Below are 72,089 nucleotides of genomic sequence, written 5' to 3' on the forward strand. Positions count from 1 at the left end.
TGCCACTTTTTCATACATTTTTCGTCACTTTTTTGTCAATGTTTTCTCACTTTTTTGTCACATTTCCATCATTGTTTTATTGCTATTTTCACAGCTTTTTTCCTGAAGCTTTTGGACTGGGGTAAAGCAAAACTGGAGAAAATGTGCTCGGTTCAGGTGGGAGTTAAGGGGTTAACCTTAAGGATTAGGATTATTTGTATTTTTAGACAAACCAACTCATAGATCTACACAAACTCACAGCAGACCGTCCCTCCGGAGCAGACGATCTAGCACTAACCTTCAAACAGGTGCCATTAATACAGGTAACAAGTGGAGGACAGAAGAGCCTCTTAAAGAAGAAGTTACAGAGATCTTCCTGGTTTGAAGTGACCGAATACTTATTTTCCACCATCATTTACAAATAAATTATTTAAAAATCCTACAATGTGAATTCCTGGATTTTTTTTCACATTCTGTCTCTCACAGTTGAAGTGAACCTATGATGAAAATTACAGACCTCTATCGTTATTTTAAGTGGCAGAACTTGCACAATTGGTGGCTGACTAAATACTTTTTTGCCCCACTCACTACAAAAAGTAAATATCAAGCATTGGCTTAAATGACTTGAATGGAGGAAATGTTTCTTGTTTTGAGCGGTTTTCACTCATTTAGACACTTTTCCTGATCGGACCCAGTTTACTTTGCTTGTTTGAGGACATTTCAGACCAGTTCTAGGGTAAATCTCGCTTGAAATAAGAAAGTAAAATTGCCAATGAGATAAGACCAATTTTCTTTCCCCATTGGCAAAGAAAATGACCTGAAATAAGGACGAAATGTATCGAAACGAGTCAGAAACATCTCAGAACAAGTGAAATAATCCAGGACAAATGAGCAAGAACTTTTTAACTAGTCAAAACAACTAAAATGTGGATTATTATGCTCAAATTGAGATGTTTATACTGATCTAGTTAAATACTTTTTGCAGTGTACAGAGTGTCCCTGGTACTCTGGTCCTGTATCAGCACAGTGGAACTTGGAGTACCAGGGTGATTTTATCCAGAGTGTCCCTGGTACTCTGGTCCTGTATCAGCACAGTGGAACTTGGAGTACCAGGGTGATTTTATCCAGAGTTACCCTGGTACTCTGGTCCTGTATCAGCACAGTGGAACTTGGAGTACCAGGGTGATTTTATCCAGAGTGTCCCTGGTACTCTGGTCCTGTATAAGCAGAGTGGAACTTGGAGTACCAGGGTGATTTTATCCAGAGTTACCTCGGTACTCTGGTCCTGTATAAGCACAGTGGAACTTGGAGTACCACGGTGATTTTATCCAGAGTTACCCTGGTACTCTGGTCCTGTAACAGCACAGTGGAACTTGGAGTACCAGGGTGATTTTATCCAGAGTTACCCTGGTACTCTGGTCCTGTATCAGCAGAGTGGAACTTGGAGTACCAGGGTGATTTTATCCAGAGTTACCCTGGTACTCTGGTCCTGTATAAGCAGAGTGGAACTTGGAGTACCAGAAAATGACCTGAAATAAGGACGAAATGTATCGAAACGAGTCAGAAACATCTCAGAACAAGTGAAATAATCCGGGACAAATGCCCAAGAACAACTTAACTCGTCAAAACAACTAAAATTTGGATTGTTGTGCTCAAATTGAGATGTTTATACTGATCTAGTTAGTTATGTTTTGCAGAGCTGTATAAGAGCTTTTGGCTGTTGTCAGGCAGGGCATCAGCTTCTCTTTTCCATTGTGGCTCCTTCTGACATGGTTGGATTGTGATGTTTAAACTCATATCTAAGAGAAGAGGAGGCGTTGAAGGAAATTGCACCCAAGTTGATTTGACACTTGAACCGAGAAGGCGCTAACAAACAAGGGAGCATTGTTCTTGTTAAGTTTAGCACCTACTCGGCGGTGCTTCCTGAGAAAAGCTGAAACAACTGCGGAAAATGACTGTGAGAGACGTCACTCTGATTAAAGTCAATAATTCACCGTTTCTGATCAAATGTCTTTACAGAGAAACATCTGAACATCATCAGTGTCGAGTGAATGAAATCTGAATTGTCGTGTTAGTTTGAGAAGTCTGTCAAACACAATGTGAATCTGAAATAAAAGAAAACCCGCAGGATTAAAGAACCAGGTCTAAGACTAAATCAGTTTTGTGAGCTTCCTGCCGACTCTAGAGGTGAGAAAGGAGTTCATTCAGAGGTGCCTCGAGGTAAAGGCGGCTCCGGCCGTAAACTGTGGGAATGGAGCACATAAACCACAGAGGCACGTTTATCTCCTTCACACCGGGGCGCGCCGTTCATTTGGACCATTCGTCTTTCCGGACAACTGTTAAGAGCTCGTATTTTAGAAAGTTGGATCGATAAAAACAAAAAAACAAGATAAATATAAAATCAGTGTTCATTTTGTTAACTTATAACTAAATAAAATGAAAACAAGAGACGACAAACAGAGTGGGTTTGCAGGTGTTTCGACTTTTGGTCACAGCCTTCAGTATAGCACTATGTAACAGGATTTTAATTATAGGTTTTCTGAGAAGAAACTTTCATATAACATTAGCGTCTTCTAAGGCCCTGTCCATACGAAGTCAAGCTGAGGACCAAACGCAAAGATATTTCATCAATCCATCGACGAGCCCAGCGTTTTGGGGGTCTGTAAATAAACATTTTCCAAACTAGGTCCCAGAGGAAAGATCTCTTTTTTTTTTCATTTTTTTTTTCATTGTTTTTATTATGCAATCAAAAAAAATAGCACAATAGCAGGGCAAACAGACAACTGGTCTTCCTTCCAAGTAATAGCCAAGAGTAAACAATGGAGGGGAAAGAAAACCAAAATGTACATTTCCCTTCAATTTACATACAACGCTTTTTCTTTATTACACATAAACAAACAATTCAGACAATTCAGACAAATAACACAAAAGACTAGACACAAAAACAAGACGAAACAAAAACAAAACAAACAAAAAAAGGACTCATTCATTCGCACATTCTTTGAATGAGCTGTAAAAGAAAAAAAGGAAAAAAGAAAAAGTTTAGCATTACAAAGTTAGAATTAGCAACCACTAAAAAAAAAGAAAAAAGGAAAAAAATGAGTTAAGCTGAGCTAGCGTTGGGGCAGTTACAGGGCATCAAATATTGCTTTCCACACAGAGTTGAACTGTTTTTGTTTATAATGATCTACTGACATAGTTTTCTCAATGTTTAAATAATATTTCATTAGGTTTTTCCATTTATCCAACCCTGGATTGGAAAGATCTCAAAACGTCTTAAGAATAAACTCTCCTCCTCGTCTCTTCTGTAGATCCTAAATCCTTGAATCATTGAATTCAATCAATCGTTTCATTTTCTCTGTTTCCACAAACGTTTACTGCGCATGCGTCGCTACATCGTGTTCTATTCTCTGTGTGAGCGTCACAGCGCCTCACACAGGCCTGGAAGATGAACTGCGCTGTTTTCACAGACCTGAGTCGACCCGTGTGGACGCTCACATTTACTGAGCTGCTTCAGGCTCACAAAGAAAGTTTCTGAAAACATAAGCGTTTTGTCTTCGTGTGGATATAGCCTAAGCCAGGGGTCGGCGAGTTTTCTTGCACGAGGGACGATTTTATTTATTGTAAACAGACCGAGGGCCAAAGCCGCTGATTATTATTAAAGAGGGGGTATTGTGCTTTTTTCAATCCCATAGCACCAGTCTATATCACACTAACATGATGACCAAACCTTCTGTTGGTCTGTAAATGCAGTAAATTAGAATAACTGCCTTGTATAAAATGTCTCTCTCAAAATGGCTGTAGTGAATGTCTTGAAATAGGCCTCTGTCTCTTTAAGAACCTCTGAGCCTTTCCGACACGCCCCCTCCACACGCTGTCTGTGGCATCAGTGGGGAGGGGGTTCTGCTGAGGAGCAGTGGTTGGTTACTCGGCTGGTGACGAAAGCTCGGAGGCGTCTCCAGGAGGTGGGGGCGTTCCTAGGAGGACTCGGGCAAACCTATCCCTAAAATGGCCGCCATCAGAGTTTTTACAGATTACTCAGAAATACGTGAATGTGCCAAGGCAACACTTCAGGCATGTTTTTAATGAGGGAATGACATAAAAACATGATGTAAAGCTTGAAAAAGTCCATTTTGCAGAATACCCCCCTTTTAAGTAAACACAACAGTGGAAAAAAGACCATCTTAAATTAGATAAATGACTTAAAATTGCTTGAATTAAAGTTCTTCTATGTTGAATTGAGTCGGTTTGAACTAATCCAAGATACAAATGCTATAGCGCCAATGGAACAAGAATAAAAAAGAGAATAACTACTACTAGAGGTTTTATCTCGTCTAAGACCAAATCTACTTAAACCTTAGATTTAATCTGTTCATTCAAGTAGATTTATGTCATTTCTTCCTTAAAATGATGATTCTTTTTCCAGTGCAGTTCTTTCAAATGCCAGTGTTGTGCATAATATATGACCTCATTGGGTGCATTGACAGTGTTTCTACCTTTTTTCCCTCCAATTTATCTCTAATAATGTTAAAAGTACTCTCTGATTTGTGTAATAATGTTTTTAAAAATCATCTCGTTGCCTACCCCTGGCCTAAGCTAACTTGTAGCATCAGCTGTTTTGTTTTGCATATGAGTTTACTCATTCAACACAAAACACAACTTTATCTGAGGCCGTTTTCACACATGTTGGAGCGACTTGTAGGTCGGCTCGAGTCCGAGTTCCACCTGTATTTACTCCAAAGTTAGATCAGTCCATGCTCACACACAGAGAAGAAGAGAGAGACCTTGATTATTTAACTTCTCAACTCCCGCCTGAACCGAGAGCATTTTCTCCAGTTCAGCTTTACCCAAATCCTGTAGGCCAGTGTAGCGCCTCATTTGAAAGCTAAGATCTACAAAACTCATCTAAATGGATCTTTTTCCTCACATCAGATTTTTTTTCATCACTTTTTTGTTGGGCAGTCATCTCATTTTTGTCAAATTTTCAGATTTTTTTGTCCATTTTTTTGTCACTTTTTGTCACTTTTTCGCCAATGTTTTCTCACTTTTTTCACATTGTTAGGCCCGAGCAACGGACACGCAGTGTCCCGCGAGGGACTCATTAAGATCGACAACGGGGAACGAAAATGCAAGAATTCACGTAGCAAACGTGAACCGATTCGCAAGTAACAGGGGTCAAAACGTTGTGCTCCGCAAGCTCTAATTTTGGGTGGGGTTCGCGAGAGAAAATAATAAAAGATGGCTCAGTGGCGCCCCCTCAAACAGGCAGTTTACATTGACCCAATGGAGGAGCAGTCGCAAAAAAAATCATCGTACAAAAGTGACATTGGCCAGGGACATAGACCACTTCAGGACATGTCAAAAATGATATTATGACCCCGCCCTAAATGCTACAGGAAGTCGGCAATCTTGGCCCGGACCTCAAACCTTCAAAATTGTACCTCATGAACTTCTGGCTCCTGATCCCCGAGTTTTCAATGAAAAGCCTCCAATTTTGGCCAACATGTCCCAAACCCATGTGGCTTTCAAAATCATCATTTCAATTTGTTTTCCATTATTGGGCGTGGTCATGACAAGCCCGCAACTGAGAGGCCATTTTCAGCTAATTTCAAAGCCTCATATCTTTCACAGACTTTGCCGGATTGGAACGGACCCAATCCGGCGCGCGTGCACATTCCCCACCGGGACCTAATGGCACACGCAGCCACTATCGCCAAAAATGCCTTTGAATTGGCTTGTAAGTGGCTTGTAAGTGGCTTGTAAGTGGCTTGTAAGTGGCTTGTAAGTGGCCCGCCCATCCTCTGTGAAAATGGCCAGAGTTCTTTGCCTGGCAGGATGTTGGACTTAGTCAGAGTTTCTCCTGAAATTCGTCAATTTTCCAAATTTATTTATATTGGCTTTATTCACAAAAGCCACAGTTTTAGGCTCATACGGACCTATGCTAAATACTTATACTTTAATTTGGACGTTTTTGGCTGCAAATTCAGCTTTTTCTGGACTGTACAATCACAGGAAGTTCAGTTAGGCTGTTTCCTGTCCGCCTCTCTGTGTGTTCCTCGTGCTATATGGGTCGCACTACAATATTGCTTCACATATCGAGGGAGCACCCTCTCAACAAATCTTTGGGCAATCAGGGGAATTCACTCTAATTACAAAATGATTCAATATATTATTGCCCAAACTGTAATCATGTTTCTTGCAAATACACAACTGCGGTCTTTCATAAGATTAATGCAAAATCGGCTATGATCTTCACTCAGCCTGTGTAGCTTTATTGGTAGAGTGCTGGGTTCCCATCCGTAAGGTTGCTGGATCGATGGATTATTTTTTTTTTTTTTTGGGGGGGGGGGGGTTTGGACTCGCCACCAAATGGATATAACACGAATCAACGCCTATGTTCCCACCCTCTTGAAAAACGTGGAAATAACGCTTCCAGAATATAAAAACTAAAGACACAGAAATTGTGGGATTGTAGGGAAACACTGGGGACAATGTCAAACAATTGAAAAAATGTATGGTGGGACACATGACCTGAGTTGACCACTCTCCTCCAGTGGTGAACTGGGATCGAATTTGCAGGTAATTTAAAGAAGAGTCGCCCACATCAGGCCCACATTAATATGTAGCTACAGCTCAGGGATAGTGTGCTGGTCTTTGGTGGAGGAGGTTGCCAGTTCAAATAATGCTTTTCACTTTTCTTGACGGCGTAAGAGTGAGGCCAGGCTGGGTGTGAGGCAGAGGCGAGAGCGAGCGGGGCTGGTCGCAAGGGGGGAGTGCGCCAGGGGCGAGGGCCTTAATCGCCACGCGCGGCTTTAATGTTTGGGTTGTTTCTGTAATGAGAGTTTTCGTTTAGTTAGTGCCTTAAACAAAAGACACTGATCTGAAAGACAGAGAAGCTTTGATTTGAGTCGTTTTAGAGCTGACATGCTGAAGCCGTTTTGTGGCCACACTGCCTTTGCTCTGCCCAATCCCGTCATACCTGGGAAGCTCAGCAGGAAGGACCTGGTCGGCACTTGGATGGGAGACCGTTTGGGAACACCAGGAAGCCTGGGGTGAATTTAGTGAGTGAGTGGTTGGTGGTGGGAGGGGCTGATGGCACAGACTGGTTGCCTCGCTTCTGTCAGACTACCCGAGGGCAGCTGTGGCTATAATAGTAGCTTACCACCACCAAGTATGGAGTGAATGAATAGTGCAATGTAAAGCGTCTTTGAGTGTCCAGAAAGTGCTCTATAAAACCAATGCATTATTATTATTATTATTATTTATTTAGCTAGTTTACATTGTCGGTGGACACTCAAAAACTGAGGGTGTGGGGTTTAAATAGTGGGACATTTATTTATCTTTTGTGTCTATATGTTTTTATGATCACTTTATTTTAACATGAGCTGTTATAGAGGCTGTTTGGGTGATTTTAGTGAATTTGTCCATTATAGAGCAATTTGCAAAGAAATCAACAGTTTGTTTGTTTGTTGAACACATCTGACATTGCAGCTGTTTTAAAACTTATTTTGTCCTTTTATCTCAAAAAGCAAAAACGTGACAAAGTTTTATCACATTTCAAGTGAACAAAAAAAAACCTGAACATGGGGCACATTGTCACAGTCGATTTTGGTGTGTTTGATCGGTTAATAACTATTCATCTCAATATGATAGAAAAACGAGAGCGAGGTCGACTTCGAGTCAAAGGTTCAACATTTTACTTAGTGCAGGTCTGACTCTCGTGGGATTTTCTGTTGATGAGCAGCAAACTCTAGAATAAAAGTAAAACAAATAGCCCTGATCTCACCTTACACAACATCTGTGTCATTTACAAAGAAAGGAAAAAAACACACAAAAAAACAAATGGAACAGAAAACTGGTCTCAAAATTGTTCTTTTATATCAATCAATCTTTATTTTCAGATTCAAAAAAGGTTCAGAAACAAACTGTCAAACTGAGAGGATATCACTATTATAATTACTATTGGATTCTCATGTGGTCAGTGGTTTTCTTCTCACAATATATTCCTATGAGGGACTAGTGGTGTCTCTCAGAAATCAATAAACTCTTCAAGATTACATGACGGGCAGCGAGTTACTGATGGACAATTTGTTTATGTCTGGATGCTTATGGTTAATTCTATATAAAAAACAGAACAAAATCACGTCAAGACTTGAACTAATCTGCTGAAAAAGTCATCAAACCTGTCTTTAACGCTGTATAAATTGTATTAAAGTGATAGTCTGTAAGATTGTGAATGAAGTGAGAGCTCAAGTTCCGCCCTCCTGATTGGATTGTTTCTGGATTTGGGATTACAGCAGGAAATCATGACACATTTTTACATTTTTCCACAATATATGAGTATGTTTGTTTATTTAGTTACATAATTTACAATTTGTCTGAAATGAATGTTGAAAACAACAGATCTGTTCAGTTTATGATGACTCTTAACTAAGGATTTTTCTTAATTTAGAAACAATATAATCTTACATTTCCTTTGTCCTTGCTACAATAAATGTACGTCACACTTGATGCTTTTGTGCCTTGAGTTCAGCTGAAGACAGGAGTTCAAATAAATCTGACAGAACTGCAGTAGCATGCAAACCCAGCCACCAGAGTTTCTGTGAAAGTGGTGCAGAAACTAGCGATGGCACGCCATTTACCATCAGAGGACAACTCATAGAACAACAGTAATCCAGCATCCATATCCAAATACACGCTCACTTGCTGCGATGCAGAAGAGCGGAGTCGATACTCCTTTCCTCTGTGACGAATAGAGTATTGCCCCTTAAACACTCTCAGAATCCAGGATTCATCATTATGCCCAAACTGACATTCTTTACCGTCTCCTTTTCTCTTCAGTTTTTTATAACACACAGCAATGTCCACCCACCCAGGGTCATCCTCGCCACAGCCGTCCCACTGCACCTCCCAGAGGCACTGTCTCCCCAGAGCAGTGGAGGTCAGGACCTGGGGCCGACAGTCGAACCTGTCTTGGTGAACTGGGTACGGCTGCTCCTCCTCCACATGACTCACTGTTCTCAGGTCCTCAGACAGATGGAGCGCTCTGTGAGCTGTGTTCACATCCAGGACGAGGTCACAGAAATCTGAGGCACAAACAAACACAGTGAAGCAAGTTGATGATAGTTGACACGTATCACTAGACCTGTTGAATGGTAGAAGTTCTGTGAACCAGAAACTCACACTTCTTCAGACCTGAAGCAAAGTATTTGGCACCGGAAGGTTTCATCCTAAAACACAATGAAACATGGTCATTGCTCAAAGTCCAAAAGTGTATCCTGTACTACTACAGTTTATGTCACAGGTGAGGAATAAACACAGAACTGACAATACCAAGTATTTTGGCGACTGATGAGAAAAACAGCAACAGTTATTCAGATCATACTGCTGTTTATTTGGGAAACAGTTACTGATAAAGCAGAGCTCAAATCAAATCACAATTTGAATGTTTCAATGAAAGACTTAGTAGTAAAATATTCTTTGTAACAGCGGCTCAGATGGTCGAGCGGGTCGTCTTATACCTGGAAAGTTGTAAATTCAAATCCCATATGTATCACAACATATTTTTGTGTGCATAGAAACTGAATTTTGATTTTAAAACAATTTGCCGTCATTGAAGTGAAGTTGATGTGACAGAACCTCACGGGCTTCTCACCTGAGAGAGTCCAGGCAGAAGTGGGGCTGGTTTTGTAGAGCGCTCAGGAGCTCAGCGGAGGGTCCTGGATGGTTGTAGCTCATGTCTAACTCTCTCAAATTGGAGGAGGGAAAGCTCAGAGCTGAGACCAGTGCAGCTCCGCCCGTCTCAAAGACCACACATCCAGACAGACTAAAACCACACACATTTGATTTACAAGACAATTCTTCCCTCTGAGACATTTCTGGGTCAAAGCAGGAACTGAACTGTCAAACTGTGACCAGGAGAGAGTTCGATTTCAGTGGCATCGAGGCACGGCATAAAACCTGAAAGTCACAGGATCAGACTCACCTGAGGGTCTGCAGTCTGCATGTGGCGCTCTTCAGTCCAGAACACAGCAGCTCTACTCCTGAGTCCCGGAGGTCGTTGACACTGAGATCCAGGAGAGTTAGACTTGTTGAACTGAGGACCGTGGACAGAGGACCACAGCACTTTTCTGACAGGAGACAGCTCCTTAATCTGGAGAGACAGTGTCACATCAGCCTCTTAAATTCTGACTGGAAAAATCACTAATAACAGTTTGTAAAATTTTAATAGAACAAACCACAGAGGATTATTTCAGCGAACATTCAGGCAGGTAAGCTCTAATGATCTATCAGACTGACACCTCACACCATTTACTGTATATTTAGTAAAAAACTAAACAAAAAACAATCCATGCCCTTTTGTTCTTCTTCACATTACGTGAATATGTTTAAGGTTGACAAACTTGCTGGATGTTCGTTCAAAGACATGACATTACATTAAACTTTCTTGTCTTTGTTTCCTGAAAATTGTCAAACAGATTTAGAAACTTAACAGCAGCAAAAAACATCTTAATTCTGTACAAACTAACTCTGTCCTCACCTGAGTGTCTCCAGTCTGCAGGGGGCGCTCTTCAGTCCCTCACACAGCAGCTCCACTCCTGAGTCCAGGAGGTTGTTATAACTGAGATCCAGGTTCCTCAGACTGGAGGACTCTGAGCAAAGCACTGAGGCCAGAGGACCACAGCAGCTCTGGGACAGTAAACAACGAACCAATCTGGAGAAACACAAGGACATAAACACAGGCGGTAACAGTCTGAAAGAGGCACTTACCTTTAGTCAGTGAGTGGAAATAATAATAATAATAATAATAATAATAATAATAATAATAATAACAATAATAATAATAATAATAATAATAATAATAATAATAATAATTTTATGAAAACATCAAGCTCTTGTACTGACTGAACAGTGAGCAAAACAGTGTTACTGAGCCACCCGACCCGCAGCAAGTGACCACATTCTGGAGAGACATACTGTTGAATAAAGCTGAGCATAATAAGAATGCAACATGGATTAAGAAGGAGACCCAGACGTTTTCCGGTGGACCCATACAGCAATGGCAGGACATCTCGACCGAAGATGTAGCAGATACCATCAACTGGAAAGCGCCAGGCCTAGACAAGCTCCAAAACTTCTGGATCAAGAAGTTTACAGCTGCCCACCAACAACTGGCCAAAGCGCTGAATGAAGTTGTCCTAGACCCATCTTTAATGCCTGACTGGATGACTAAAGGATCCACCTTTCTGCTCCACAAGGGAAAGAACATCAAGGACCCTAAGAATTATCGACCCATCACTTGTCTACCAACACTCTACAAGTTATTAACAGGCATACTTACCAACAAAATCTATGACCACCTATTGATGAACAACATGCTGCCTGAAGAACAGAAAGGCTGTACGAGAGGGAGCAGGGGATGCAAAGATCAGCTCCTCTTAAACAAAATGGTGATCAGAGATGCCAAAAGCAGAATGAAGAACCTGAGCATGGCCTGGATAGACTATAAGAAAGCGTTTGACAGTCTACCTCACTCATGGATCCTGCAAAGCCTGGAGTGTTATAGAGTTAACCCAACAATCACAGATTTTTTGGCAAGTGCTATGAAAACATGGAGGACACAGATGAGCTTGGTCTATTGTGATGGCATCATACAGACGGAGGAGATCACCATCAAGCGAGGAATCTTTCAGGGAGACTCGCTGTCCCCGTTGCTTTTCTGCATTGCACTCATTCCACTCAGTAGCATGTTGAACCGAGAAGAACCGCTGGGCTATGAGGTTAAAAAAGGACAGCAAGTCAACCATATGTTGTACATGGACGACCTCAAGCTTTTTGCAAAAGGAGATCATGAGCTACTTGAAGAGCTGAATATAGTCAAGAAGTTCAGTAACGACACGCAGATGGAATTTGGCAAGGACAAGTGTGCCAAAGTAACGTTCCATCGGGGCAAGCTCGTGGCAGCCCCAGATGTTGCTCTCAATGATCATGAAATCATCAAGACCCTGGAGCATGGAGGTATCTACAAGTACCTAAGTGTAGATGAGAGTGATGACATCAAGCATGCTCGAATGAAAACAAAAATAAGAAAGGAATACTATAGGCGAATCAGAATAGTCCTCAAGTCGGAGCTGAACTCAAAGAACAAGATTGCTGCCATCAATAGCTTAGCAGTACCAGTGGTTACCTATAGCTTTGGTATAGTATCTTGCACAAAGCAGGATGTAAAGAATATGGAAACTGCTAACAATGCATGGACTTCTTCACCCAAGAGCGGATGTAGACCGGTTATACATCTCACGCCGGCAGGGAGGCCGTGGCCTGCTACAGCTTGAAACAGCTGAAGAGGCTGCTATAGCAGGGCTGTGTGAATACCTGGAGCAGTCCGATGGGCACCTAATCAGACTCCTGAGAGACTTCGACAAGGTGCAAGTACAGCGCAAGTCCATAGTTCAAAGAGGGCATGAAATGTGCCCACAAGATCAAATAACACTGCTGAGAAAACTAAGGTTCTGCTCAAAGGCAATATAATGGCAGCAAGAGTGCAACGCTACAAGAACAAGCCCCTGCATGGCCAATGTGCCACACATGCTGAAGAGCGTTATGTGGATAAAGAACTCACATACGTTTGGCTGTGGAGTGCAGGACTCAAAAGCGAAACTGAGAGCCTGATTATAGCTGCACAGGACCAAGCTCTAAATACAAGATACCACCAGAAGAACGTGATGGGCATGCAGGTTAGCAGCACATGCCGATTATGCCGATTGTCTTCGGAGCTTTAGGAACTGCCAAGAAAGGGCTCCAAGATCACCTGGACAAACTCCCTTGCAGAATCAGTGCCAAAGAAATACAAAAGACGGTGCTGTTGGGGACTGAAGACCTGAGCCAAACCTGAGGGACCTGGTTGGCCCCTGGTGAAAGAACCAGCTCAAATGATGATGACAATAATAATAATAATAATAAAAGCCGCGCGCGGCGATAAAGGCCCTCGCCCCTGGTGCACTACCCCCTTGCGACCACCTCCACTCGCTCTCGTCCCTTGCGACCACCTCCGCTCGCTCTCGTCCCTTGCGACCACCTCCGCTCGCTCTCGTCCCTTGCGACAACCTCCGCTCGCTCTCGTCCCTTGCGACCACCTCCACTCGCTCTCGTCCCTTGCGACCCCCTCCGCTCGCTCTCGTCCCTTGCGACCACCTCCACTCGCTCTCGTCCCTTGCGACCACCTCTGTTTGCTTTGGTCCCTTGCGGCCACTCCTCATCACTCTAGGCCCTTGCGAGCCCCCCTGACCACTCTACGCCCTTCTGAGGAGACTGAGGTCCTTCTGAGGAGACTGAGGTCCTCCTGAGGAGACTGAGGTCCTCCTGAGGAGACTGAGGTCCTTCAGAGGAGACAGAGGCCCTTCTGAGGAGACTGAGGTCCTTCTGAGGAGACTGAGGTCCTTCTGAGGAGACTAAGTTCCTTCTGAGGAGACTGAGGTCCTTCAGAGGAGACTGAGTTCCTTTTGAGGAGATGGGGGTCCTTCAGAGTGAGCAGGCCTCTGCTCAGGACATTTTATGACTCTGTGGTGGCCTCTGCTCTCCACTCCACTGCCGTGTGCTGGGCCCTGGGCCGCACAGAGCGGGACAAGAACAGACTGAACAAGCTGGTCAGGAGGGCCAGCTCCGTCCTGGGCTGCCCCCTGGACTTTGTGGAGGAGGTGAGGGACAGGAGGGTGTTAGCCAAGCTCACCTCCATCATGGACAACACCTCCCACCCACTGCACGGGACTGTAGAAGAGCTGAGCAGCTCTCTCAGTGGCAGACTGAGACACCCTCAGTGCAGGACGGAGCAGGTCCTTCATCCCCACTGCTGTCAGACTGTACAATAAGACTGTAAAGTAACATGTGCAATAATCTCTCTATCAGCTGCACTTTATTCACTCTGAGTGATCTTCTTGAACGCCGACTGTAACAAGTGAATTTCTCCTTTGTGAGATCAATAAAGGATTATCCTATCTTATCTTATCTTATCTCTAAAATACTTGAAAAATATGTTGCCGCTCAACTTCATAACCATCTCATCACTAACAATATCTACGAGAAGTTTCAATCCGGTTTCCGTCCCCTACACAGCACTGAAACAGCGCTTCTCAAAATCACTAACGACCTCCTCATAGCTTCTGACTCCGGTTTATTCTCCATCCTTATCCTCCTTGAACTCACTGCAGCTTTTGACACCATTTCTCATTCCACTCTCCTTGACAGACTCTCTTCCATTGGCATAACCCACACTCCCCTTGCTTGGGTCACTTCCTATCTCTCTGGCCGCACACAGTTCATTCAACTCAAGTCCCACAAGTCCTACACTTTCCCTGTCTCTGCTGGTGTGCCCCAGGGCTCTGTCCTGGGGCCCCTCCTCTTCATTATCTACATTCTCCCACTCCGTCACATCTTTCGTAAACACAACATCCATTTCCACTGCTATGCGGATGACACCCAGCTCTACCTCTCTACCAAACCATATCTTCCTCCATCCTCCCTTGCCCTCTGTCTACAAGAAATTCATTCGTGGTTCTCCTCCAACTTCCTCAAACTGAATAGCTCTAAAACAGAAGTCCTTCTCGTAGGCACCTCCTCCACTCTCTCCAAATCTAGCAGTTTTCCTATTCCCTTCAACAACTCATCTGTCTTCCATCCCCTCAGGTTAAGAGTCTCGTTGTCATCCTCGACAGTACACTCTCCTTCCAGTCTCACATCAATAACATCACTCGGTCTGCATATTTCCACTTACGCAACATCTCTCGTCTCCGCCCCTCTCTCACCCCCCACACCACCGCCATCCTCACCCCCCACACCACCGCCATCCTCGTCCACAGCCTCTCTCACCCCCCACACCACCGCCATCCTCGTCCACAGCCTCGTCACCTCCCGCATTGATTTCTGCAACTCACTTCTGTTCGGTCTTCCCAACAAATCCCTCCAGAAACTGCAACTCCTCCAAAACTCTGCAGCTCGAATCATCACACGGACCCCCCACCTCTCATCACATCACCCCCGTTCTACAACAACTCCACTGGCTCCCCATAAAACAAAGAATCAACTTCAAAATACTCCTCATCACATTCAAAGCACTTCATGACCTGGCCCCTCTGTACATATCTGACCTCCTCCACATCGCAACTCCTGCTTGCACTCTCCACTCCTCCTCCACTCTCAAACTCTCCGTCCCACCGGCCAAACTCGTCACCATGGGGCACAGAGCATTTAGCCACTCTGCTCCCCAGCTCTGGAACTCTCTCCCCTCTGACCTCCGTACCATAGACTCTCTGCCACTCTTCAAATCAAAACTCAAAACTCACCTGTTCAGACAGTCCTACACCACCTAGCAAAGCGCTCACCTTCTCAATCATTTGTACTCTTTTATTCTGTTGTTCTTGTTTTTAATGTTCGGGCCGGGCCGGGCCTCGCTATTCTCCACATTTGATATTCTGAGATTATTAGTGATTACAAAGAAACGTCCAACCCGTCACACAGTTCAGCTGTAGACCAGTGGTTCCCAACCCAGTCCAAAAACTATGGCCACTACAAATGTGAAAAATAATGAATGCTAAAAATAATTTCAAACAAACAGCAATTGGAGTGTTTGATGCACACGTACTCCTTTCTTATAAACTACATCAACAATATGTTCGCTAAACTCAGGGAATAGAATTGAAGAGACAGTGGAATAATTATGGATAAATATTAGGGGTTCAGCTCTAACGGTTGGGGTCACGGTGCAGGACCCGCGGTTTGGTGCATCACGGTGCACGTGCAATCAAAAAATAATAAGTAGGTTTTGAAATGAAATAGCCTAATGGTCGATGTTAGACAGTATTTATAACCTTACAATAAAATTGGCAATGCTTTCCAAGCTGCTTTAGAAGAAAATGTACCTCTGGGCTCACAATACGTGAAAGCAAAATGGAAAACAAATGGTCCAGCAGCAAAGTAAAAAAAAAGAAAAAAAAATACGCAGTGCAGGCCATGCGCTCGTTAAGTGGTAGTTTCATTTTCGCTTTTACTCACACGGAGGATAAATCAGTCGGAGCAGCGCGTGTGATTAGAGGCTCGTGTATTGGGCAATGTTTTGCGTGTACTTTTTTTCGGAGACAAAGCTTTGGAGACGGAATGCGGCCAGCACTGGATCTATAGGCTAATGAACCACAGCCTCGGTCACTGCAGGAGAGACTTAAACAAAGACACGCAGATGTCATGTGTGTTTTGGAGGATGTAACTGTACCTGTGCGGAGCGTCTACAGCTGCAGTTTAGGGTGAGTGACGATGGCACACATCGCCCTGTTTGGATGCACGCGCGCACACATTCACGCACGAACGCACACACGCACACACACACCCCCAAACGCGCGCGCACACACACACACACACACACACACACATCGCCCTGTTTGGATGCGCGCACACGCACGGCAGTCAGATCTCGGGCACTCGCGTGGTTGTGACGGCGGATCAGCCCCCAGCACCAACCACGCACAAACTCACTTCTGTCGCCAGGCTTCCTGGTGTTCCCAAACGGTCTCCCATCCCAGTCCTAACCAGGCCCGTCCCTGCTTAGCTTCAAAGTCGGTATGGGAAATAAACATGGCGGCGCCCAGGCGGCGGCCATTGAGATAGTGTTTTCTATTATAGATTATTATTATTATTATTATTATTATTTTGTTGCCGAAACTGTAAAAACTGAAATTGCAGAAACTCTTAACACTGTATAAACTGTTAAAATCACTGACAGACTTCACTGTATCAGAAATCCTATTAAAACGCCGGCAAGAAAAGAGAAAGTATTAGAAAAGTGTCACAGCCATATTTGAACTGGCAACCTCTTACACCAAAGACAAGCACACTATCACTGAGCTGCAGGTCCATGGTAGTTGGACCCTGATGTGGACTAATTTTGTCTAAATTATCGAGCAGAAGTTAGTTTGTTTTCGACATTTTCCCCAGTGTTGCCTCAATTGTTTCCCTACGATCCACCCATTTCTATCTCTTTAGTGACGCATATTTTGAAAGCGTTTTTCATGAGATTGGGACCATAGGTGCGGTTTAAAAAAAAATAAAAAAAATAACCTAAGGTCAAAAGTGATCCAGCAATCTCATGGTTGGAAACCCAATGCACAAGCAATAATGCTACACAGGCACTGCAAATCTTATGAAATGTCCTGTACTCATGTGCTTTAGGCTGTGACAATGTGTGCAGTTGCCCATGTAAAAGGTGAAAGCATTAAAAAAGTGTCAAGGCTGTGTTTGGACTAGCTACCTCCTTCACTTGAAACATGGGCCTGATGATGGCTTGGTTTCTATAAATTCCCAGGCTGAAATTTGGTCCCAGCAACACACTGGAGGAGAGGTTATTTCTCTGTTTCTAATGAGTGTGGGACCATAGGCAATGATTCATGTTCTTCCCGGAAGGAATCCAAAAGAAAAAGGAAATAAAAAATAGTCATGGTTGGTATTTGATCCAGCAGCTTTGATCCTGGAGCTACTCAGGCTGAGTGAATAAAACAGCAGATGTGAAATTAATGTCATGAGAGATCCTGCACTTGTGTGTTTGCAGGAAACAGATTTACAGTTTAGAATTCTTCAGGTCATGATAAAAAGTTGAATTTGGAGGCAAAAACGTCCAAATTAAAGCTTTTGTCTGTGACAGAGGGGTAGTATTAATACATACGAGTCCAAAAGTGTGGCTTTTGTGAAGAAAGGGGGAAATTTGGAAAATTGACGAATTTCAGGAGAAACTCTGACTGAGTCCAACATGCTGCCAGGCAAAGAACTCTGGCCATTTTCACGGAGGATGGGCGGGCCACTTACAAGCCACTTTTAAGGCATTTTTGGCGATAGCGGCTGCGTGTGCACACCATTAGGTCCAGGTGGGGAATGTGCACGCGCGCCGGATTGGGTCCGTTCCAATCCGGCAAAGTCTGTGAAAGATATGAGGCTTTGAAATTTGCTGAAAATGGCCTCTCAGTTGCGGCCTTGTCATGACCACGCCCAATAGTTTAAAAAAAATTGAAATGATGATTTTGAAAGCCACATGGGTTTGGGACATGTTGGCCAAAATTGGAGGCTTTTCATTGAAAACTCGGGGATCAGGGGCCAGAAGTTCAAGAGGTACGATTTTGAAGGTTTGAGGTTCGGGCCAAGATGGCCGACTTCCTGTAGCATTTAGGGCGGGGTCATAATATCATTTTTGACATGTCCTGACGTGGTCTATGTCCCTGGCCAATGTCACTTTTGTACAATGATTTTTTTTGCGACCGCTCCTCCATTGGGTCAATGTAAACTGCCTGTTTGAGGGGGCGCCACTGAGCCAACTTTTATTATTTTCTCTCGCGAACCCCACCCAAAATTAGAGCTTGCGGAGCACTACGTTTTGACCCCTGTTACTTGCATATCGGTTCCCGTTTGCTACGTGAATTCTTGCATTTTCATCCCCCGTTATCGATTTTAATGAGTCCCTCGCGGGACACTGCGTGTCCGTTGCTCGGGCCTAATAATAATGATAATACTGAGCAGTTTGTTTGCTTTATCATCACTGATCTGTTACATCTGGGTAAAAGTTGACAGGTCTATGTTTATGGATAAAGGACATTATTCAAAAACATGGACATGATGTTGATCAGTATAAAGGACTTTCTGTAACAGTGGTGCAGTGGTTAGCACTTATGCCTCAGAGCTAGAAAATCCCAGGTTAAATTCCTGGGCGGGGCTTTCTGTGTGGAGTTTACATGTTTCCTCCAAACCTCCAGAATGGAGCTACATATGGCCTGATGTGATGTAATGTTTGATTAATACTTTGTTGTGTTCTTACTTCAGGGTTTCCAGTCTGCAGGTGGAGCTCTTCAGTGCAGAACACAGCTGCTCCACTCCTGAGTCCTTCAGGACGTTTAAAGTGAGATCCAAGAGCCTCAGACTGGAGGACTCCAGGACAGAGGACAGAGGACCACAGCCGGTCTGGAACAGTAAACACCGTCTCAGACTGAAAGAAAAAAATAATCAGGCTCCAGATTGTGGGAGTTTTCAGCACCAGAACATACAGTAGTTGCACCACTTTAGATGTAGGGCTGGGTATCGTTAAACAACACTAGTCTGATATCGAGAAAATAAAAGAATCGAAAGCAGATACTGAAAAAATTGTATCTTTAGATCCAAGTTGTGACGCCTGTTGGTCCAGAGACGACATTAAAGGAAGTGACTTGTTTCAGCTCAAATAAAGGAAACCAATTGAAAACAGTCTTTTATGGAATAAAGTATCATTATTGTTCCATTTTCTGGTTCTAAATGACAAATATTTTTGTATCGTTATTGAACAAAGTATGAACTATACTTTGTTCAGTATAACTGAACATAGCTTGGTTTAAAAAGTATAACAAAAAATACCGGTACTTGGTTTAGTACCGGCTTTTTTCCCCCCCCAAAAAAATCATGGTGCACACCCATATTTAGATGAACCCAAAAGCTTAAAATGTGATGTTACACTTGGAGATTACAGGCACAAGTCAGTTTTTCTTATTGATTTCATTACATTATCACGACAAAATGTTTTAAATAATATCGGCCTTTGGAATAAAATCCAGAAATACTTCAATGTTGAATATCTTTGTGCAGTAAATACTGTATATTTTCTATGACCAGACCCTTTACATAAAAATAATGAATATTACCTGAATTTTTTGTTGTAACATTATGCAGCACTAGGACAATAGTGTAATATGCAAGAGGGACATTACATTAGTTGTGGAAAGTGAATTAAACTGTTTTATACTTAAATTTCGGGTATCTGACTTTCCAGTTTTTAAATTGTGAAAAATGAAGCTGGAAAAAAGTTTCAGAGTAAATAAACGAGCAGCAAAAAGCAAAATCTAATTTCCAGACCAGGGAACGTCAGGGCTGAAGATGCCCCTGGATAAGACGTCAAATGTCTTGAATTCAAAACAACTCAGTCCAAATGACTCATATTTGAAAATGTTTCTAAAATGGAGCAAAAGATGATTTAAAGCTTACACAGAAATAAGATATAGACATATTTAGAGTCTGTTTTTCATAATTCTTCTCATGTGCACTTACATTATGTTAATAGAGATGCTAAATGACAATTTCTAAGCCTGTGAGTAAAACAGAAAATCCTCTGAAGGTTCTGTGTATTATTTGCTGTTTCAGTAGATAGTGCAGATTTTTCCTGGATCAAAAGGCTCTCTTCACCCTGTACTGTTCATTAATCCTACCGTACATTAACTATTGCTCAGAGGTCTGGGGAAATACCTATAGTAGTCATTTACAGGCCTTATTTAGACTCCAAAAGAAGGCCATTAGAATTGTGCATAATGTTGGGTATAGGGACCATACAAATATATTGTTCTTAAAATCTAACACCATGAAACTTGATGACATCATACAACTAAACTCTTTGTTACAAATATATAAAGCTGTAAATAACCAACTCCCTAACAATATACAACAAATGTTTGGTAAAAGAGAGGGAAGTTATGATCTAAGAGGAACCCACAATTTGAAAGTACAATGTATTTATTCTACCTTAAAAAGTCACTGTATCACTCGGAGAGATGTACATCTGTGGAACAACTTAGATGAACACATAAAAGGCGCTGACAGTCTACAGCATTTTAAAAAACTGTATAAGAGAAGTGTGTTTGAGAAATATGTTAAAGACCTGTGACCTTGTCTTCCTATCATACTCAGTAAGTAATTGTGTATTATTGTGAATCTGTGAAGTGCCACAGCATTGCTGATATAACTAATGTCACCAACCCTCTAGTCCTTTTGATCTGTATTGCAGGAACTTGAGAGAATTTACTTGCGAAAGATAACCTAATGCTGTTATTGCTCATTGCCACGGACCATCATTTAACAACATATTATTAGGGCAGGCGAGAGATGGACCAGCTGGAGGGCTCCCCCCGTTTCAACAGGTCCATTAACCTTGTCTTTTAAAACACTAGTATAGGTTACTTAGGTTACTAAACTGCTCACATCAACAACCTGGTTAGGGCAGCTGGGTGGGAGCACGCTGATGGGGGGCTACTGCCCTCAACCAATGGGCACATTACACCCTGGCTTTTTAATGCACCTCACAAAATAAGGCAAACAATCAAAAAACACTAAAACAAGTTAAAGTAATAATGATAATAATTATAAAAACAAATAAATAAGTAGATAAATCACTATTGCAATGGCAATGTGGTAATGGAAATGACAGCAAGAAGAAACATGATATTTTGGAGAATGCAATCATCATCATTGTTATTAAGGTGATGGTGAAAATAGTAAAATACAAGGCATCAGTGATGTATGTATATGTGTGTGTGTATATATGTCTATGTATGTATGCACATATATATGTATATTAGAAAAAATATAAGAAATACAATACTTGAAAGAATGATGTAAATCAATAGAATGGTGACAGGGTTTTATAAGTAATGACTGATTATTATGGTATTTCGTGAATGGGAAAGAAACATGAAAACAATAATAACAATAACAACCATAAGTAATAATGTGTTGTAATGTGTGTTGTAACACTATTATTATCACCCCATTGGGGACTGCAGCTGGAAAGTAAAACTAATCTTGAATTCGGGGTAGGCACCTATAAGCTTTCTTGCTTCGGCCTACTCCCTTTGAGTTTCTCTGTTCTGTGACTAAGTAATGTAAATAATGTAAACAATGTAAATATAATGACTCAAATAAATCAAATCAATCAATAGTCCTGTATCTAACACAAACATGATTTTAAAAAGGCCAATCAATCTATTTTTCCTCACCTGAGAGTTTCCAGTCTGCAGTTGACACTCATCAGTCCAGAGCAGAGCACCTCCACTCCCGAGACACGAAGGTCATTGTTACTGAGATCCAGGTTCCTCAGACTGGAGAACTCTGAGCCGAGGACTGAGGCCAGTTGGCCACAGGACCTCTCGGACAGAAAACAGTCACTCAAACTGAAATACAGGACATTATAATAACTACATTAACTGAAGTTTGTATCAATAAGCCTTAAAACTTAATAATACAGACCATCCTTGATTAGTATTTCATAATTAACCGTGTATCACTGTCTCTGAATTTCATTATTTATTTATTTTTAATTATCTGTTGCTTCCACACTTTTCAATCTTCCTGCTTCGTAACAAAAGACCTTTAAAAAAATAAACTCTTATATTGGTGGTTCTCAAGTTGTGTCCCAGTGGTTTTCAACTCTACAGCTCCAGTGATTAGTTTAATTATTATTACAGGCACCATAACACAGGGCCACCACAGCTCACCTGGACATCATGAATTTAAATATAGTCTCACACTGAAAACCTGCTACACTATTTAGAACACGGTAAAGCTTGATCGAAAGATGGTTACGCGTCTGCTGCTGTCCTGTTGGATCCATAAATAATATGTCTATGAAATAAACCTTTCCTTTTTTTATCCCCGTACTAAACAAACTACAAGCTTCTGTATGTCGAATAGCGCGTCATCGTCTTGCCCGTCCCTTTTCGGCCATGGTCCACAGGCTGTTGATTCGAGCGCACACAGCAGTCTGCCAGTTAACCAATGATTTATGTTGATAATTATTCCTATTTCCTAAAAGGCTAATTTTGACAATCAGTAGCTAAACATACCAGCGACACAAACTGCAGTAACATTTGTCTAAGAAACGTTAACCAAATCTGCTTGTAGCAACCTTATAAAGTTACCAAAATAACAATATAAGCTTTAAAGTATAATTCATACCTGTGAAAGGTAATTCCCTGCTGTTTCATAGTAACTGTCCTTTGATTAAAACAGCCCCAAACTGCTCAGGAATCGTTGGTCTGTGAGCCGTAAAACTCCTGCTTCAAACCATAACGCTAACGACCACTTCCTACATAAAAGTGAAGGCATCTACAGTGCGGCGAAACACAAATATATGTCCCCACATATTGTTTTAATTAATAACAGACTTGATACTCGCCAAGTTTTTGTTATAGATATAGGTTCCTCAGGCAAAGATGAAAGGAATGGTTATCTGGGAATGTAATCTTGCAATGTAATACTCACTGTCACCACTAGAGGACGGCAATGACCGTGAGACAGTCTTAGTTATGGGCAGGGTTGAATTTGGGCGATTTTTAAAGCCATTCCGCGGGTGAAAAAAACTGTCCGCTGTTTTTTGCCTTGCTGTAATCAATGTGAAATTGTCTATTTCTATCTTATTTTTGATCAAAGTCACTATTTCGAAGGCAAATCCAAGGCTCTGTAAGCTGCTTTTTCAATAAGGGAGAGAGGAAGGGGCGGTTTCTCATCATCGCAGGAGCACATGGGCTCTGTTAACTAGTAAACAATATTGAAAATTCCAGCGGTTTTCAGATATTTTGGGGCGGGTTTGGCTGCCCAGGCCTGGTAACCCTGGTTATGGGTTATGCGATGTTTTATGGCTAATGCTAACGGCAAATGGAATCTGTAAAGATATTTACATCATATTTATACTGTAGGACACTTAAAAAGCATTCATGTCACTCAACCTGCCTTTGACCAGGATTTGTAGAACTGTTCAATTTGTTGTTGCACAGTTTCCGTAAGGCAGAGGAATATCGGCTGAGGCTTTTTTGAAGGTGACGAATGAGTACATTCCAACAAAAAGAACAGGAAGTCTCTATCAAGTACGGTTCCAGAGTTCTTGTTCACTTGTGATATACCATATAAGGAGGGGACCCAAAGTAGTCCACCTAGAGCTCAGGGAGGCTGATCACAACTGACCGGCCTCCCGCAGCCCTAGGTGGATTACTTATTGTTTGTTAGGCAGACAAAAATCTCTTTTCATTCCAGAGTAATAGGCATAATATTAAAAAAGTACAACAGGTGGAGTACAAGCTCTTAACCGAATTTCAACTTGATGTTCTTCCGCCCCCTTGAGGCCTACACACATTTTAAAGCTCTCTTGGAACATCGCAATGCAAAAAACGCTTAAAATTTTGTGCCGCGACCACACCCTCTAAGGTCTGTGACCTCACTGACCCACAAGGGTTTTAATAGTTGTGAATAAACTGATGTAACTCACATGGCCGTTTTGCTGACTTTGATGACTGGCAGAAGATTCAAAAAAGCTTCTGTCGATACAGAGTATTTCCTCAGATCAAAGACCTCAAGTTCAACATCTGAGGACAGAAGGATGAAGACCAGAGCAGACCACAGAGCAGGAGTCATGTCAGACAGACGTCCTTCTGAGATGTTTTCCTGGATCTGTTCAACCAGTGTGTGGTCGTTCAGTTCATTCAGACAGTGGAACAGGTTGATGCTTCCCTCAGTGGACAAACCCTCACCAATCCTTTCTTTGATGTACTCAATAGTTTTCTGATTCACCTCAGGGCTACTTTCTGTCTGAGTCAGTAAAACTGGTAGCAGACTCTGATTGGTTGGCAGAGACAGCCCCAGGAGGAAGCGCAGGAACAAGTCCAGGTGTCCATTTGGACTTTCTAAAGCACGGTCCACAGCAGAGCGGTAGAAGGCTACAAACTCATCCTCAGGGCTCTCAGAGGTCTGTTGTGTGGACAGCAGGTTAACTCCAGAGCTGAAGAAGGTCTGATGGACGTGAAGCGCAGCCAGAAACTCCTGCACACTCAGATGGATGAAGCAGTAGACCTTGTCCTGGTACAGGCCTGGCTCCTCTCTAAAGACCTGTGTGAAGACTCCAGAGTAACGAGCGATCTCTGCAGCGTCCAGCCCACACTCGCTCAGGTCTGACTCGTAGAAGATCAGGTTTCCTTTCAGCAGCTGCTCGAAGGCCAGTTTTCCCAGAGCCTGCACCATCTCCCTGGTCTCTGGACTCCAGGGAGAGTCTGTTGCAGAGCGTCCATCGTACTTGAGGCCCTTGACTTTGGCCTGGACCACGAGGAAGTGGATGTACATCTGTGTGAAGGTATGAGGCAGCTCTTCTCCCTCTTTCTCTTTCAGCACATGCTCCAGGACTGTGGAGAGGATCCAGCAGAAAACTGGCATGTGGCACATGATGAAAAGACTTAGTGATTTCTTAATGTGGGAGATGACGGCTGTGGCCTGCTGCTCGTCTCTGAACCTCTTCCTGAAGTACTCTTCCTTCTGTGGGTCGGTGAACCCTTGTACCTCTGTCACCATGGAGATGCACCATACTGGGATCTGATTGGCCGCCGCGGGGCGTGTGGTTATCCAGAGGTGAGCGGAGGGAAGCAGGTTCCCCCTGATGAGGTTCACCAGCAGCTCCTCCACTGAGGCGCTCTCTGTGGGCTCCGTCAGGGCCCGGGTCCGGCTGAAGTCCAGAGGAAGTCTGCACTCGTCCAGACCGTCCAAGATGAAGAGCACCTTTAGATGTTCTAAACTGCCCAGTCCTTTAGCTTCACTGAAGAAGTGGTGCAGCAGCTCCATCAGACTGAACTGTCTGTCTCTGAGCACATTGAGCTCTCTGAAAGTGAAGGGGAACAGCAGCTGGATGTCCTGGTTGGCTTTACCTTCAGCCCAGTCCAGACTGAACTTCTGAGTCATCATCGTTTTCCCGATGCCAGCCACGCCCTTCGTCAGCACCGTCCTGACTGGCCCCCGCCTCCCTGTCTGCTCTGCTCTGATTGGTTCCTCTGTCTGCTCTGCTCTGATTGGTTCCTCTGTCTGCTCTGCTCTGATTGGTTCCTCTGTCTGCTCTGCTCTGATTGGTTCCTCTGTCTGCTCTGCTCTGATTGGTTCCTCTGTCTGCTCTGCTCTGATTGGTTCTCCTGACTGCTCTGCTCTGATTGGTTGCTCTGTCTGCTCTGCTCTGATGGGTTCCTCTGTCTGCTCTGCTCTGATTGGTTCCTTTGTCTGCTCTGCTCTGATTGGTTGCTCTTTTGTTCCATTTGGTTCTCGCTTTTTTGACTTTCCTGTTTTGACTGACCAGAGTCCAGAAGTGATCTTTTTAAACATGTTTTTTATCAGACGTTGTTTCTTTATCACCTGTTTCGTGACTGGTGGTGACTGCCTGCTAATTTCCTTTGCTCTGATTTGCTCCTGTCCCATTGTTGGCTCCTCTCTGATTGGTCCCAGTTTTGGGGCGGGGCCTTTAAAGAGGTCTTTACATAAGATAGTAGCTTCAGATGTGGATCTTTTCCTGGACGCAGACTGGATGTGCCTAACCTCATGTTCCTGGTTGACCTCTGAGGCCCCTCCCTCTGTGATGTAGAGCTCTGTGTAGATCTGGTTCAGGAGGGTTTGTTTTCCTTCTTTGCTGATGCCCTCAGACACACAGCGGAACCTCTGCTTCAGGAGACTCTTCAGTTTGCTCTGACAAACTCCTGAAGGACTTTCTGAAACACAAAAACATTGTGATCGTCATCACTCGCCCTGACACAGTGAGCCTGACTGTGGACTTACTGCTGTGTAAACGCTCAGCCAGTGACTCCTGGTTCATCCTTCTCAGGAAATCCAGAGTTATCTTGAGAAAAGCCTCTCGGTTATTCTGATCTTCCTCCTCCTCCTCCTCTTTATCAAAGCATTCTGGGTCATTTGAGCACAGAACTTTATGGAACCGCTTCAGTTCATCTTTGACAAATGTCACAAGGGTTTCCTCCAGCCGCTAAAATGAGAATAAACAGTCACAAAATCAAAGGACAAATCTGAGAGAAAAGAAGCGAGACACATTTGGTAAAGTGCAGACCTTAAATATGGCATCCAGCTCGGTCTGAGTCGACTGTTCAAGTCCTGAATCGTGATGTTCTGTTTGACTGATGACACACAGTGAAATGAAGTTCATATTCAGTCAAAATCGTTAAGTACCTGCTCCTCTGTAGGCCTGTGTTCTGTTCAGAATGTTGTAAATCCACAAAAAATAAATGTTGAATTGTACAAACTTTTGTGTCTTGAACCAGACTTGTAAACAGATGCAATTTATTTGATTATAGATTGATTGATGATAAAAAAAATTTTTGCTATTGTTGATACACATTGTAAGTTGGCCTGTTGAAAGCCATCCTGTGCAGCTCCACTGATTCTGTGGGTCGGATGAGATATTGGTTGGTGCTGGAAGGGAAAATGGTCGCAATTCTATTATATTAATTTTTCAGTGGGTAGAACAGTCTGTAAAGGAGGTCAGGTGCCTGTTCAGGATCGAAACTTAAGTAAAAGTAAAAAAGACAAAAATCCGAGGCAGTCCGACACCTGGTTAAAACTCGCATTCGCCCTGATAAATTGTGCTCTACAAATACTGTAAATTAATGTGTGTGTCTGTCATAACGTCACCTGAGCCAATCAGCACATATTAGTCCGCCCTCTCATTAAAGTGCGACAGGTTTTAATGCTTTAGAAAATATGACTTATTGAGAAGGATAACGTCAGTTGTAAGTTCATCAGCTGCACAAGTATCATTTTATTTCAGTGAAGAAGCGATTTTAATGAAGAAATGTTGGGCAGAAAAGTTATTTTCATTTTTAAGCTACTGACAGGAAGTGACATAGATAAAGGTAAAGTTCCAGAGCAGTTTAGGGCTGAAACGACTAATCGATTAATCGACGACTAATCGATTATTGAAATAGTCCACAACTATTTTGGCTCACACAGACTAAAATGGAGCAAAAATGACATAAAAAATGTAGTATTTTTGATGAAAACCTACTTTGATTTTATATTTAGAGTCTGTAGTGTTTTGTACATTGTAAATTTTATTAATAAAGCCTTCAAAAAACATTTCCCTTTAGTAAACTCCATCAACACATCCTTAAACAGCGCCACTTAAGCTATAATGTGATTTAAAAAAAAATGAAAAAATAACATTTTCCTACACCATTCACAGCCAAGCGATTAATCGCAAAAATAATCGATAGATTAATCGATTACAAAATAATCGTTAGTTGCAGCCCTAGAGCAGTTTGACTCATTTCCCATTGACTTAACAATGTCAGCACGGCAACAGTTTAAAACTGTTTGCCTTCATCTATGTCACTTCCTGTCAGTGTCCAATAAGGAAGTGAAACTATAAACATCACAATAAAATATAAATATACTTAAATATAATTGTGTATAATATGTTTTAGCAAAAAATGTGTCTAATGGATCATATGCACTTGAAATTATATCAGCGGGCACTAGCTGTGAACTATCCTTGATTCAAGCTGTGCAATGTTATGTTTGATCAGGGCGGTGGGTGATGAACCCCTGTCGAGAAGCTTTAATTTTTTTAAGTTTCCATTTTTCCATAATGAGGCATTACATAATGATGAGTTGATTTCCTGATTGTATGTGTGAAATTGTGAAACTAAACTAATCAAGGCCACATTGGTTTGAGTGTCTAATGTAGATGGAGGCACCATGTCGATTTACCATTGGTGCAATTCTGTTGTTGTTTTGCAAGAATGTTTTGATTATTGTATCAATGAGCTATTGTGATTATGACATTTCTTTTGTGGATCAAGAAATGTACGTATTTATTTCTCCAGGAATTCAGAACCAGAAACTCACCGAGGCTCAACAGAAGGTTCATTATTGAAATCCAAAGGAGGATCCTTGGAGTGGTCACTTCTGATGGACTCACAGCTGGGACCAGTGGGAGGTGTTTTTGGCACACTATAATGCATGGTACGATTAGTAAAATATGTATTAAAAAAATACACCTGAAAATTATTTTGATTGACTCACAAATCAGAGGAAGAACGTTTATTTTTGAAGTCAATAGGATGACCCTTGGAGTGGTCACTCTTGATGGAGTCACAGCTGGGCCCAGGACCCTCCTCCATCTTCCTCTTGAGGAAAGAAAATGAGTCAGGCCTGTTAATTAATAAACAAAATAACTATTTACCATATTACAACTTACACTATAACTTTTTATAATGTGATACTTTATATGCAATAATACACCAAAACACATACACATATACATAGCAGAGCTGTTGGGCTAAATAGGCTTTTTAAATAAGTGCTGAGCCTAAACAGATTAGAGTCACTGTCATTTATTTATTTCACTGATTTAATATGGATATAACAATAACATTGGACGAACCAGATACATTGTTTAACCTCTTCACCTCCACCTAAACCAACCACAGTTTCTCCACAGAAAAGTGACAAAAACGCATTAAAAAGCAATGGAGAAAAAAAAAAGGGGACGACAATTATCCGTTTAGATGAGTTTTGTAGATTTGGGTAATGCTGAACTGGAGAAAGTAGGAAGTGAGGTGTGTTTGCAGCACTACTTATTAGTTTCTAGCTCATGCATACTTGAGGAGGGAGTGGGGCTCTGTGTTTTGCTAAACAGACATGTTAAGTCGGCGCCACCAAGCTATTATTATTGAGGTTATTATTGTGACTGTGCACATTTATTAGACGATACTGAGGTTGTATCTGTTCATGAGTGAATCTTACTAGACCTATTGTCTAATAAGTTTGTGGTTATCACTTTTTCCACTGTAAGTTTTTCAGGATTAGCGTGTTTGCAAATACTTGATTTGTTCTGATTTGTAAACACAGGTGATTCCCGGAGACTTATGTTTAACAACTTCCCCAAACAATTATATTTGTTCTATTGTATTATGTAAAATCTTGTACCACAGGCTGATAATAAGTGTCATTAATGTCTTCAATAGATTAAATGAAAAACCCAAATATGTAAATGAACAGATCCAGTGGAGCTAACTTAACTGATGCACTTCTCTCATAAAAATAGAAACCTTTCACATGAAAACAGTATAGAATATAGCACAGAATATAATACTTTGCTGTACATTCCCACACAGTACTTTACAAAAACATTAACAACATTTCTAATCATGGACAAGTTAACTTACCTGGTAAACACTCTCGCTGTCTTCAAATACTTTCAGCTCTTCCTTATAATAATAATATCCTGTTCAACTGGATTTCTGGCCGAAGGTTAAAGTAGGCAGGGCCTGAAGAATCCTGAAAAGAAATCCAAAGGTGTCAGGTTACACTCTCTTTTAAAGAAATATGATATGATTAAAAGGATCGATCCAATATCTCATATACAGTGAGATATTAAACGTTTTCCAGACCCTCCTCAGTTCACCTGTGTGACTCCCCAACCTCAAACATAACAAACCTCTAGTGGATGACGTTTCTTTACTTTGAGTGACAGCCTCTCATGCCCCACACAAACAGGAAATCTTTCATTCATAATATTCTCCATTTATAATTGTCACCTGGGCTCTCAGTGCAAGATTACGCAGATTTAAAAACTGGTTTCAACTTCATATGTAACTGATGTTTTTTAAAACCTGGTTAACCTCTTAACCCCCACCGTAACCAAGCACATTTTCTCCAGTTAACATCCATTACCCAAATCTAAAAGCTTCTTGAAAAGTGAAATCATTGGTGAGAAAGGAAGACAAGAGACCGTAGTGGAATTCGATATTTGCTGGGTGAAGAGTACAGAGCATGTTCACAACAAATAATGGTATAGAGTGGTTTATATCACTCTATGTAAATGAGGTTCGTACAGGGCGCCTCCTTAAAGACGATAGGCTCAAGTCCAAATTTCTAAATAAGGTTGCTTCTCTCAGAGAGGCTGCTAGAGACCAGCTATGTCCATGTAGGGGAGGCCCTTTCCCCAAGAGAAAGCATGCGAGACCCCATCGTTAACGGTTTCAGGATAAACATACATGTTGGGGCCCTAAGAAGAAAAAAACACTCTTTGACGTCAAAGCCAATGCAATTGGAATGCTTACATATACAATACCTTAAATGTACATTCATACATGATTTGAGTATGAAAATGTTCAAACTATGATATCAAAAAGAGTGTCAAATGAGATGAAAATGCAACAAAAGAGCAATGAAAATGTGAGAAAAACGTACCAAAAAAGCCGCAAAGAGCAACAGAAAAGTGACAAAAAAAAGCAATGAAAAAAAAAGTGTGTTAAAAAAGTGACAACAACGTAAAACAGACAAAAACAAAATAAAAAAGATTAATTTCGATGACTTAGGTGTTAGAGAAGCCCATCACACACACACCAGCTCTCCATTTTCACCTCCCCACACGTTACTGCTACATTTTAATTAATGGAGATATAGACCAGACTTGTTCCTTTGACATATAAGAATAGGATAAGGTAAATTTGGTTAAGATCATGTAGTTTTTTATTCCTCCTGGTCATTTATATTAGTTATTTAGTTTTCAATTTCTAGATATTTTGTCATTCTTTCATTTATTTTTAATACGACTGATAAGAACTGTGTTATAATGAACATCCACAGAAACATGTGACTCACCAAGTCTTCTCTTCTGTCTTCAAATGTGTTTGATTTCCCAGCAGTTCACCTGAGCAAAGACCACGAGGCGGGACTCCTGTTCAGGACGATGATGGGAAAATTTGGGCAATAGTGACTTCATAACAGACTGAAATGCTTCTGGAATAACGGGTCAGACTAGCAACAAAACTGTGACAAAAATGTAACAAAAAAGTGATGAAAAAGTGACGTAAATTTGATGAAAAAGAGGCAAAAATGTGTCTAAAATGTGGCAAAAATGTGATAAAAATAAATAAAAACATGTGACAAAAAAGTGACAAAACAATAAAGAAAAAGTGACGAAAACGTAAAAAAAAAAGCAATAAAAAAATCTTTAAAAACCGACAGCAATGCGGCAACAAGATCCTTCTCGATCAGTTTTGTAGGTCTTAGCTTTCAAATGAGGCGACTTTGGTCCATAGGCTGATTTTAGATTTGGGTAAAGCACACAAAAATGTGACAAAAACACAATGACATTATGAAGACAATGCAGGGAAAAATCTTAGATCCATGTTGTAGGTCTTAGCTTTCAAATGAGGCGTTAGACTGGCCTATAAGCTGTAAGCTCCAGCGCTCCAGAAGCTTTTAGATTTGGGTAAAACTGAACTGGAAAAAATGTCCAGGGTTAAGGCGGGGGTTAAGAGGTTAACGATGGAAAACCTGGCTGGAGGATTCACCTATTGTACATGTTTTTAGCGGTCGGATAAACCGGAGTACCTGGAGGAAACTTATGCAGACATGCAAACTCCATATTTATGCACAGAAAAAGTCTCGAATCACTACTACAGTCTGTTACAATGGCTTTTTTTGGGTTGTTTCATTTCAGCTTTTTTAACGCTTATTCAACAACAGTATTTGAGGAAAAGACAATATTTGACGTTATATTTACAAGTCTAAGTCGTATTTGTGTCACGGCTCGTCGTCCCAGGGTGACTGTGGGTCCCGACGCAAAACCAGTTGAAGCACTGCTTTAGAGGAACGCCAAAGGTTTTGCTCCTCTACAATAAACCGATACTGTTGTGGTCCAGCCACTCCTCCCTTCCTTCCATCTCCCCCTCCCCTTGTGTGTTTACCTTGTTTGTCAGTTCCTGGGCGGTTCCCTCATTAGTTACCTGCTGTGCTCCACATCTGTATCTCATCATGCAATCAACTCTGCAGAAAATGCCACCAGACCTCCACTCCATTGCCAGATTGTTCTGTCACTCATGCGGTGATCATCTCTCAGGCTATTTCATACTATTGTCGTACCTTTTTGATTTTTTGAGACTAACCTGCCCTTTTTTCGTGTCCTGTTTAGTTTTTGGAGCCAGTCCTGTATCACCACCATCGCCATCTGTCCTCTGTCTTTGTATCTGTCTGGATTCCCCACCAACCACCTACCTCCCCTCCGCTGCCGTCCAGGATCCCCCCTTACACTTACCTGCCTTGCCGTCCCGGATCCCCCTTCCACTTACCTGCCTTGCCGTCCCGGATCCCCCTTCCACTTACCTTCCTCGCCGTCCAGGATCACCCATCCCCCCCCATCCACTTGTCTTGTTACAAATAAAAGAAATCCTTTCACTTCTGCATTTTGGGTCTGCCAGTTCTTGTTCGCGACGGAATGATCGGGCTTCTCCAGACTCCAGAGACCATGACATGACCTAATTCATTGCATTTATCATTTTTAGGCCCGAGCAACGGACACGCAGTGTCCCGCGAGGGACTAGTTAATATCGATAACGTGGGACGAAAACGTAAGAATTCACGTATATGCAAGTAACAGGGGTCAAAGAGAGAAGAATAATTGCGAGAGAAAATAATAAAAGTTGGCTCTGTGGCGCCCCCTCAAGCAGGTAGTTTACATTGACTCAATGGAAGACTTTTCACAACAAAAAAATCATCGTACAAAGTGACATTGGCCAAGGACATAGACCACATCAGGACATGTCAAAAATTATATTATGACCCCGCCCTAAACATTCAAAATCGTACCTCTTGAACTTCTGGCCCCTGATCCCCGAGTTTTCAATGAAAAGCCTCCAATTTTGGCCAACATGTCCCAAACCCATGTGGCTTTCAAAATCATCAATTACATTTTTTTTAAATTATTGGGCGTGGTCATGACAAGGCCGCAACTGAGAGGCCATTTCCAGCAAATTTCAAAGCCTCATATCTTTCACAGACTTTGTCGGATTGGAACAGACCCAATCCGGCGCGCGTGCACATTCCCCACCTGGACCTAATGCTGTGCACACGCAGCCGCTATCGCCAAAAATGCCTTTGAATTGGCTTGTAAGTGGCTTGTAAGTGGATTGTAAGTGGCTTGTAAGTGGCCCACCCATCCTCCGTGAAAATAGCGTTCTTTGCCTGTGAGCAGTTTCTCCTGAAATTCGTAAATTTTCCAAATTTCCCCCTTTATTCACAAAAGCTACAATTTTAGACTCGTGCATATTTATACTACCCCTGTGTCACCAAAAAACGTTATAATTTGGACGTTTTTGCCTCCAAATTCAGCTTTTTCTGGACTGTACAATCACAGGAAGTTCAGTTAGGCTGTTTCCTGTCTGTCTCTCTGTGTGTTCCTCGTACTATATGGGTCTCACCAAAATATTTCTTCAAATATCAAGTGTGCTGCAGGTCTGGAGGACCCTCAACAAATCTTTGGGCAGCCAGGGGAATCTACCCTAATTACAAAATGATTCAATATATTATTGCCCAAACTGTAATTACGTTTTTTGCAAATGCACAAGTGCGGTCTTTTATAGGATTAATGTAAAATCAGTTGTGACATTGACTTAGCTTGTGTAGCTCCATTAGTAGAGCACTGGTTTCCCATCCGTAAGATGGCTGGATCGATACCAGGCTTTAGTCTTTTTTTTTTTTTTTTTTTTTTAACTCGGCCCTTACTGGGAAGAACATGAATCGGTGCCTATGCTCCCACCCTCATTAAAAACGGGGAAGTTACCCCTCTTCTCCAGTGGCGTTCTGGGACCTAATTTCAGCCTGTGAATTTCGAGAAGCCTCGCCCTCGTCAGGCCCATGTTTGTATGGAATTATAGCTCAGTGATAGCGTCGTCATCTCAGTTGAAGGAGGTACCTAGTCCAAACATAGCCTTGACACTTTTCTAATGCATTCTCCTGTTACATGGCCGGTGCACACATTGTCTGAGCCTACAACACATGAGCGTGGGCTGTTTCATAAGATATTTAGTCAGTTTGGCTATTACATTTTGTATGTCATAGATAGATCATTGGGCTCCCAACCATAGGACTGCTGGTTCCATTCTGACCGTGCCTTTTTTTTTTTTTTTGAGCACCAACTCGGAAGAACATGAATCGGCAAACTATGGTCCCATCCTCATGAAAAACAGGGAAAGAACGCTTTCACCATATGCAGAACTAAAGAGAAAGAAATGGGGAGATAGTAGGGAAAGACATTTCTCCCCGATAATTTAGTGAAGAGCATCCCACATCAGGCACACGTAAGTATCAAGTTACAGCTCAGTGATAGTGTGCTGGTCTTTAGTGTAGGAGGTTGCCAGTTCAAATATGGCTTTGACACTTTTCTAGTGCTTTCTCTTTTCTTGCCAGTGCAAGAGTGAGGCCAGGTTGGGTGTGAGGCAGAGGCGAGAGCAGGTTTGGGCGAGAGCAAGCGGGGCGAGAGCAAGGGGGTGAGAGCCTTTAATTATCCTTGTTTTCGTCTCAGTTTTGTTGCTATTTTCCCACCTTTTTTTCCAGAAGCTTTTGGATTGGGGTAAAGCTGGAGAAAATGTGCTCGGTTCAGGTGGGAGTTAAGGGGTTAAAGTTGATCCATTTTGTCTCGTCAGAGCTGTAATCCAAACGTCCTCATTAATGCGTGTATTCATTACTTGGTATGAAAGCGACCCAGAAGTGCCACTCTCGGGTCGAAAGTCTCTTTAGGTCGACCTAACAAGAGCCAGAGTGAAAACGCCCTGAATCTCAGATAAAAGGCCCAAACTGTTTTACATCTAATTGGAATAATACACCTCACCATTTCACCTGGAAAGATGAAGATATTTTTATGTTTAAAATAAGCCTTAAGGGGATATTTCAGGATTTTTGACCTAGTTATCCAGAGTGTTGCTGATTTCTGGAGATATTTTTTTTGTAATTCATGCAGTTCCTTTATTTGAAGAGTTTCGTGGCGCTAGGCTAATGCAAGGCTAGTGCATGTCTATGGTATCAGCTAGCCTGCATTAAAAACAGTGTGACCCGCTCCACAGAGCACCTGAGGCAAATCACTGATAACACCAGACTAACCATATACATGTCTGTGTCCATAGAATAATTTTAACCATTTTGCATTTAACCCCTTAACTCCTACATGAACCGAGCACATTTTCTCCAGTTTGGCTTTACTTTTTTGAAAAAGCTGTGAAAATAGCAACAAAACTGAGACGAAAACAATGATGGAAATGTGACAAAGAAGTGACGAAAAATTGATGAAAAAGTGGCAAAAATGTCACAAGAAATAGACAAAAAAATGACAAAAAATGTACAAAATGTGACCAAAAAAATGACAAAAATCTGATAAAAATTTGACAAAAAAATGACCCAAAAAAAAAATGTGATTAAAAAAAAAAGACAAAAATGTGACAAAAAATGACCAAAAAAAAAATGATGGAAAAAAAATCCGATGACGTGAAGAAAAAGATCCTCTCGGTTCAGGCGGGAGTTAAGAGGTTAAAATGCTTTATATTTGAGCAGCATCAGCTTCGTGGTTGTATAAGCTACGCGGCGGCGGAGTGATCTGCTAGGAAATAGTCCCTCAAAATGTGATCATGTGATGCAGGTCAGTTATTTTCCAAAGATGACTCTATGGACACAGACATGTATATGGTTAGTCTGGTGTTATCAGTGATTTGCCTCAGGTGCTCTGTGGAGCGGGTCACACTGTTTTTAATGCAGGCTAGCTGATACCATAGACATGCACTAGCCTAGCACTAGCCTAGCGCCACGAAACTCTTCAAACATAAGAACTGCAGGAATTACAAAAAATAATATCTCCAGAAATCAGCAACACTCTGGATAACGAGGAAATGTCAAAAATCCTGAAATATCCCTTCAATTTTGCATGGGAAAATATAATGTGATGATTAACATAATAATTTACAGCAGGTTAAAATCAGCCCCAGGGTCTGGAGTCTGTTCTGCTCCTGAAGGCACAAGTCCCGTCTCTTATGTGGGAGAAGCTTCATGAAAATCTGAACTTTGATTAAACAGGTTATATCTAACACATCTAAAAGTAAAAACTTAACCCTGGAAAAGGTTATTTCACTTGAAGGAGAAGACCTTGTTTCTTTCCTTGTGGATATTCCTCGTGATCACATTGACATTGAGCACGAATCATCTTAATTTGACATTTTCATGACAGATTCTCCTGTAACGTGAGGCCGGTGGTTCAGATTGTCTCTGATTAAAACACGTGTAATTGAAAATCATTCGTGACTCGTCTGTTCCGCCGGGCAGCTCCGGTCGCTCTGTGATTGACCCGTTCATTAACCTGCAGTCTGCTACAAGGCGATCACGGTGACCTTTGACCCGGGGACAAAGACTCAGGAGGAGGACTAAAGGTTTAAATCAACAGTAAATCAGAGTAAATAGAAAGATCAGAATCTAAACCAAAAGGAACCGGGACTGAACCAGGCGAGGTCATTTAGAGAGAGTCTAGATCCTGGTGAGATGTTGAAATATAGTGTAGAAGGGCAGAGGGGTGAACTACTGAGCTGGATGTGGTGTAAATCCGGGGTTCACCCTGGTTTTGCTGTACTACAAATCGCTTTCTGGCATGGTAGATCTCCATGGAAACACAGCCTTAGTGAAAAAACCTGCTCTGGACCAGGTTTAGTCCCAGTTTGACCAATCAGAGGAGAGAGAATCCTCCACTTTGTCCCCTCCAAACCCTGCAGTGTGTGGAGTGGAGAGAGGGAAGAGGAGGAAGAGGAGGAAGAGGAAGATGGACCCAGATTTTAGATGACGACATGAACACATGAACACATACAGAAAAAATACAAGTTGTAATAAAGATTGTTCATGACATTCTCCTCAGGTGCAGCTCGGTTCAGACGTCGTTCATGGCTCTGTAGAAAACATTCGTCTTGAGTTTCGTGATAGATTTTGGTATTCAGATGAACTGTGTCTCTTCCGTGATTGGCCTCTCAGCGCCGACTCTTCCTGTTTCACATGAACGCCTCACAAATCCTCAGAGAAACCCAGGGTTAAAGGAACCGTGTTTCCAAACTGAGATATGTTCTTACCTGAGCTTAGACGAGTTCATGCGTAATCTTTATTTATATAGCGCTTTTCACAGACAGAGGTCACAAAGTGCTTTACAGTGGACACAACTAAAACAAACAGTAAAAGACAGTAAAAAAAATCTGTATTCAAAGAGGCTGCTCTATTTGCTCTCGAAGGCCTTTTTAAACAGATGAGTCTTAAGTTGCTTTTTAAAAGTCTCCACAGAATCGAGGAAACGCAATGACAGAGGAAGTTCATTCCAGAGACGGGGCGCGACGGCTTTGAAGGACCCGTCTCCTCTGGTTTTGTAAAGGGTCCGGGAACCATGAGCAGACCTCAGACTCTGAGCTGAAGTGTAGGGCTGGATCAGGTCAGTGATGTGAACTGGAGCCTATCCGTGAACGACTTCGACACCCCTGCCTTGCAATACAGTTCCCCTTTTTAGCCGCTTACATGGCAAAACATGGAAGAAGAAGAAGAAGATCTTTATTTATATTGCGCCTTTCACATATAGTCACAAAGCGCTTTACATGAGACAATTGTACGAAGAGCTTGGTTGCTTCTTCTTTCCCCCCGTCCATAGAGGAGAGGAGGAGAGGCTAAATGCTAACAACATCTTTGGTCTTTTTGCATGACTGAGGCAAGGCAAGTTTATTTGTAGAGCACAATTCATACACAAGGCAATTCAAAGTGCTTCACAGTTGCATAAATACAAGAAAACAAATGTCAGAGTCGAGGCCTGTCTCACATCCTCATGAAGACTGTTCCAGATTTTAGCTGCATGAAACTGAAACACAGCCTCACCGTGTTTAGTCCTGACTCTGGAACCACCAGGAGGCCCCTCCTTGAAGTTCCCAGGGCCCGAGATGGTTCATACAGCTCTAACATGTCAGAGATGTACTTTGAAACCATGAAAACAAGCAGAGCTGTTTTAAAGTCTATTCTCTGAGCGACAGGAAGCCAGTGCAGAGACCGGAGCACTGGACTAATATGGTCGTATTTCCTGGTTCTTGATGTTCTGCAGCCGTTACAGTATCTAACCTGCTGGAGACAAATGCATGGATAAGTCTCTCTAAGTCTGGTTTTGACACTATTCCTCTGATCTGAGCCATGTTTTTCAGATGGTAAAAAGCTGCAGATGTTATTGCTTTGATGTGGCTGTTTAAGTTCAGGTCTGAGTCCATGATCACTCCTAGATTTCTAAGCTGATTTTTTGGTTTTAGAGAGAGAGACTCTCTCTGAGTGCGCGCACAAAGACCAGACAGGTGCTCGTCTAAGCTCAGGTAAGAACATATCTCAGTATGGAAAAACCGTGGCCTGTTCCTTTAACTGAACCGGCTGAAATGAGTATAAAAAGTTGTCAATAAACAAGAAGTCCTTCAGTTCTACGACCCCTCGGTCACTCTCGTACTGGTCTGGACCGGTTTATTAATTCAAACTGGATTAAAACAGGATGAATCCTAACGTACTATAGCAGGGGAGTTTTGGCTGCAGCTGAGATTCAAGGACGGAGTTTACAAAGGCGTGTCCTTCAGCACCGAACGCTTCACTCTCCACAGAGACCAGATATTTGCACAAAACAAATCAATAAAAATCTTCTTAATTGGTTTATTGAGTGGATGAACTTTGGCGCTATGACCTTGGCAGGTAAAGAGGTCGTGAGGTGAAGATGGGAGAGGTGGATAGACTCTCTTGGGGAGGTGAAGAGGATTTGGAGAGGCTGAGGACTGAGGACTAAACCAGAAAAACCCTTTTGAATGCATTACTAGAGCGTAAATGATTTCATCTCTAATTTAACCTCTTAACTCCCGCCTGAACCGAGAGGATCTTTTTCCTCACGTCATCAGAATTTTTTTCATCATTTTTTTGTTGGGTATTCAACTCATTTTTGTAACTTTTTTTTGTCATTTTTTCTTCAATTTTTAATTACAATTTTGTCACATTTTTGTCATTTTTTGTCATTTTTTTTTGTATTTTTTTGACAATTTTTTAATCAATTTTTTGTCTTTTTTTGTCACATTTTGTCACATTTTTGTCACATTTTTGTCAATTTTTTTTGTCACATTTTTGTAATTTTTTTGTCAGATTTTTGTATTTTTTTGACAATTTTTTAATCCATTTTTTGTCTTTTTTTGTCAAATGTTTATCACATTTTTGTCATTTTTTTGTCACATTTTGTCATTTTTTCTTAATTTTTTTGTCAATTTCCTGTGACATTTTTGTGACATTTTTGCCACTTTTTCATCAATTTTTCATCACTTTTTTGTCAAATTCTTATCACATTTTTATCACATTTTTGTCACATTTTTGTCACATTTTTGTCAGTTTTTAATCAATTTTTTTTGTCTATTTTTGTCACATTTTTGTCACATTTTCGTAAAATTTTTTTGTCACATTTTGTCATTTTTTCTTCTTTTTTTTGTCAATTTCTTGTGACATTTTTGTGACATTTTTGCCACTTTTTCATCAATTTTTCGTCACTTTTTTGTCACATTTCCATCATTGTTTCAGTCTCAGTTTTGTTGCTATTTTCACAGCTTTTTTCCAGAAGCTTTTGGATTGGGGTAAAGCCAAACTGGAGAAAACGTGCTCAGTTCAGGTGGGAGTTAAGGGGTTAAATGATATAAAGTGTAACACTGCAGATGTTCACCAGGGCTACACCACAGTCTGTGAGCCTCCGCCTCACTGTAATCTCTAAACAAGTGTTCCCGCGAAGGCCAGGCTGCGTAACGAGTCTGTGCCGTGTCCTCTGGGGGAGATTTTAATGGCTCACGCTCCTCACACCTCCTTAACGTGATCCGGACCGAGCGCGTCCCGAGTCCGGCCTGTGGCTCTTCCACAGTCCCACGCGGAGAGGGAGAGCGGAGTCTTTTAATGAGGCGCCATTACAGACGTGAGAGGGAGGCGTGTCATGTGTGAGGAGGCGGTGCTTCTCGAAAAGGCTTTACCTGTTGGTACTTCTGAGCTCTGGTGATTCCCTGTGGAAGCTTTGTGTGCGGGTCACGTGGTCAAAAGAGGTGATGTTTCCGGTAAAAAACAAAACTCTGCTTTGGGCGGGGCACTGACGGGAAACCGGGACACATGGGAGAGAGCTCGTGGACAACTGGGACAAATTAAAGGGTTTTGGATGAATCCACTGGGACATGGGGCAGACGGCTCAGAGCTGGGACTGTGCTGGTGAAGTGGGACGTCTGGTCGCCCTACACCAGTGGTTCTCAACCTTTTAGAGCCGCGACCCCCATTATAACAGTTAATAAGGATCGTGACCCCCACCCGGATCAGACCATGGGAAAAACAGGGACATTAACCCCTTAACTCCCGCCTGAACCGAGCACAGTTTCTCCAGTTTGGCTTTACCCTAATCCAAAAGCTTCTGGAAAAAAGGTGTGAAAATAGTGACAAAACTGAGACGAAAACAATGATGGAAATGTGACAAAAAAGCGTCAAAAAATGGATGAAAAAGTGTCAATTTACGAAAAAAGAAATTACGAAAAAATGACAAAAATGTGACAAAAAATTGAAAAAAATGTGACAAAAAAATGACAAAAAATGACAAAAAATTGATAAAATATTGACGAAATAATAAAAAAAAAAAAGTGACACAAAAATGTGACAAAAAAATTACAAGAATTTGACAAAAAATTTACAAAAATGTGACAAAAAAAATGACGAAAAAATTACAAGAAATTGACAAAAAATTGACAAAAATGTGACAAAAAAATGATGGAAAAAAAATGTGATGACGTGAGGAAAAAGATCCTCTCGGTTCAAGCGGGAGTTAAGTGGTTAACCGATATAACTCTTAAAAAACAAAGAAAAAACAATGGCTAAAACAAAAATGAATTAAATCTAGAACAAATAATGGCACCCTGGTAAAACAGCATGTATGCTACCACACCAAAATAATAATATTCAAATATATATTTTATCTATATGCTCTGGCGACCCCCCAAATTTGTCTCAAGACCCCCTAGTGGGTCCTGACCCCCAGGTTGAGAACCCCTGCCCTACACTATGGAGAAACTTGCTACAGCAGCTTTGAAGAACACACACACTCAAAGAACAAGGTAAAAGTCATAATCGTAGCCTAAAGGTACAATGGATATAGAATTTTAAGGATTAAAAAGCAAAATAGAAATAGAAATGATGATTACTGTCAAAATGGAGGTGATTGTTACTGATAAAGTGACACTGATTGCATTAATTATACAGTCCTTCTTGCACTGAGGGTGTCTCAGTCGGCCACTGAAGGAGCTGCTCAGCCCCTCTTTGTCCCGTGCAGTCGGTGGGAGGTGTTGTCCATGACAGTTGTCTCATTTAAGAGATAACTGAAAGAACGGCTTTTCTGCCAACAAAGGTGTGACCATTAAGAGGCATTAGACAGGAACATGTTTTAAAATATTTGCAGGTACAGGTGTGTGAGTGGGAGGGACGAGGGGAGTGTCATACGAAAGAGACGCACTTTATGTATTGTGTAGTTGCCCGACCTTGGGCCAGATCTTGTGGTTCACGGCGCAGGCTGTAGAGCAGACGACTGCGCAGACGGGTGGAGCTCCTCACAATCTTCAGTGTCATACCTGGCGCAAAAAGTGGGCAGGACAGGAGGGGGGAACAGACTCGCATTGTGATGTTGTGGTGCCGCCCCCTCCCCATGCTTTCCCCAGACCTGCGGAAGGCGGTGTTTTGTGAGGGGGGGTTCTCTTGTACACGCGTAACATACATGATGCAGCGCAATGTTTAATGAAGATTAAAGAAATTAAAGTGTCCCAGAGCGGGCGGGACAGAGAGGCCTCGGGTTGGACACCGTTCGAATGCACAAAGTTACAAAATGTACAGGATTTAACTGATCAGAAACTGTCATATCGGCTGTGGAGGAGTTACAGAGTTATGCAGCAGCTACAAGAAAACTGTAGCGTTTTGGAACATTTGCGCTACAGCAGCAGGATTCTTGGAGCGGCTGAATTGGAAAAAAAAAAAAGTTGCTGTGCCCTGTGAAATGCGCTTCTTTCTTTTGGACTGAGCTGTGGCTCCACAAGGAGCATCATCAGGAGGTAAAGACTGACACACGATGGAAACGTCTCCTTAAAACTCAGATCAGACCTGGTGTTGAGGCATGTGTGGTAAAGAAAAAAAAAGAGTGGTGCGCACTGAATGGGTGCTGGTGCCGGATGCTCTCTCATCGAATGCAATTTCTCCATCTGTGAGATCAATAAAGTATCATCTTATCTTATCTTATCTTATCTTATTTATGGAAAACTGTTGTTGTTTTGGTGTGAGGTGCGTGTTGATCTACTGTATCAAAGTAAACCTGTGCGTAACCGACGCTCAAACAGACTTTTCAAGGCAATTTCGGGATTGTTTTCAATTGTGCTGCTTGTAATGAACCACGCCTCAGTCGGGCTCTTTTTCTTAAATAACGCCCTCTCCCTCGTGGCGCCGCCTTAAACGCAAAACCTGCGCCGCATGCAAGATCGCGCGTGCACCACGTTGCGTTTACAGTTGCGTACGGACTGAGCCAGTCACGAGATCTGGCCCCTTGTGTCTCTAAACGCAGGACCTGGGTTGAACGGGGGCTGGACAGACACCAATGGCCAATGGCAAAGTTATGCCACTGGGTGAGCGGGATGAGGGGGTGTGGTGGGCGTGCAGGTGCTGGTGTTTTGATCAGGTTTCTGCGCACAGTGAAGAAGAGCACGGTGAGTTCAACACTTTGCTCGTGACACGGCCGGTGTTTAACTCACAGTGGGACGAAGTTTGTAGTTTTTCCTGTAAGAGCTTGAACATGACGCAGCCTGAATGCTGAAGGAAGTTCATGATGAAGTGCAATTCAGATGCAGATTCAGAAAACTTTATTGATCCCTCAAGGGCAACTGCTGCAACCTCAGACAGATATTGCACAAACACATCATAACACTCACAAAGATAGAGGATCATAAAAAGGACACATTTCAAAAAGGTCAGTGTCACTCCCTTCAGAATTCAACAGCTCAGTGACAGAGGGGACGAAAGAGCTGGAGAAACGATTTGTTTTTCCGAAAAGGAAGATGAAAACGACGTCCAGAAGGCGTGAGCGAAAACTCAGAGAACAGAGCACGGAGAGGCCGACCCAAGATACTGGAGACTGGAGGTCTGTTTGTGTAACTCCAATGACTTTAGAGCAATGTTAATGTAAAGATCAGCAAGAAAAGGGGAGGAAGAAGTGCTTGTTGTCACACCACACTGCAGCGACACCTTCTTTCTTTTTTTTTTTTTTTCTTTTTTTTTTTTTGTTTATTTGTATTTGCATACATACAATATATGACATTAGACAAAGACAAACTTTATGTTGACAAGACAAGTGTGGAGGTGTAATGTGGTGGGGTGTGCGTAGTGTGGTTCTGCATACATTTGAAAGTCCAGGGTAGTGCAGTTCTTGCAGTATGGGTGGCTAGGTGGCTTGAGGGTTAACTAATGTGGGTCATCATGATGGGGCAAAACAGTTGTAGAGGGATGTTGAGGGGAAACAGGTACAGAGATACATCGGTAAATAAGTGCTTGAAGAAGATTGCAGTGGATATAGAAACGGAAAACATCAAAATAAAAAAAAAATAAAGAATTAGAATAAAAAATAAAATTAAAAAAATAAATAATAATAAAACAAAATAATAGAAGGGAGATTTAAGATATAAATGAATAATGATAGAACCACTGAAGGGGGGGGGGGGGGGGGGATGCAAATCTTTATTTTTATTACTGTTATTTTATTACTGTTATTGCTGCCATCATCGTCCTTATTTTGTCATTATACATACAGGTGTACACACATACACGCACATGCATACGTACATACATACATACATACATACAGTAGGTACACAGACATGTAAGCAATGTTAGATTATGTCAATATTATTATCATTATTATTATTTCCATCATTATTTCGTTTTTTGTTATTTAGTTTTTTGTTATTAGTTTTATGCGATTCAATGGGCGGTTGGATGCTAGCATTTGGTTGGCAACACATTGATCCCTCTCGGTTAACATGTGTATGTATGCCTGCTCGGGTGTGATGCATTAAGAAAGTGGCTTACTACCAGCTCACTTAGTGGTGTGTTATCGATGTGAGAGATTTGTGGTGGGTTAAATGGGTTAAAAGCCAAGGGATAATGTGTTGTGGTGTTGAGTTTGCGTCATATTAGGTTAATTTTGATGTAATCATGAACATTATTATTGCTGTTAATATATCCATGTATGTGTATCCTCTGTGATTTGTTTATTTGTTTTAATCACCTACATATATATATATACACACATACACATATACATTCGCACATACATAACAATAACAATAGCAGCAATAACAGACTTTATTGTATTTTTATTTATTTTTTTATTTTTTTTATTTTTTTATGTTATTATTAATGTTAATGATATATTGTTCTATCATTCTGTATGAAGTCTGAGAAGGAGGACCGGGTGGGGAGGGATTCTGTATCAGAGTCGGAGGGGGAGAAGTCGAAGCAGAAGTGCTGTAGTAGTAGATTTTTCCAGTGTGATATGGTGATCAATTGCTTGGACTTCCAGTTCATGAGGATAGTTTTCTTGGCGATGGTTATGGCTGTAAGGAGGATTTTATTGTTTGCTCTGGTTAGGTTGGTTGCAGATATGTCACCAAGGACACAGAGTGTGGGAGTCAGCGGGATGTGGCAGCCAAAAAAGGAGGACAGGCACTTTATGACCATTTTCCAAAATGTTTGTACGGGTGAGCAGTGCCAAAAGGCGTGGATATAGGTATCTGTAATGTTTTGTGAGCAGCTCGTGCAGATATCTGATGTGAAACCCATCTTGGATAGTCTGTGGGCGGTGTAGTGGGTTCTGTGAATGATTTTGTACTGTATGAGTTGAATGTTGGGATTACTAGACATGAAAAAGGTGTTTTTACATATTTGGGTCCAGAAGGTGGCATCGGGAGCTAGAGAGAGGTCAATTTCCCATTTATCTGAGGGGACTGAGACACTGTTATCTGACTTTGAGAGTATTTTGTATATTTTAGAGAGGAGTTTTTTGCGTGATTTTATAATTATTATTTCAGACAATGGTGGCGGAAGGGGTTTTAATTGAATGTTGTTTTTGAATATGGCTTGAATTGCAGATCTGAGTTGTAAGTATTTGAGGTACTCGTTGCTCCCGATGCCGTACTTTTGGACCAGGTGGGGGAAAGAGACCAGCGAGTTGTTTTTGATAACGTGTTGGAGTTGGGTGATTCCTTTCTTTGCCCAGGAGGTGAATATGAATGGGGTTTTATTGATTAAAATGTCAGGATTATTCCAGATTGGGGTGTAATTTGATGGTTCTATGGGTGAATTAATTTTTTTATAGCATTTCCACCAATTTGATAGGGCAGTTGATATTGTATTTAATGCAAAACATGGGTGCTTTTTTATAGACGGACTGGTGAATGGTAGGTCGGATATGGGAATGTTAGAGGTTGATTGTTCAATATCAAGCCAAATGATGTCTGAAGGTTGATTATGGATCCATTTGTATATATGTAGAGTCTGGTTTGAGAGGAAGTATTGAGCAAAGTTTGGGGCCGCTAGGCCACCTTGACTTTTGGGTTTTTGCAATGTAGAAAGTTTGATCCGGGGCGGTTTATTTTTCCAGTAGAATTTTGTTATTACCTAGTCGAGAGATTGAAACCAGGAGGTAGTGGGGGAGACAGGGATCATTGAGAATAAGTAATTTATTTTGGGGAGAATTGACATTTTAACTGTTGCTATTCTGCCAGTAAGGGAGAGTGGTAGGTTCATGTAACGGAGAATATTGTCTGATATGGTTTTGAGTAGAGGGGTGTAGTTGAGACTGATGAGTTCTGACATCGTGGGGGAGATATTAATACCTAGGTATGTGATATGAGAGGTGGATATTGGGATAGGGGGTGGTTTGGCTGCCACATCCCACCTGTAGTTGTGTAGTGGAAGAATGGATGATTTTTGCCAGTTGATAGAGTAATCAGAGACTATGGAGAACTTTTCGATTTGGTGCATTGTTTCTTTGAGCGATGTGTGCGGGTTCTGTAAAAATAAAAGGATATCATCTGCATATAGGCTAATCTTGTGATGTATATTGGGGGTCTGGATACCTTGGATCAGAGTATTTTGTCGGATGGATGCTGCCAGTGGCTCAATGAATAATGTGAAAAGGTAGGGAGAGAGTGGGCATCCTTGTCTAGCCCCTCTGTGCAGTGAGAAGCGTTGAGACATTAGTCCGTTTGTGATTATGTTTGCTGAAGGTGTGGTGTAGAGGGTTTTTATCCAGTTTATGAATGGTTCTCCAAGGCCGAATTTTTTTAGGGTGGAAATGAGAAATGTCCAGTTAACCTTATCAAAAGCTTTTTCTGCGTCGAGGGTAACAATGATGGAGTGGAGTTGTTGTTGGTTAGAGTGGTCAATTAAGCTAAAAAGTCTACGTGTGTTATTGGAGGAATTTCTTCCTTTGATGAAGCCTGTTTGGTCTGGATGGATTAGAGATGGGATGATTGTGTCTAGTCTATGCGCTAATGTTTTGGTAATTATTTTTAAGTCTACATTGAGAAGAGATATGGGGCGGTAGCTTGAAGACACCTTCTTTCTAAACCACGCCCACACTGGCCACGCAAGCACAGATAAATAATAAGAATAATAAATACATTTCATTTAAAAGCGCCTTTCAGAACACCCAAGGACACTGTACAATGGACACATTAAAAACATCAAAAACAAGAGCAACAGAATAAAACAGAATACAAATGATTGAGAAGGCGAGCGTGTAGCTAGGTGGTGTAGGACTGTCTGAACAGGTGAGTTTTGAGTTTGGATTTGAAGAGTGGCAGAGAGTCTGTGGTACGGAGGTCAGAGGGGAGGTGGTTCCAGAGCTGCTGAAGGCTCTGTGCCCCGTGGTGACGAGTTTGGCCGGTGGGACGGAGAGTTTGAGAGTGGAGGAGGAGCGGAGAGTGCGATGTGGAGGAGGTCAGTGTACGGAGGGGCCAGGTTATGAAGTGCTTTGAACGTGATGAGGAGTATTTTGAAGTTGATTCTTTGTTTTATGGGGAGCCAGTGGAGTTGTTGTAGGACGGGGGTGATGTGATGAGAGGTAGGGGTCCGTGTGATGATTCGAGCTGCAGAGTTTTGGAGGAGCTGCAGTTGCGGGAGGAAACGAGGCTGTGGACGAGGATGGCGGTGGTGTGGGGGGTGAGAGAGGCTGTGGACGAGGATGGCGGTGGTGTGGGGGGTGAGAGAGGGGCGGAGACCAGAGATGTTGCGTAGGTGGAAATATGCAGACCAAGTGATGTTATTGATGTGAGACTGGAAGGAGAGTGTACTGTCGAGGATGACACCCAGGGCCAGATCTTGTGGCGGTGCACGGGGCGGCGCAGGCTCTTGGCGAAATATTTTCCGAGTGGCGGCGCTATATGTGCCATTGGCCTCCGCCACCTGTGAGGGGGCGTCACAAGAGGAGGCGACTGCACTGATGGAAACACGGCTGACATTCACTTCCTGGTTTACATTGCGCTGTCTTGCGTTCTTTCTTAAGCCTTAGGCTCTCACAGGTCAAACTAAAAACTTTATTTACCCCATCGTGAGCTAAACGATGGTCACATCTCGAGAGAAAAAGAGCTACAGCGTCCACTGTGGCGCGGATCGGCCGCGCTCGGCGTGAACGCGAAGCAAAACAAAAGCACATGTTCACCCCACACTCCCACACAACCACTCTCCTGGACACGGAGTCGATCTGGTTGGAGGAAAATGTGTGCGTCTCCACCCACGTAAATGCGCTAAGTCTGGAGTGGCAAGATCACAAAGTGCGCTCCGACTGAGCGCAAAATGTCACGCTATCGTCTGCGTTTTGATGCACAAGATCGGGCCCCCAGACTCTTAACCTGAGGGGAGGGAAGGACAGATGAGTTGTTAAAGGGAAGAGGAAAACTGTTCGATTTGGAGAGAGTGGAGGAGGTGCCTACGAGAAGGACTTCTGTTTTAGAGCTGTTCAGTTTGAGGAAGTTGGAGGAGAACCACAAATGAATTTCTTGTAGACAGAGGGCAAGGGAGGATGGAGGAAGAGATGAAGATGGTTTGGTGGAGAGGTGGAGCTGGGTGTCATCCGCATAGCAGTGGAAATGGATGTTGTGTTTACGAAATGTCACTCATGGTGTTGTTGAGCCAGGTGGAAAATCAGGCCCAAAAGGTCCTGATCAGAAGCCTGCATGTGCACACCAGGACCTCAGAAGAACTGCTCCTTTTTTCTCCATTTTCTCTACTCTAAAACTCGTCTTGCATTTTAAGTTACCTACACTACACATGATGTAGCTCATCTCTCACATAAAACACTTTCTAGAAGATTCAGCAGGACTTCGGTCTTAGTCGGCATTTTAATCCTACACTTCATATTTACGGCTTCTCTCTCGCTCTGGCTTTGTCCACTTTCGAAGAATCATATCAATCAGATTGTTGAATTCGCAGAAACCAATTCACTTGTTCATTCACAAGAGGCAAATCTTTCCATGTCTATACCTTTAAAGGGCCTGCGTCAAATCATTTCCCCCAAATCTTCTAACCATGTTGTAATGTTATATCCATTCCTCTCCTGTCTGTGGTCAAAAATAAGTCTAATAATGGCTACTAGAGAATATTCCTTTTGGTCAGTTCCAACGGCTAAGACGCATCTGTGACATTGATTTGAATTTTGAAATAAATGCTCGGGATTTGAGTCGGAGATTTAAAGAGAGAGGATATTCCAACCATACTGTGTCCTCGGCCTACAACAGAGCTAAAATCTCCAATAGAGAAGACTTACTGATTCAAAAAACAAAACAAAAAGAGAACTCAAACCAAGTGTTTTTTGTGACAGAATACAGTGCAGAAGCTAATAAAATTAAACAGATAATCAAACAAAACTGGAGTATTTTAAGAAGTGACAGCACACTGAGAGATGCTCTCCCAGAGACCCATCAACTGGTTCACAGTCATCTTTCACCAATAAAACAAAAGACATGGCTCAGCACTAAACCTGGTTGCTGTAGATGTGGTAACTGTTCTTTTTGTGAAAATATGCAAAGAACTAACATCTTCAAGGACACAACATCAGGTCAGACTTACAACATTAAAACCATCATCAACTGCAACACCAGCTATGTTGTATAGACTTGAATGTCCCTGCGGTCGATTTTATGTTGGCAGAACAAAACGCAAACTGAAAACAGACTAGCAGAACATAAACAATAAGAACTAGCAACCCCCTGTATGGTCAGGCATTATAAAGATGTCCACCATGGGAATTGCAAAAGCCTTAAAATGTGTGGCTTAGAACAAATACAAGAGACTATCAGAGGCTCACAGGTCGGAGGTCCCGGGTTCGATTCCCACCCCTGACGGGGCCTTTCTGTGTGGAGTTTGCATGTTCTCCCCGTGTCTGCGCAGGTTAGTGGTAGGTTATAAAAAACATGTGCAATAGGTGAATCCTCCAGCCAGGTGTTTCTGACCACTAGCCTGGAGACGGGTCCCCGAGCGCCGGCCCAGGCTGGAGCTCACTGCTCCTACAGGTCGCCCCATGCCACACTGAGGATGGGTCGAATACAGAGAACTCATTTCTCTACAGAGATTAATACAGTATCAGATTTAGATTTAGATTTAGATTTAGGAGGGGACAGAGTAAAAAAGCTCCTTCAAAGAGAATCCTTTTGGATTTATACCCTCAAAGCTATGGAGTACCCTGGCCTCAATGGAGAATTAGATTTGTCTGTATTTTTGTAAAATGTATGGATTTTATAATTATTTGCATTTCTCTAGCAAGGACCACGCCACAACAAAGTGCAATTAAGATTTTATTCACAAGGTTATAGTGTAGAGTGAAACTGGGCGAGACTGTGGGTGGGGGCTCCGTCTCGGATGAACCCAGCTATTCGGGACCCCCCTTCTAAGCAGGAGAATCATTGCTGAATGGATCAGACATGAAGGGAGGGAGGGTGGGGTCGACAGTTTCAAACAAACTCAGATGACGAGGCTTTGCTTGGCATATATTGGCTCGTGAGTAATTAGAGGTGTGGTTAGGTGAAAGCAAGAGTGGTTGGTGTGCAAAGTGTGATAGGTTGAGGCGTAGTCCTGCTCCCGAACCTAGTCAATAAATATTGACTCCATTTCTCTTTATGGTTTTGTAAAGAACAGTGTATTGTACATATTTTAATGTTTTGTATTCTACAAACCAGGTGACTATGAACACACCCACCTTGGACCAACCCACTTGGGACATGTGACCAATGCTGTGAGCTTACAGCTGTACAGAGGCACCATCTCGAGCTCGCCCTGAGGACGGCCTAGAGCCCAAACGCGTTGGCAATTTTACCTAATCTAGCCATGTTTAAATAAAGGCTTTTTAATATTTCTACTTTTGGAGCGCCTCAGTTTGTTGTTTTTTTTGCTAAGTCTAATAATGTTTGGTGATGCATTTGCAGGCGGTGTTGCTATTATTAAATTATCTTTCCCCTGCGATGAACTCATCCCTAACTTCCCCCATAAAAGCCAAACAACAGCCTTGTATCATGTCCGGCCGTGATTGGAAGTTGCCTCCGCGGTAATAAAGCGCACACGCTCCCGGGGTTATTGTTCGGGACACCGGAGTGGCTCTCGACCTTTAAAGGCACAGGGGAAGTCCATTCTCTCATTTTTCGGGGCGTACGGCGTGATCCTTTTATTGCTTTGGCATTTGGAGGAGTCAGTGCTGCAGAGGTCAGGTCCCGCGTGGCCCGCAGAGAAGGGAGCACTCCGTCTGAAAACCTTCATTCAGTCACAGTCAGGCTCCTGCTGGGACACACACACACACACACACACACACACACGCACACACAGACACACACACACACACACACACACACACATAACAGCTCAGACAATGTCGCACTCTTACCTTTAAGGGGAGACACTACAGGCAAAACTCCATTTTTTCAGTTTTCAGGTTTTGGGCCAAATCTGTCTCTGAACATACAAGCTTTCACCCGGAAACAGAAAATATACCTAATCTTCACAATAACATGTTTAAATATTGCGCTGATTCAATGTTCCCCCATAGACTTACATGGGAGAATGCAATTTCAAGGGCCTTTTTCTCAAAACACATGTTTCTGTCATTGTGGCGACACTATGTCCACGTCAGTCGGACCTAAAGACTTCACATTTTCCAGCCTTGGACTGAACAATATTTGGAAGATTTTTTCAGAGGGATTTTTTTTATTATTCAACCCCTTAACTCCCGCCTGAACCGAGCACATTTTCTCCAGTTTTGGCTTTACCCCAATCCAAAAGCTTCTGGGAAAAAAGCTGAGACGAAAACAATGATGAAAAAGTGGCAAAAATGTCACGAGAAATTGGCGAACAAATGACAAAAATATGATAAAAATGTGACCAAAAAAAGACAAAAAATATTACATAAAATGACCAAAAAAAATGTATGAAAAAAGTTACAAAAATGAGTTGAACGCCCAACAAAAAAATGATGGAAAAAAACTCTGACGTGAGGAAAAAGATCCTCTCGGTTCAGGAGTTAAGAGGTCAATCCCTTAAGCCCCATTTATTGAGTTTTGAATGTCCAAAAATAAGGTGAAAATTATTTTTTTTACAAATGTTTCCACTAAAAAACAGATTATTTTAAAACTAAACAAGAAATCCTAAATCCCCTCTGAGAAAGTCTTGGTGACTCATTTATCAATAAAATGTAACCATACATTTGAATGTAGCTCTGTCCATTATTCAGATTTCGTCGCTGAAAAGATGGGAAATTTGGGGCATTTTTAGGCATAAAACACCTTGTTCTTATATGAAAAGATAAAATGACAGAAAACGTGCATGTATTTTTTCCCCACATTTATGCCAGTGATCGACAGCAAAAGTTTCAAATTGATATCTGTAAATATACATGTTTTCCCTCTTCACCTGCAGCGTCTCGCCTTAATCAATCTTAGTCACCGCCTGATTTGGAGTTTGGAGGAGTAAAAGGTTTAGTTATTATCAGGGGCGGACCGGCCATGTGTCCGTTCTGGAAGAGCACAGAAGGGCCACCGGTCCCGCCTCAACCGAGCTTTACCCAAATCTAAAAGCTAAAAAGTAAAGCAGCAGAAATAGTGAGAAAAAGAGGATGAGAAAAACACGGACAAAAAACACAATAAAAAATGATGATGTGGCGACGTGACGAAACGTTACCAAAAAAGTGACAAAAAAGTGACAAAAAAGTGACAAAAAAGTGACAAAAAAGTGACAAAAATTCATCAAAAAAGTGACAAAAAAATTACAAAAATGTGACAAATATTCAACAAAAATGTGACAAAAAAGTGACAAAAAAGTGACAAAAATTCAACAAAAAAATTACAAAAAATCAACAAAAAAGTGACAAAAACTCAACAAAAAAGTGACAAAAACAAAAATTGGTCAAAAAGAAAAATGAAAAAAAAAAAAAACATACAAAAGGTGACACAACACGGCAACAGCGTGAGGAAAAAGGTCAGTTTTGTGGGTCTTAGCTTTCAAATGAGGTGTTACACAGCCAAAAGAGGACAGAATGCATTCGGTTAAGGCGGGCGGTAAGAGGTTAAAATATATATTTGTGGAAGTGTCACAGTTACGCTGATTTGGGCCGGGCTGGTCAGAGTCCAGGGCTGTTTTTCAGTCCCAGTCCGGCCCTGGTTATTATGCACCACGAGTGGGATTCGTGGGTGGTTCAGAGCAGGGGAGCCCAAAGTGAGGCCCCTTAGACCAATTTCTTTTTGTGGCCCTGAGGCGTCTTGTTGAACTGGCACACGCCGCCAGCGATGGTACATTTCACAACAAGTCTCATAATTCTACACAATTGTAATCTCAAAAACTAGCTTTTTATTGTTGGAAAGAGATGGTTTTAAAGGGGCTGGATGCAAGTTGGTCATTTTATGCTCACTGCTGCCACCTCAGGTCTTATGCATAACTGCAGCTTCTATGTTAAGCTCGTGCATGACGGCACTTCTGACCCGAATTAACAGCTTTCTGATTCTGACAGTGCAGGATTTTAGAGGCAGTTGTGGTGAACAGGTCTGAGCTCATTCTACACATTACGACATGGAGGAACATGTAGGGGGAGGAAAATACTTAGTTTTAACATTTTTAAACTCTGTATAGTCCCTTTAAAGGAACAGGCCACCGTTTTTCCATACTGAGATATGTTCTTACCTGAGCTTTGACGAGTTCTTTAGGACCTGTCTGATCTTCCCCCGTGCCTTCAGTCACGTAAACACAGCGCAGACGGCGTTATAATACCAGGAGTAGTTTGGCATCCGCGCAGTAAAGTGAAGATTACTGCGCGGATATCAAACTACTCCTGGTGTTATTACGCCTTACAATATAGTCCCCCCTTTTATCCGCTTAGAAAATCCACATTGTTTAATTGTGTGTAATTATACTTTGTAGTGGAACACTTCACGTAACCATATTTAAATAGGGAAAACGTGGAAGAGCTTGGTAGCTTCTATCTTGACCTGTTTTGGAGCTATAGAGGAGAGAGGGAGAGGCTAAATGCTAACGCCGTCTGCGCTGTGTTTACGTGACTGAAGATCAGACAGGTCCTAAAGAACTCGTCACAGCTCAGGTAAGAACATATCTCAGTGTGGAAAAACGCTGGCCTGTTCCTTTAAGAGAGCAAATACCAATCTGGCTTTTTCAGACCACTGTAAATATAAATACTGTATAATCCACTGTGAAACCAGACTAAATGTAAATCACAGCAGGAGCCTGATGATGATGTGCTGTTTTAAATGTGTCCTTTCGATCGACTTTTACTCAGAGATCAAATAACCCGAGTCGAGCGAGGAAACGGCGAATGACAAACTCCGGATGACGAGCACGTTGCTCCTGATGAGGGTTTGAGGCGCGGCTGGATCAAAGCCCCCGGTTTGTCCGGGGACTGTGAGGTAATGTTCCGAGGCCCGTGGGGAGCGCTCCGTGTTAATGAGCTGTTTTGATGAAGGTGTTTTTGATAAAACAGGATCTGAGCAGCAGGTGTCCTCCGTGTCATCTGTGACCTCCGTCTGTCCTCAGGAAGTCAGACGGATGAAGTCTGTGAGTGACTGAGGAGGAGGAGGAGGAGGAGGAGGAGGAGGAAGATTCAAGAGTCGGAATAATAAGAAGCTCAAGTGCATCACAGAGAGAGAACAATGTATTAAAGTTCATAACATTACATAAAGCTGCCACCTAGATTTAACCTCTTACCACCCGCCTTCTGTCCTCTTTGGTTATTATATAGGCCTGTGTAACACCTCATTTGAAAGCTAAGACCCACAAAACTGATCTTTTTCCTCGTGTTGTTGCTGTGTTGTGTCACCTTTTCTATGTTTTTTTCTTTTCCATTTTTTCACATTTTTGTTGAATTTTTGTCACTTTTTTGTTGAATTTTTGTCACTTTTTTGTTGAATTTTTGTCACTTTTTTGTTGAATTTTTGTCACTTTTTGGTTGAGTTTTTGTCATTTTTTTGTTGAATTTGTCACATTTTTGTCACATTTTGGTTGAATTTTTGTCACTTTTTTTAAAATTTTTGTCACATTTTTGTTGAGTTTTTGTCACTTTTTTGTTGAATTTTTGTCACTTTTTTGTTGAATTTTTTTGTCACTTTTTGTTGAGTTTTTGTCATTTTTTTGTTGATTTTTTGTCACATTTTTGTCACATTTTTGACACATTTTTGACACATTTTTGTCACATTTTGGTTGAATTTTTGTCACTTTTTTGTTGAGTTTTTGTCATTTTTTTGTTGAGTTTTTGTCACTTTTTTGTTGAGTTTTTGTCATTTTTTGTTGAATTTTTGTCACATTTTGGTTGAATTTTTGTCATTTTTTTTTTATTTTTTTGTCATTTGTTTGTTGAATTTTTGTCACATTTTTGTTGAATTTTTTTCATATTTTGTTGAATTTTTGTCACTTTTTTGTTGAATTTTTGTCACTTTTTTGTTGAATTTTTGTCACATTTTTGTTGAATTTTTTTCATATTTTGTTGAATTTTTGTCACATTTTTGTTGCCTTTACATCCTTGTTTTCTTCTCATTTTTGTGGCTGTTTTGGTGCTTTTTTGTCACTTTTTCTTTTTCTTTTTGTCACTTTTTTGTTGAATTTTTTTCACACTTTTGTTGAATTTTTGTCACATTTTTGTTGAATTTTTGTCACATTTTTGTTGAATTTTTGTCACATTTTTGTTGAATTTTTGTCACTTTTTGTTGAATTTTTGTCTTTTTTTTTTTTTTGTCTTTTTTTTTTTTTTTTTTGTCTTTTTTTTTAATTATTTTTGTCACATTTTTGTTGAATTTTTGTCACATTTTTGTTGAATTTTTGTCACTTTTTGTTGAATTTTTGTCATTTTTTTTTATTTTTTGTCATTTTTTTGTTGAGTTTTTGTCATTTGTTTGTTGAATTTTTGTCACATTTTTGTTGAATTTTTTTCATATTTTGTTGAATTTTTGTCACATTTTTGTTGAATTTTTTTCATATTTTGTTGAATTTTTGTCACATTTTTGTTACCTTTACATCCTTGTTTTCTTCTCATTTTTTGTGGCTGTTTTGGTGCTTTTTTCCCAAGAAGCTTTTTGATTGGGGTAAAGCCAAACTGGAGTAAATGGGATCCGTTCAGGTGGGAGTTAAGAGGTTAAGTAACTGTTCTGATCTGAGGTTTCTGCAGTTTGTCAGGTCTCGGTTCAGTAACACATGGGCCTGATCTTCTGTGCTACAAGTGGAGAAAACTACAAGCTTTTTCTGCTTCCTCTTCCACCAAGATACGCAGCCTCGCAGGACAAACTCTAAACTATGAATCTCACTGTGAGTTAAACACTGTCCATGTCCCGAGAGATAGAGAATAAAGGTGCTCGTCATAGAATATCATGAAAAAGTGCATTTATCGGTGTGTTTCAACTTAACCCCTTAACTCCCGCCTGAACCGAGCACATTTTCTCCAGTTTGGCTTTACCCCAATCCGAAAGCTTCTGGAAAAAAGCTGTGATAAAAACTGCGACGAAAACAATGATGGAAATGTGACAAAAAAGTGAGAAAAAAAATGACAAAAAAATGACAAAAATGTGATAAAAATTTGACCATTTTTTTTTACAAAAAATCGACAAAAAAATGACCAAAATGTAACAAAAAAATTGACAAAAATTTGATAAAAAATTGAGGAAAAAGTGAAAAAAATGTGGCAAAAATGTGATAAAAATTTGACCAAAAAAATGCAAAAAAATGACAAAAAAGTTACAAAATGTGGGGAAAAAAAGATAAAAAATGTAATTAATTTTTTTTTTTTAATAATTAAAAAAATGTGACAAAAAAATGACGAAAAAGTGAGAAAAAATTTAAAAATAAATGTGACAAAATGTGGAAAAAAAGATTAAAAATGTAATAAAATATTTAAAAAAAAAATGACAAAAATTTGACAAAAAATGACGAAAAAGTGAAAGAAATGTGGCAAAAATGTGATAAAAATTTGACCAAAAAAATGCAAAAAAATGACAAAAAAGTTACAAAAATGAGTTGAATATCCAAAAAAAATGATGGAAAAAAAATCTGACGACGTGAGGAAAAAGATCCTCTCGGTTCAGGCGGGAGTTAAGAGGTGAAACTGTGAAACTAATATAACTATATAATATATGACGACTCCTTACAGTGAGATATGTACGGCCTTTATTTGTTTTCATATTGATTATTATGGCTCACAGCTTGTAATAACCCCAAGTTAAAAATCTCAGAAGTAAGTAAACCATAATCAAAATTAAAGGAACAGGCCACCGTTTTTCCATACTTGGTCGCTTCCAACTTCACCCCCGCTAAGAGCTATAGGAATATGTTGGGAGAGGCCAAATGCTAACAACATCTTTTGGTCTTTGTGGCACTTTGTGTCCCTGTTTCGGAGCGTGGTGTCCTGCACTGGTCAGCTTCTTTCACCATCCTCTAGGAAGAGCGTACCAGACAAATATAATCCGTCTAAATCTCCAGTGTTCTCCTCGTTTGTCCCTTTCTTGTTTCCCTTTAATGGGCCCTTATGTCATGAAAACAAGTGGCTGATATTTGGCATGGGAAACTGAAAGAAATATATGAACGGTCGCTTTGTTACTCGCTTTGTAGGGATCTTACAGGAAACAGGACCGTTCTTGTAATAGTGTTTGGTTCTGTTTTTATGTGAACAGTTCAAACACTGGTTGTGAGTTTGCGTCAAAAAGCTGCTCTGAAAGGAAACGAGTTCTTCATTTTTTTTGCTATTGTTCCTTGTTGTTGTTTTGTTTACATTGATTATACTGTGAGAAATGAAAGGTTTGATCATTTTGAGTTGGGGGTAGGAGCTCATAAGCTTCATAAGTAGCAAAATGTATGCTCAAATAAATAAAAATAAATAAATAAATAAAGTAGCTCCTCTTGTGACTCCGCGCTGTGTGGGGGCTCTTGGTGCCTCGTCAGTGTTTCAGAAGAAGACATTTGTGCTGTTTCTAAGCTCATAAGCTGTTTGTCTACTTTTAAAACAAGCTGGATCCTTCATGGCTAGAACGGACTCTCTGCATTTAAGGCGAGACACTGCAGGTGAACAGGGAAAAGATGTATATTTACAGATATCAATGTGAAACTGTTGCTGTCGATCACTGGCATAAATGTGAGAAAAAAATACATTGCAAGTTTTCTGTCATTTTATCTTTTCATATAAGAACAAGGTGTTTTATGCCTAAAAATGCCCCACATTTTCCATCTTTTCAGCGACGAAATCTGAATAATGGACAGAGCTACATTCAAATGTATGGTTTCATTTTATTGATGAATGAGTTGCCAAGACTTTCTCAGAGGGGATTTAGGATTTCTTGTTTAGTTTTAAAATAATCTGTTTTTTAGTGGAAAAATGTGTAAAAATGTAATTTTCGCCTTATTTTTTGACATTCAAAACTCAATAAATGGGGCTTAAGGGATTAAATAATAAAAAATCCCTCTGAAAAAATCTTCCAAATATTGTTCAGTCCAAGGCTGGAAAATGTGAAGTCTTTAGGTCCGACTGACGTGGACATAGCGTCGCCACAATGACAGAAACATGTGTTTGGAGAAAAAGGCCCTTGAAATTGCATTCTCCCATATAAGTCTATGGGGGAACATTGAATCAATATTTAAACATGTTATTGTGAAGATTAGGCATATTTTCTGTTTCCGGGTGAAAGCTTATATGTTCAGAGACCGATTTGGACCAAAATCTGAAAACTGAAAAAAATGAGTTTTGCCTGTAGTGTCTCCCTTTAAAAAAAAATCCATTGAATAATAAACACAACAAAGATGTTCAGAAGTGTCCGGTAACATGATGTGAAACACAGAAACAAGTGCAGTTCACAGAAAAAGGCAAAAAACGCCGCTGTATCAAGAGAGAGAGAGAGGGAGGCTGCTGATGCCGCTGTTGTAATATGCTCGACTTTAACCACCCTCTCATCACTCTATTGTTAATATGTTACAATGACATGTTTTTGAGCTCATTGACCTCCTGCTACGTCTCCCATTAAATCCCCATCGAGTCCGGCGGCGGAGCGGCTCTAAACACTCTGAGTTTTGTCCCCCGTGGAGGAGGAGCATCTGCCCGTGACCTTTTTCAAACAATCTTTAAACGGAGCGGGATCCATTCGCCTTCCACCGGAGCCGCTTCACGTTAGCATCTCTCAGCGCGGGGACTGTGAGGATCCGATACAACGGGGCGATCGAAATGTCTATTAATGTGAATAATGAAGCAAAGGGTGGGGGGACGCAAAAGCTCAGACAGAAAACAGAACGTTTCGGCCGCTGTGAGCAAAGGTCAGCTCACACTACACCACTTTTATGCCCGATTTTGGACGCACGGGAGAAACGTGGCTGATTTTACCGACACAAATGTGAATGACAGAGTGAGGGTTTGTCCCATTGTGTGTGTTTGTTATTTTGCTTTGTTCGTTTCGTTTGCGATATCCACCAGCCAACAATAACCTCAGATTCATGTTTAAGTTAATAATTATCCATTTACAACTTTGTTTATTCATTTACTCAAATTTACCTGTGCCACCTGGTGAGAAAGGAAGGGGCGTGGTCTTTGTCGGCCATTTTAAAAACTTCAGGCTGAACCATGTGGAAGGGAAGAAACTAGGAATGGTACCTACCAGTGGGAGGTCCTTTCCCATTAGGGGAGGTATAAAAGCTGACTGCTGTAGTCATGGGGGCCATTTTGTATCTGTGTGTCAGAAGTTCTGTTTGCGTGAGCAATAAATGTCTGGTGAGAACTCTAACTTTGTTAAGTCTGCCGGCCCATTTCAACGCCTCGTGGCAGCTTCCTCACAACCACAAACACCTTTTCCAGATACATTTCAACCACGAGCAGAGTTTAGCGGCTCTTACTGAGTTTGGAGACGAACTGTTTAGCTTCACCTCGCGGCTAACGGCGGCTAGCCTCCCGCTTTCTCCTCCGTCTCCTCCTACAACAAGACAACACACGCATTACAAACATCAACAATTATAAGCTTTCTTAAAAAGGAAAGTTTTCAATTTAGCTTTAAAAAAGTCCAGGTTGTTTGTTTCCCTCAGCTCCACGGGGGGGAGGCTGTTCCAAAGCCTCGGTGCAGCAGAACAAAAGGCTCTGTCCCCCATGGTTCGGCGTTTGGTTGAAGGAACTTGAAGGTGGAGGCTACTGGATGACCTGAGGGTGCGGTTGGAGGGTTTCCAGGGTGATATGAGTTCTTGCAGGTATTGTGGAGCGTGACCAGTGATGCATTTATGGGCGAGCAGCAGGATTTTGTAGTCGATCCGGGCAGAAACCGGGAGCCAGTGCAGTGAAAACAGAACGGGTGTGATGTGCTCGTACTTCCTGTTCTCGCTGCACTGTTCCGTATGTACTGGAGTCTCTGGATGTCTTAATAAAAAGTCTGTACAGTCGTCCAGCCTTGAGGAAACAAAGGCATGGACACGTTTTTCTGTGTCAGGAACGGTTGAGAGAGGGCGGAGTTTCGCGATGTTTCGGAGGTGAAAAAATGAGGTTTTACACTGGTTCTTGATATGATGAGAGAAGTTTAGCTGAGGGTCGAACCGGACGCCCAGGTTTGTGACTGCAGGGGAGAGATTTATTGTCAAAGATGAGCTGCGGTCTGGATGAATCTGATGAGATGTGCCAGCGAGTATTGCCTCAGTTTTGGTGCTGTTAAGTTGAAGGAAGTTTTGATGCATCCTTTATTTCCTCAAGGCCGTGACTCGCTTCAGTGCTGTCGACGCCCGTCTCCTTTTCTTATTAAATCCACTGAAACACGTCCCGCTTCTTCCTGTCGCCGACTTTTATCTCCATGTGACAGAACTATAGCCCAGTTGAAGCTCTGTAGTAGCAGTAAGCTAGCGCTGCGGTGTTGTGACATTGTTGACACCGTTGACCAATCGGGACACACACGTTATCCCGCGCTCACAAACACAGGCCTGTCTTTGCGGATTACGGGTCAGTTTTGAAGCCGTAGAGACGACAGACGCGCTGTGTTATAAAACATCAGCTGTTTGTCAGAATCGTGTGTCGCTCTGACGATTCTCAGTCGTTAAGTGTTGAACCCCCAGTCGTTCTATAATCGCACTGAATCCAGTCGTGTAGTGTGGACCCCCCATTCTATATAAAATCGTTTAGGACTAGAAAAGTCGTAAAGGTCAGTGTGAAGACGAAAGGGCCCAGGATTTCATGAAAAGAACATCTGTCCAGCTGTTCTGCCTGAGGGTTGTGTTGCGGGCAGTGGCTCGGGAACATTCCTCATGCAGCGAAGAACGAAGAATGGATTAAAAATGCAACGCCATCTGTGAAAACGCTGAAGCTGAAAAGCAAACGGCTTCTACAAGTGGGCAATGAGCGTAACATCAGTCCAGATCTGTGGATGAACCTCCAAAGAGAAGCTCGGGAATCGGGAAAGGTCTGGGAAACATATGAAGGCTACTTAGGGCTGTGCAATTAATCGAAATTCGATTACGATTTCGATTACAACAGTAAACGATTACAAAATTAGCATAATCGCAAAAAAACGATTATAATTTTTTTATTTATTTTTTTTCAATATTTTTTTTTTTCAATTTTTGTCCTTTTTTTTTTCTTTCTAATTTTGGGATTTTTGTCACTTTTTTGCTGGATTTTTGTCTTTTTTTTTGCTGGATTTTTGTCTTTTTTTGATGGATTTTTGTCACTTTTTTGCTGGATTTTTGTCACTTTTTTGCTGGATTTTTGTCACTTTTTTGCTGGATTTTTGTCTTTTTTGATGGATTTTTGTCTTTTTTTTGATGGATTTTCGTCTTTTTTTTGCTGGATTTTTGTCATTTTTTTGCTGGATTTTTGTCTTTTTTTGATGGATTTTTGTCTTTTTTTGATGGATTTTTGTCACTTTTTTGCTGGATTTTTGTCACTTTTTTGCTGGATTTTTGTCACTTTTTTGCTGGATTTTTGTCTTTTTTGATGGATTTTTGTCTTTTTTTTGATGGATTTTTGTCTTTTTTTTGATGGATTTTTGTCATTTTTTTGCTGGATTTTTGTCTTTTTTTGATGAATTTTTGTCTTTTTTTGATGGATTTTTGTCATTTTTTTTGCTGGATTTTTGGGTTTTTTTGATGGATTTTTGTCACTTTTTGATGGATTTTTGTCACTTTTTTGCTGGATTTTTGTCTTTTTTTTGCTGGATTTTTGTCACTTTTTTGCTGGATTTTTGTCACTTTTTTGCTGGATTTTTGTCATTTTTTTGATGGATTTTTGTCTTTTTTTTGCTGGATTTTTGTCATTTTTTTGCTGGATTTTTGTCTTTTTTTGATGGATTTTTGTCTTTTTTTGATGGATTTTTGTCATTTTTTTTGCTGGATTTTGGGGGTTTTTTGATGGATTTTTGTCATTTTTTGATGGATTTTTGTCTTTTTTTTGCTGGATTTTTGTCACTTTTTTGCTGGATTTTTGTCACTTTTTTGCTGGATTTTTGTCTTTTTTTTTATGGATTTTTGTCATTTTTTGATGGATTTTTGTCATTTTTTTGCTGGATTTTTGTCATTTTTTTGCTGGATTTTTGTCTTTTTTTGCTGGATTTTTGTCATTTTTTTGATGGATTTTTGTCACTTTTTTGCTGGATTTTTGTCATTTTTTGCTGGATTTTTGTCATTTTTTGATGGATTTTTGTCATTTTTTTGCTGGATTTTTGTCATTTTTTTGCTGGATTTTTGTCTTTTTTTGCTGGATTTTTGTCATTTTTTTGATGGATTTTTATCTTTTTTTGATGGATTTTTGTCACTTTTTTGATGGATTTTTGTCATTTTTTTGCTGGATTTTTGTCACTTTTTTGCTGGATTTTTATCTTTTTTTGATGGATTTTTGTCTTTTTTTTGATGGATTTTTGTCACTTTTTTGATGGATTTTTATCTTTTTTTGATGGATTTTTGTCACTTTTTTGATGGATTTTTTTTAAAGGCAACAAATAATCGTTTGAATAATCGTGATTTCAATTATGACAAAAATAATCGTGATTATTATTTTTTCAATAATCGAGCAGCCCTAAGGCTACTACTCTTTTTTACTGTGATGTCATTTTGAAAAAGGTTGAGGTCTATACTGAGCGTTGCACCAGCTCTGCCTCAGGTCCTGACCGGGCCTGGTCCAGAAACACTGAGAGACACACCAGCATCAGCCCGGAGACCTGACCGTGAGGGGTCGAGGCTCACCGGGGGAAGCTGGATTTTAGACTCAAAACATCAACAAAATGTTTGCACTGAAATGTCGATATGTTAACCGGGCATTTGAGCATCTCCCACATCGCCATCACTGTGACAGAAACTTGCTCTTGCTTTTAATACTCAGAGAACACTGAATTGTGTCTAGGTTGTAATTATTTGGTGTTTTTAAATGTGTTTTATCTTTCTGTGAAGCACTTTGGTCCTCCTGGTGTTGCTGTAAAGTGCTATATAAATAAACTTTGATTGATTGATTGATTGAGAAACACTCACTGAATGAAGACAGAGACATGTCCACTTTGGAGCAACAGCAGAAAGTAGTATTTATTATAAAAATAAAAAAAATCATTACAGGGAAACATTCTAAAGATAAGCCTTTATTTATCTCACAATGGAGAAATTAACTTGTTACATCAGCTCTCAGGGTGTGCAGAAGAGACGGAAAATCAAAGAACTAAATCCATCCATTCACTTGTCCGTTTCCGGGTCGTGGGGGCAGCTGTTGGAGTTGCCCAAATCACATTGCACCAGCCCCTTATGGCTCCTCCTGCAGGTGGTTGGTCCACAGAAGGACGGCCTCATGGTTCTAACTGGGCCTGTTGGTCTCTCATAAGGAGCTTCTGACCCGCTCTTTGTCTGACCCGTCACCTATAGGACCTGTTTGCCCTGGGAGAACCTACAGGAGCACGAAGCCCCGACAACAGAGCTCCAGGATCATTCGGGCTCTCAAACCCCTCCAACACGTTAAGGTGGCGGTTTTAGGAGCCAAACTAAATCTAGCAAAAAGCAAAAATAGAAACTCTTTATGAGTCGACCTCCTGGACTAACTCAGAATCGTCTCAGTCCCAGGATTGTCCTGATCGTCCCAATCCTGGGATTCCAAAACTCCAAACTTAGAGTCTAATGACACTAACTTGCGAGACCAAAACCCCCAAAGATCTGTAAGTGTTCTCAGTTTTAGCATGACCTGCCTTTATGTACTATTCCAATCTCATATCATCAAATCATTTATTTTATTTTATTTTATTTTATATATTTGATGGGGACAATGCATATTGATGAACAGTTGCACATGAGCACTGTGAATATGCCAGATTATAGCGGGGATGCTAGTTTACATCTGTCGTCCCGAGGCAGGAAACACATACACAATTTACAATTTACAATTAACATAATGTGACGACAATAAATGCAGCAACAACTAAAAGTGTCACAGGCCTGATTTTCCTTTAGCCACAGTTTAAAACCTGCTTTAAAAGTCTCTCTGATGATAAAGGGAGACAGTTCCAGTACAGAGAGCACAGTCTGTCCAGAGGAGGTTCTCCTGTGTGGAGCCTCACATTAGGCAAGGCAAGTGTGTTTGTAGAGCACAATTCATACACAAGGCAATTCAAAGTGCTTCACAGTTGCATAAATACAAGAAAACAAATAGAATCAATAAAAACATCAACATAAAATTAATCAATTACAGTAAAAGGCGAGAGTGTAGATAAAATACTTTCAGTCATGTTCACGGGCAAAAAGAACTGTTTTCAGCCTGGATTTGAACATTGTCAGAGTCGAGGCCTGTCTCACATCCTCGTGAAGACTGTTCCAGATTTTAGCTGCATGAAACTGAAACGCAGCCTCACCGTATTTAGTCCTGACTCTGGGCACCACCAGGAGACCCCTCCCCTCCCTGAGATGGTTCATACGGCTCTAACATGTCAGAGATGTTCTTTGGTGCTAAACCATGAAAAGACTTGTAACGAGCAGAGCTGTTTTAAAGTCTATTCTCTGAGCGACAGGAAGCCAGTGCAGATACCGGAGCACTGGACAAATATGGTCGTGTTTCCTGGTTCTTGTCAGGACTCGAGCAGCAGCGTTCTGGATGTTCTGCAGCTCTGATAGCTCGTTTAGAGAGGCCAGTGAGCAGCCGTTACAGTCGTCGAACCTGCTGGAGACAAACACATGGATAAGTCTCTGTCGGTCTGGTTTTGACACTGTTCCTCTGATCTGAGCCATGTTTTTCAGATGGTAAAAAGCTGCTGATGTTCTTGCTTTGATGTGGCTGTTTAAGTCCAGGTCTGAGTCCATGATCACTCCTAGATTTCTAACCTGACAGAGAGCACAGTCTGTCCAGAGGAGGTTCTCCTGTGTGGAACCTCACAGTCTCCTCCAGCTGACGCCCTGGAGCCCGTGATCCCACTCACAGACTTTGATTTGATGAAATCCTGCAATGGAGGCGGAGCAAGTCCATGCAATACTTTATATACAAAGCGACCATATTTAAAATGAAGTGATCAAAATGGAGTAAATGATGCTTCTCTAAGACAGTGCAGTGGTGAAAGGAGAACGGTTTCTTCTATTATTCACATTTACTGACAAATGAGCAGGAAGCTTTTGAGCTAAAGACATTTGAGACCAACACATTTCTTCTTCTGAGACACTGAAGAGGCACCGAGAGCCCTCACACCTGCAGCACAGAGGAGGCATCAAGAGGAGCTACAGGAAACAAAAAATGGACAAACTCTCTCAGCTGCAATTAGTGCAAAACTCTGCAGCGAGAACTCTGACACGCACAAACAGGAGGACCCACATATCAGCTTCATTGGCTGCCAGTGTCCTGTAGGATCAAGTTTAAAGCTCTGGTTCTAGCCTTCAGAGCCGTGCACGGTCAGGCTCCTTCTTATCTCAGTGCTCTGGTCCAGCCTTACACCCTGTGAGGCTCTGAGGTCTGAGGATCAGATCTGCTGAAGGTTCCACGTACGAGTCTTCGTACTAGAGGCGACCGATCCTCCCAGGCTCTGGAATGATCTTCCGCCTCTTTGCTCTATTGACTCTGTTGATTCTTTCAAAAGCGAACTTAAGACACATTTATTTGTTCAAGCTTTTAATTAGCTACTTTTGGGCTGCTGTGATTTCTGTGTTGTTTTGACCCCTTTTTATATCGTATGTAATTTCTGCTTTTAACTGTGTTGTGAAGCACTTTGTGGCCTTTGCCTGTGAAAGGTGCTATAGAAATAAAGATTACTTACTTACTTACTTACTTACTGACTTACTTACTTACTTACTTACTTACTTACTTACTTACTTACTTACTTACTTACAAAGGAGGAGAATAAGACGTCGGCTAAGCTCTTCCCAGAAGATGGTGAAAGGGAGCTGTGCATGAAAACGCTGGAAAACGAGGAAGGTTTCCCAGACCTCCAGAAACATGATGGTCACGTGAACGCAAATTCATCGTACAGTTACAAAGCACTTACTTACAGTTTCTTTATTCATTGGTCCAAATTTGCTCTCTTTGCCAACCGTATTTAGTATTTAGTGCTGATGACCTTCCACACGTTCCTCTTGTGTCCGTTTCTCTGGACTATACAGAGCAGAATCTCTTCAAAAATCATCAGATCGATCATCAGAAACCATCATTTCATCTCCCGGTGCTTCATTATTTTCCCACTGTACAAGCCCTGCTCGCTTTGGGAAAGTTATATCTAATCGAATCTAAAAACTCACACGGATCAGGCGCAGAAAGGCCTCGCTTCATCCACCGCTCACGACCTTTTATCTGCAAGTTCTGCCCAACTCCTCAAAGACGTCCACTTCCAGCTGCAGAAGTCTCTCTCTCTCTGCGTCAAAGGAAAGCGTTTACATCGCTGTGTAGATTCCGATCGTTCAGATGTCGTTCAGATGTCGTTCAGATGTCGTTCAGATGTCGTTCAGATGCTCAGAGCGCCATGTTTTGGTGTTGTGGGAGATGGTTATCTGTAAACGCCGCCGCACGTATGAAAGAGGCTGCGAGTCGAGATAGCTCTGGGCCGGAGAGTTTGGAAAAGGCTTTAAAGAAACATCCAATCTCTTCACATCTGCGCGAGGAAGAGGCCCCTGCTGGAGTCCGGCCCTTTGTCCAACGCTGGAGGAACGACTCGAGAATCCGCACGTTAATATCGCTGAGGGAGCTAAAACATGAGGGTTTCTCAAACGTTTGTCAGAGCTGTGGTTCCCCTATCTGACCAACAGAAAATGGTTTGTTTTCGTTGTAAGATTAGATAAGACTTTATTGATCTCACGGTGGAGAAATTCACTCTCAAGAAACAAGAAACAGGGGGTAAAGGGGTGGGGGGAGACTCACCCGGTCAAGGCCGTGGGAACCCAGGGTGCTGAGGGCGCTGCAGCAGCCCCTGGGGGATAGTTTGTGAACTGCAGGCGAAATCAACCCCTTAACTCCCACCTGAAGCGAGCACATTTTCTCCAGCTTCACCCCAATCCAAAAGCTTCTGGAAAAAAGGTGTGAAAATAGCAACAAAACTGAGATGAAAACAAGGACGAAAAAGTGACAAAAATGTACAAAAAAATGAGAAAAAAGTGAGAAAAACTTGACGAAAAATAGAGAAAAATTTGACGAAAAAAATGGACGAAAAAGTGACAAAAAAATTACAAAAAAATGACAAAAAATGGACAAAAAATGGACAAAAAATTGACAAAAATTTGAAAAAAATGGAGGAAAAAATGGACGAAAAAGTGATAAGAATTTGACCAAAAAATGCGAATAATTTGACGAAAAAGTTAGAAAAACTTGACGAAAAATTGAGAAAAATGTGACGAAAAAATGGACGAAAAAGTGACAAAAAAATTACAAAAAATGACAAAAAATTACAAAAATTTGCCAAAAACTGTAGAAAAAATGGACGAAAAATTGATTAGAATTTGACAAAAAAATGGGAATAATTTGACGAAAAAGTGACAAAAAAGTCACAAAAATTTGACAAAAAAGAGACGACTGCCCGACAAAAAAAGTGATGAAAAAAAATCTGCCGTGAGGAAAAGGATCAATTTAGTTTTGTGGGTCTTTCAAATGAGGCGTCACACTGGCCTACGGGATTTGGGTAAAGCTGAACTGGAGAAAATGCTCTCGGTTCAGGCGGGAGTTAAGAGGTTAATAAACAGGATTTATGCACAGAAAAAGTATTTTGGGGGTAGATTTTGTCCCTCAGCGCCCCCTCACTAAAACATCTTCCCACGGCTCTGAAACCACCCCCATCTGCATCGTGGACCTTCACCATCACCCAGGACCTCAGGTGAGAGCCGACCATCAGCTCCCTCATCAAGAAGGCCCGGCAGACGATGTTCTTCCTGCAGCAGCTGAGGAAACTTAAAGGGATGTTTCAGGATGTTTGACATGGGCCTCATGTCCTCGTTATCCAGAGTGTTGCTGATTCCTGCAGTTCTTATGTTTGAAGAGTTTCGTGGTGCTAGGCTAATGCAAGGCTAGTGCATGTCTATGGTATCAGCTAGCCTGCATTAAAAACAGTGTGACCCGCTCCACAGAGCACCTGAGGCAAATCACTGATAACACCAGACTACCCACATGGTGTCTCCTGCCCCCCCCCCTCGGGAGTGCCTGTCTAGATCGAACAGAGGAACCCGGCTGAACGGAGGAACCTGCATTCTGGAATCTGAGGACTGGACGGTCTGTGATCTCGGCCCGTCTGCTGAGGGATCCTTCGGCCCTGGGTCTCTATAGCCTGTCCGTCCATGGGAGTGGATCTCTCCTTCTGTGGTTCTCCCCAAGGTTTCTCTTTTCTCCTGCCGGGTTTTTGAGTTTTTCCTCGCCGTGCTGAAGAGTCTAAGGACAGGGGACGCCCACGCCGCTCGCCGCTGCCTCCTATTGGACATTATATTTGCCTGGATTCACCTGAACTTTTAACTGTCATATTTATTGCTCTGTTTTATCGCCTTAAAGTTTGGTGCAGCTGTGAGGGACTTCTGGTGTGATATTGGGCTTTACAAAACCATTACACTTGAAACTTGAAATAATCCATGCCCAACTACATCGTAACGAGTTAAAACAACAAAAATGTGGATTATTATGCTCAAATTGAGACATCTAAACTGATCTAGTAAATTACTTTTTGCAGTGAAATCCGTAAAGCACCTTTAGTAAAAACGCAAAACAAAAGTCTTATGTTTTGCAGTGGGTTTTCAAAATAAAAGCTTTCATCAGAGGAACGTAAACCTCATTGTTTTAGCAGCATTTATTCTGAAATGTTCCGCAGTTTGGCTTTACTTTTCAAACCTCGTGCGCTCATTTGGACGGTTTGATTTGTTTTAATTATGTAAACCTCTTTCCTCCAGGGCTTCTAATCATCACAGCCTCTCGTTTTTTCACATCTCGCTGCAAATTCGAGGGTCGACTCCCTGAACGATGTGTCCGGTGTCACCGTAAAAAGGCGGTTCTTTACGGCGCGTTGCGGTGAAACGCTATTAAAGCGATAAAACGCGGTAAACGGGCGTCGGGAGGACAGTAAAGGCAATTGGCTTGATAAACTTCACACTCTCGCTCTCTCTCTCCTCTTGTCTGTCACTGTGGGGACCGGAGCACGTGGAGAGGGGGGATGCGCGGCTCCACAGCGCCCCCAGCTGGCAGATCCGAGCTGGATGAACTCACAGGGCTGGAAGAGAATGTGATGCATGTGAGGGGGAGACTAAAACACTATAGGTTCAAAGTATAGGTTGATATTTGATGTATTTGTTTAGAGGCATTAAAATGTGTTCACAAAGGTGGATTCACTGTAGCTTTATTATTTAAAAAATCTCAAAATTAGTGGGATTAAAGGCGCATTATGCAACTTTTTATGTGAAAAAAAAGGTGATATTTGTGCGTTTTTGACCTTTCAGTGACTCAGTGGCTATGAGAGGCTGGTCTTTGCTTTCCATCCTGGTGGCCTCTATAATTAAGTAAGGATTAAACAACGAGGAGCCGCGTTAGACGGTTCTAACGCCCGACACAGTGTTGTTCCTCCTGCATTATAACGTCTAACGCGGCTCCTCGTTGTTTAATCCGCTTATACCAGGGTCCCACAAACCTAACATTTATAATAAATGTGTTTTTCATTGACTAAACTCACTAAATCTGCCAGACTACGGGACTATTTTGTGTGGGTTATTAGCCGGTCACTGAAGGCTGGTCTCAGAGCGAGTCATTCTCCGCAGCTATTACGAGGATCTCAGTCAGGCTCAACGACACAACATCAGCGCAGAATCACAACACAACAGGACTAACCCGGAAACACTTTTATGTGAAAAAATGACAAAAAAAGACAAAAAAATGACAAAAACGACAAAAAACGACAAAAAAAATGACCAAAAAAATGACAAAAAAAATGACAAAAAATGACAAAAAATGACAAAAAATGACAAAAAAAATGACAAAAATATGACAAAAAAATGACAAAAAAATGACCAAAAAATGACAAAAAAACATGACAAAAATAACAAAAAATAACAAAAAATAACAAAAAATGACAAAAAAATGACAAAAAAATGACAAAAAAATGACAAAAAAATGACTAAAAAATGACAAAAAAATGACAAAAAATGACAAAAAATGACAAAAAAATGACAAAAAAAAATGACAAAAAAAAATACAAAAAATGACAAAAAATGACAAAAAAATGACAAAAAAAAAATACAAAAAATGACACAAAAAAAATACAAAAAACGACAAAAAAATGACAAAAAATGACAAAAAAAATTACTAAAAAAAATTACTAAAAAATACAAAAAATGACAAAAAAATATTACAAAAAAAATACAAAAAATGACAAAAAATGACAAAAAAATGACAAAAAATGACAAAAAATAACAAAAAACGAAAAAAAAAATGACAAAAAAAACATTACAAAAATAACAATAAAAAAATAAAATAAAACAAAAATAACAAAAAATGACTAAAAAAATGACAAAAAAATGACAAAAAAATGACAAAAAATGACAACAAAAAAATACAAAAAATGACAAAAAAATGACAAAAAAATGACAAAAAAAAAAAATACTAATAAATACAAAAAATGACCAAAAAAAAATACAAAAAATGACCAAAAATGACCAAAAAATGACAAAAAAATGACAACAACAAAAAGACAAAAAATGACAACAAAAAATGTTTGCAGATACGGTTGGGAAATCAACAATACAGTAATAAATGTGTTTAATTACGCTGCTCTCATGCCTCAAAGCAAGACGGTCCCAGGTTCGATTCCCGACCCTTCTCTGTGGAGCTTTTCTTCCCGTGTCCGTGTGTTTCCTCTGGTTACCCCTATCACTACAAACATGCACAATAGGATCCTCCTTTTGGATTCTGAATCTCACTTTCCTGGTTAGAAGAAAATAAAGATACATTAAAATGACGATAAAAAAGGACATGCAAATAAAGAAAATCATTTCATTTTTTTATTTATTTATTTATTTTGTTTAAAAATGCAACAGCAGCATTTAGCATGAATGAAAAGGAGCAGAAAGAAGTAAAAAACGTATCATGTCTGCCCCTAATCAACACAACATCATTTACAGTTCCAGTTCATTCAAATGTTAAACTGTCTCGTGCAGCCAAGACATCAAAACACAAAACACAAAACACATAAAGTTGATCTGCTGCTCCACAGTGTCATATTTTTGTAACATTGATAATTTTACATACTTCTTAAACCAGGGGTGTCCAAACTTTTTTCATGGGGGGCCGCACATTGAAGCGTACACGGGGTGAAGGGCCGTATATCAGTAGTTAGTGCCGCAAAACCTTGGACTAGCAGAGGTTTAAATTGTTCCCCACACCTTTATTTAAGCTGAAAACCTTCACGCCGGCTCTGTCTCACAATAAAATGTTAGTTGTTCGGTTAGAATTGTATCGAATTAATCAAATTTTTTATCACATTTTTGTCGTTTTTTTGTCACATTTGTGTCATTTTTTTGTCATTTTTTGTCATTTTTTTAATCAAATTTTTGTCACATTTTTGTCATTTTTTTAATCAAATTTTTGTCTATTTTTTATCACATTTTTGTCATTTTTTGTCAAATTTTTGTCATTTTTTGTCACATTTTTGTAAAAAAAATTGTCACATTTTTGTAATTTTTTCATCAATTTTTCG

General features: G+C 41.2%; 1 protein-coding gene across 1 annotated transcript; it reads right to left on the reverse strand.

Moving 5' to 3' along the window:
• Window positions 1-8,351: 8,351 nt before the first annotated feature.
• LOC306968084 (NACHT, LRR and PYD domains-containing protein 12-like) lies at window positions 8,352-31,262 on the reverse strand. Its single transcript, XM_079563350.1, has 13 exons — window positions 31,219-31,262; window positions 28,633-28,761; window positions 28,456-28,560; window positions 26,660-26,726; window positions 26,377-26,578; window positions 24,062-26,309; window positions 21,798-21,971; window positions 18,824-18,991; window positions 10,520-10,693; window positions 9,965-10,132; window positions 9,635-9,805; window positions 9,163-9,209; window positions 8,352-9,065 (listed from the first exon to the last, which is right to left on the reverse strand). Exons 2-13 carry the CDS (start codon window positions 28,728-28,730, stop codon window positions 8,527-8,529), a joined length of 4,161 nt encoding a protein of 1,386 aa, XP_079419476.1. The 5' UTR covers window positions 28,731-28,761; window positions 31,219-31,262; the 3' UTR covers window positions 8,352-8,526.
• Window positions 31,263-72,089: the final 40,827 nt, after the last annotated feature.

Source organism: Gobius niger (genome assembly GCF_951799975.1).
Source record: "Gobius niger genome assembly, chromosome: 9".
In the NCBI taxonomy this organism is placed as follows: domain Eukaryota; kingdom Metazoa; phylum Chordata; class Actinopteri; order Gobiiformes; family Gobiidae; genus Gobius; species Gobius niger.

What these genes read in the sequence shown, in the direction of transcription:
- LOC306968084 (XM_079563350.1), bottom strand. Translation starts at nt 28,730, where the DNA reads ATGGAGGAGGGTCCTGGGCCCAGCTGTGACTCCATCAAGAGTGACCAC. An exon ending in TGCAGACTGGAAACTCTCAG is followed by an intron (nt 18,992 to 21,797) that starts GTGAGGAAAAAT and finishes TTTTTCTTTCAG; the next exon opens with TCTGAGACGGTGTTTACTGT. An exon ending in TGCAGACTGGAGACACTCAG is followed by an intron (nt 10,133 to 10,519) that starts GTGAGGACAGAG and finishes CTGTCTCTCCAG; the next exon opens with ATTAAGGAGCTGTCTCCTGT.